Raw genomic sequence first — 72,089 nt, forward strand, 5'->3', positions numbered from 1 at the left:
TTATTGGTTCATGCTTTATTTAAGGTGCTGTCATTTATGTGAGCAGGTTCAATAATTCATAATTTTAAGGATTCTCAGGATATTCATTTTATAGGTTCTATTGTGAATGTTATGCCTTTCACTTCTTCATAACTGCAAAAACATTTGCCTATTATTAGAAGCATTTTTGAGTTTAGAATTTGAAACAACATTTTGTGGGCATTTACAGTAAGCATAAAATGTTGTATTTATTCTTTGGCAATGTTAAAAGTAAAATGTGAATGGTTATCTTTCAAGGGGTGACTTTGAACAGTGCCTTCCATATTCTTTGACACATCACTTTCATGGGAAATTTGTTTTAGTGACGTTTTCTTCAAATAAAAGTGTAAAATATTATGTTGGACATGTTATCACTGATGATGAAATTACATTTCTGAGGCAATGGCATTCCAAGGTGGAATCAAATGAAGTTTTTTGTGTGGCCTAATGTTCCTGATGTGTCAGGTTCAAAAAATGATTCAAATGGCTCTGAGCACTATGGGACTTAACATCTATGGTCACCAGTCTCCTAGAACTTAGAACTACTTAAACCTAACTAACCTAAGGACATCACACACATCCATGCCCTCGGCAGGATTCGAACCTGCGACCGTAGCGGTCACGCGGTTCCAGACTGAAGCGCCTAGAACCGCACGGCCACACCGGCCGGCGATGTTTCAGGTTTTGAGAAAGATGATACTTCTGGGATTCTACCTAATCCTATGGTAGATGGAAGGGGAAGGCTTCATTTTGCGTTTAAATTTGATGTCTATGACATCTGCAACAGTAGGCACTCTTTCCTGATGACTTCCTTTCCGTTAGTGTTTACAGATGTATTTCTTTAAAATATGACAACCTTTTTTTCATTACTTTGAAATGATCTGTTTTTAAATAATTTTCTTCTTTCATAAGTAGCTCAGCACCCATTTCCATTATTAGCAAAATTAAGCAGTAATCATATGAAAAGTTTTAGGTCATTAAAGAAAACTCATGAAAAATACCCAAATTTTTCTAAATAACTTACTTTCAAAACTACGTTTATATACCATGATGTTTCATATGATAGGCGTGTCATTTAATGGTAATTGACATGACTCCCAAAGGAAAGGGAAATGTTTCCATATTCAAAGTGACCCCAAAACATGGGGTGAAATTGATCAGTGAAGAATTAAAAGAAAATAAACTAAGCATGGGGGATAAAAATGTATAATGTGCTTTACCATAGTCAGCAACCCCTCTTGCAACTTCCCAAAAGATTTCATGTCAATATCTTAAGAATTTTCTGTTGAATTTATAAAAATGAATTTAAAATGTTCAAAGTCACCCCACTTTACGGTGCCCTTTTTAGCTGGATTTTATTCAAAGGATTTAATGTTTGAGATGGTTTGTTTAAGATGGATTAATTGTTTAATTATTTCCTTTATTTATTTTTCTAGAGGTTTAACTGCTTCTTTTTCTTTTCATTTATTTTATTATTCAATGTTGGGAGACAATAATTTTTATTGAAGATTTTCTTTTCATAACATGGGTTATTATATTTCCTTTGGTATACTTGGTTTATTGTTTGCTGCTGTTTTTGGTTGTAGCCTTTTATCTTGATTTATTTTTCCTATTCCTCATGTAATTGCTTTACCTTATTATTTGATACTTTTAACAATTAGTGTCATTGTTTTAGGTTCTTATTTGGGTTATCTTATTTCTAAGTTTCATTTCTCCCACAACTTATTTTCTTTGCATGTATAATCTTTTGTTAGATTTTCAGTTTATATGCAATTTATACCTTTTCTTTCAACTAAATTTATTAGAGATATATACCTTTAAAGTTAGGTTCTTATTCATCAAAGTCTTTTGATTATGGTTGTAGTACATTATTAGATGGTCAAGGTTTATATAGCTTATTTGTTTATTTGATTAGTTATTTTCATGGAGTATTATTTTTCTTATACCTAAATAGCTTATAATTAGTGTGCGACACTGAAGATGTTAAGGAGATATTTTTATTTTTAAGTATTTAGAAATATAGATTATATTATTTTTACAGTGAAAATGTAATGTTTTATTTAAACTAGGCCTATATAAAAGAAATGTTAACAGAGTTTAACTGCTAATATAACAAGTTAGCAACTTTCATATTGGCTTTACATTTCCTTAATTGGAACTTTGTAGTTAAATTATATTATTAACAGTAATACACCTCTTTTTGACTTGAATTAAAACAGAATGAGGATAAATATTTACCAAGCTTCCAGGTCAAAACTGTCTGTAATAAATTGCTTTTTATTCTGTGTAAGGTTGATTGATACTATCAATACATTTTGAATGCAAGCTAAATGTTACACTTAACTACAACCCTTTTAATCTGCTCATTGCAGAGCTCCTTGATTCCATTCATGATTTAATCCCCTAAAAGTACTAGGATGTAGAATATTGTTGATACTGTTCAGAATATAATATCTAATGTTTTAACGATAATTACAATTGGCAGGATGAATGCAATTTCTACATCAAAAATTAGAAAAATCATGGCAATTAGGAAGAATTGAAGGGAAAAAGGTATTCATGCTGATCTTTTTGGATCAAACCCACGTACAAATGGTGATCTTTTTCCTACATCATTAATTAGTTTTTCAGTAGAACTATTGCAAGGATTATAACAATTATTGGAATAATAATATTAATGAAAATTCTTGTAGATAATACTAGGATTGTTTTTCTCAATTTATTTCAAGCTTTCTGATTGGAAGTCAAATGTACTATTTATACTAGAAAAACAATTATCTACTTCATCAATAAATTGACATGCATATGACTAATAAGCTACACCTACAAAGTGTCAGTATCATGCTGTTAACAAAAAAATGGTTCAAATGGCTCTAAGCACTATGGGACTTAACTTCTGAGGTCATCAGTCCCCTTGTTAACAAAAGTTTAATATACTTCTATAGAATATAAAGCTCTTAAGACTGAGAAAATGTAAGCTTGGATTATAGCTACTCCTGATTCTAGAATTAATAGAAGTATTTGTCCAATAATTAGCAATGAGATTACATTTACTGCTATGGATGTTCCTGTATTTCCTAATAAGGTTAGTAATAAATGCCCAGCAATTATATTTGTTGCTAGTTGTACTGCTAGTGTGCCTGGTCAAATAACATTTCTAATTGTTTCAATTAATACTATAAATGATGGTGCAGGCAGTATATCTTGGAGTACAAGATACGTAAATATGTGGTTGGTATGATTAATTCATTCAAATAACATAAATGTTAATCATATATCTACATCTACATGACTACTCTGCAATTCACATTTAAGTGCTTGGCAGAGGGTTCATCGAACCACAATCATACTATCTCTCTACCATTCCACTCTCGAACAGCACGCGGGAAAAACAAACACCTTAACCTTTCTGTTTGAGCTCTGATTTCTCTTATTTTATTTTGATGATCATTCCCACCTATGTAGGTTGGGCTCAACAAAATATTTTCGCATTCGGAAGAGAAAGTTGGTGACTGAAATTTCGTAAGTAGATCTCGCCGCGACGTAAAACGTCTTTGCTTTAATGACTTCCATCCCAACTCGCATATCATATCTGCCACACTCTCTCCTCTATTACGTGATAATACAAAACGAGCTGCCCTTTTTAGCACCCTTTCGATGTCCTCCATCAATCCCACCTGGTAAGGATCCCACACCGTGCAGCAATATTCTAACAGAGGACGAACGAGTGTAGTGTAAGCTGTCTCTTTAGTGGACTTGTTGCACCTTCTAAGTGTCCTGCCAATGAAATGCAACCTTTGGCTTGCCTTCCCCACAATATTATCTATGTGGTCTTTCCAACTGAAGTTGTTCCTAATTTTAACACCCAGGTACTTAGTTGGATTGGCAGCCTTGAGAATTGTACTATTTATCGAGTAATCAAATTCCAACGGATTTCTTTTGGAACCCATGTGGATCACCTCACACTTTTCGTTATTTGGCGTCAACTGCCACCTGCCACACCACACAGCAATCTTTTCTAAATCGCTTTGCAACTGATACTGGTCTTCGGATGACCTTACTAGACAGTAAATTACAGCATCATCTGTGAACAACCTAAGAGAACTGCTCAGATTGTCACCCAGGTCATTTATATAGATTAGGAACAGCAGAGGTCCCAGGATGCTTCCCTGGGGAACACCTGATATCACTTCAGTTTTACTCGATGATTTGCCGTCTATTACTACATACTGCTACCTTCCTGACAGGAAATCATGAATCCAGTCGCACAACTGAGATGATACCCCATAGGCCCGCAACTTGATTAGAAGTCGCTTGTGAGGAAAGGTGTCAAAAGCTTTCCAGAAATCCAGAAATACGGAATCAACCTGAGATCCCCAGTCGATAACGGCCATTACTTCGCGCAAATAAAGAGCTAGCTGCGTTGCACAAGAACGATGTTTTCTAAAACCATGCTGATTACGTATCAATAGATCGTTCCCTTCCAGGTGATTCATAATGTTTGAATACAGTATATGCTCCAAAACCTACTGCAAACCGACATCAATGATATAGGTCTGTAGTTCAATGGATTACTCCTACTACCCTTCTTAAACACTGGTGCGACCTGCGCAATTTTCCAATCTGTAGGTACTGTAACAACTAAACCGGCTTCTGACATCAAATGTAGCAGTTGTGTTACTAAATGTGACACTTCTGTCACTCAATGTAACTGGGTTTTCTCTTTTGATGCTGTCAATTGTCAGGATGAGCATTCTAAAGCATTCTGTCAGGGTGAAAATATTAAATAAATTAACTTTTCTCTCTTAACAACATGTGGGCAGGGTGGGTTCTCCCTTGGCTCGGGTATGAGGTCGAATGAAACATCATTTTTACATAGATAACTTTTATTGAAAGTTTCGTACAACTGTATCTTACTGGGACGTTCTGGTTCGGAGAGCGGCAGCCGTGTCGTTTGCGTAGCCTTCTGCTGCGGCAGCGGCGGCGGCGGCGGCGGCGGCGTCTGATTACGCGTAGCGGTGTGTATCTCGTGTCGCCGTCTCGCCCAGCTGACCGGAGACGCGCAGCGCGAGGTGACCCGTTTAATTATTGCGAGCAACGTCGTGCATCGGATGATACCTTGGGTGTGGCGTCCCAGTGTTTCTCTTCTCTAAGCGGCCACGTGTGTTGTGCGTCGACCAGCGGAGCGGCGCGGCGGGGGAAGGCCAGTGTCCCGAACTCGAACCACGGACTCCCGCTTGCCAGTCTTTGGCTGTCAGCTCTTCATCCCAGCTCACAGGTGACTACTGATGTGAGGCCGTCTCCTTCCCGTCCTCACGAGTCACCCGGGTACGTAAAAACCAGACTTCAAATATCTTTTAACTTCTGTCTTCTGGCGCCGCGGCTGCTGCTTGCTATTCCATTACAGCGGCGGACTTGGTGCGTCTGTGCATGATGCAGTCTCTTCTTGCATGACGGTCTTCAGCACCGAAACTGACTGAAAACTACTGCTACTCTTCTTTTCTTCCTTCGTCTCTCGTCTTCGTCTCCGCCTGTCTTCATCTGTCTTCATCTCGGGCCCACCGCGTCTCGCGTATTTATTCACTTCAGTTCACTGGGGGTGAACGACTTCACGGCCATTGCCTCTTCTGTCACGTTGAAAAGCTTCTCGAAGAATCTTCTTGACCTCGGTCATTGGCTCTTGGAATGTAGGCGGGGGCCTCTGATCGCATGTGACGACTGAGAAACACGTGAGCCGGTCATTGCTTCTTCCGTCACGTTGAAAGGCTTCTCGAAGAATCTTCTTAACGTCGGTCATTGGCTCTTGGAATGTAGGCGAGGGCCTTTGCTCATGCGACAACTTAGAAACACGTGAGCCGGTCGGGCGATGCCCTGACGGCTGAATCGACAGCGCCCGCTTATGTGGAACTCGCTGACTCCACGGTCATTGTTTCTTCTGTTCTGCCCGCTGAATGCCAGTATGTAACTCTCTAAACTAAACCAAGTTTTCCATTTATATTCTAATTTCTTAGTTCACTTTGATTTCACTAATTTATTTACTTAATTAACACTCAACATTCCTCCACCCTTCGGAGAAATTCGCCCTCGAATTTACCACTCAACATTCCTCCACTCTTCACACGGAAAAAGCACAAGCACTGAAAACTCTCGACTTAGAAGATTGCACACGCTTCACATTAAGTACGTGGAAAATACTTTATCACTTTACAAAAACACTGTACGGTCATGAATCACATAGTTCTTACATAAATGGTTGTAATAAGTGTAACAAATCTTGATGACAATGAATAAACTAAAAACAGATTTTGCACTTAGAAAATTACATAGCAACAGCTGTTTAATCTACCCTATACTAATGCAAGAATATCTATTCTACAGTATTGTTTATTTTAACAAGAGACTGTTTAATAAAGAATGAAGTACAATAAACAAAATTAATACACTAATGCTCAAAAGTAACTGCTGAAGTACACCAGTTAAGAGTGTGGTATCCAGTTAACAGGGATTTGATGAAGTGGTATATTATTATTTGGCTTATTTTTTCGTCTTAAATAACAGGAAACTGTACAAAGCAGAAACACCAACACAAAGGTTCCAGATATACCCGTTCCTAGCATTATAATTTTAGTTTTGTGTTCACCTTTTAATTTTAAGACATGTTGCATCATAACATTGGCATCAATTTTGCCTTGCTGTGAGTTTATGAACATATCTAATGACTTCAGAAGGGAACTGTCAAGGGAGTCATTGAGGTAGGATAGGTTTTGTGTAGGAAATGCTAGCATGGCATTTTCTGAAAAAAGCAAACAACATGGTTATGAACCTACCAACCTAGTAAAAACAAAAACAAAGAAAAGAAGGAATACATTGTTAACTACAAGATCTACATGTTTCTACGTTCAACTTTTCTGTCTTAAAAAATAAACCATTATAATTTATTAATTATTTACATTTGTATACTGTCCACAGTCTACTGAGATTCCACTAGGACATTCGCACTCTTGGTCGAAGATTGTATGGTGCCATGTCTGTATGTTGTGCTGGCGTGGCCACTCTTTTTCCTTGTCGGGTACTTCCTCCACCCTTCGGAAAAGCAGACACTATTGTTGAAGGAATTACATCTGGAGCGCCCTTAAAACGTTTTAACCGACTTGCATGGACAATAGTAGTTCGGGTGGGCAGTTGCAATTTAACGTTGACTGGTGACGTGATCTCAATAATTTGATAAGGACCTCTGTAGTTTGTTACAAATTTCTTCGTTTTTCCTTTCGCTATGTAAGGAGTTGAAAGCATAACCCACTGACCGATTTTGTAATTTGGATATTTAGCTTGGGTATTACCTAATCTTTCCTGTCGTTCCAAAGCCTTTGTATTAGATTTTTGAACCTTTTTCCATACATCCTTCATCATTCGACTGAAATCTCTTACTGTTTCTCCGACTTTTCCGTTTTTCTGCCTGATTACATCAAAAGGGGACGGCATTTTTCTCCCATAGACCACTTCATAAGGTGACATGCCAGTTGCTTCATGCGTTTTGGCGTTGTATACCGACACGATTATTGGTAAATACGTATCCCAATTAGAATGTTGTTCGTTAATATAATAACTAAGCATCTTGCCAATTGTCCGATTAACTCTTTCTGTGCGCCCGTTGCACTGAGGGTGTAACGGAGTTGTGCGTAATTTGCGTATTTTTAATAAGTGGCATAGCTGTTTCATTAATTCAGACATAAAATTAGATCCCTGATCTGTGATAATAGCTTCAGGTACTCCAAATTTAAGTATCCAGTTGTTAACTAAAGCTTGGGCAACTGTATTTGCTTGCTCATCTGGGAGACTCACCATAGCTAGATAGCGTGAAAAGTGATCGATAATTGTAAGAACATACTTATTACCAGCAGGTCTTTTATGAAATGGCCCGTAGAGATCCACTCCGCAGATTTGAAATGGACATGAAGCCTCGGGAAGCCTCTGTAAGGATAGTTTTGAACGAGAAAGTTCAGCTCTTTGTGCGCACGCAATGCAATTACGAACGTACTGCGCAACATCCTGCTTTCTGGTTTGCCACCAAAATCGCTCTGCTACTCGTCTTTCGGTTGTCCGCTGTCCACCGTGTCCTGCAAGGATATGATCGTGGGCCTCTGCCATTATTTCTTGTCTAAGGTGTTGGGGAACAACAATTCGCGGTCCAAGTTTTGTTTTACGGCATAATACACCATCTTCAAAGCAAAATTGTTTTTGAGTTGCGTATTTTTTACATTCTGTATCCTCATCTTGTGCCTTTCTCCAGTCCTCAGTATCTCGGCCTGTTGCTTCCAAAAGTGCTATTTTCCGACTTAGGCAATCTGCATTCGTGTGTTTTTTGCCTGGTTTATGGATAACTTCGAAATCCATTTTGGAAAGACATAGGGCCCAACGGGTAAGACGACTAGATGGATCCTTTAATCCAAGCAACCATTTTAAAGCTGCGTGGTCTGTAATGACCTTGAATTTTCTACCATACAAGTAGCATTTAAAGTATTTGATACCATAAATAACACTTAACAATTCTTTCTCCGTTGTGGAATAATTTCTTTCTGCCGTTGTTAGTTGTCTCGAAGCATAGGCTATGGGGTGTTCCGCGCCATTAATATTCTGACTCAAAACAACTCCTACTGAATGACCACTTGCGTCACAGGATAAAATAAATTCTTTATTGTAATCTGGGTAGGCTAATACAGGACTGTGTGTTAACTTATCTTTAAGGGTTTGAAATGCAGATTCACAATCTTCAGACCAATGAAATTTTGCACCCTTTTTCAACAATTGGGTTAAGGGTCGGGCAATTTCAGCAAAATTTTGAACATATTTTCGGTAATACGATGCGAGACCAATGAAACTTTGTACTTCCTTAACGCGTTGTGGTGTTGGGAAGTCCTTAACTGCCGAAATTAATCGAGGATCTGTTTTAATTCCTTTTTCACTAATGACATGCCCTAGGTATGTAACCTCTGTCAATGCAAAACTACATTTTTCCATATTTAATGTTAATTTAGCTTTTCTAAGTCTCTGAAAAACATTACGCAGACGCACAGCATGTTCATTAATGTCTCTGGAGAATACAATAATATCGTCTAGATATACACAACATTGCTGAGTTTTGAGTCCTCGCAATACTCCATCGAGTAGTCTTTGAACAGTTGCTGGTGCATTTTTCAAACCGAAAGGCATTCTTTTAAATTGCCAGTGGCCTCCAGGGGTAGAAAATGCTGTTTTATGCCTATCTTCAGGTGCAACTTCCAATTGATGATATCCGCTACGTAGATCGATTGTTGAAAAGTATTTACTGTTACCCAAACTGTCAATGATATCTGTAATGTTTGGAAGAGGATAAACATCTGAGATAGTTTGTTTGTTAAGGTGTCTGTAGTCACAACAAAATCTATATCGTTTCGTACCATCGGGAGACTTCTTTGGAATAATTACGATATTTGAATTATAAGGCGAATCAGAATATTCTATAATTCCATCTTTTAGATGCTCTTCTATAAATTCATCCAGCACTGGCTGTAAGTGATGCGCAACTCTATAAGGCTTCCTATAAACTGGGGGGCTATTTCCTGTTGGGATCCTATGCTGTGTGATGTCTGTTGCTGGCAATGGACCATCTGCATTAAATAAATCTTGGAACTCAACTAAAACTGCTTCTATCGTGTCTCTATCCTTTCCTTTCAAATGCTCAATCTTCTGGCGCAATGCGGTTTTATAGGCGTCTGGTTTCTGACCATCATTAATATCTGACCAAATGAAATCTTCTTCTTCAAAAGTACTGACTGTAGCTACTAATATTCCCTTATGCAACTCTTTGTCCTCCACTCCGAAATTGTCAATATGTACCGGTACTTTTCTTTCTCCCTCAACGTCTTGAACCCGTACAACACTCCTACGTACAAAACAATGTGATACATCTAATTCCTCATTTTCCTCTAAAGGCTCTATTAGACACACTGTATCTGTAGGTACTTCGTGGTCAACGGTCATCCAGAGAAGTTTTCCTGAGCCAGATGGTATCTGATCCCGCGAATCAACCTTCAAGGACGTTGCACGCAGTGTAGTTGATTTCGCCTTCCGGTTAGGGAAATCTTGCGGCAGAGGGCCCTTTGCAGCGGTGTCACCTAGCTGAAACACTATTCCGCTAAGTTCTACAGTTTGCTGTCTGAGGTCGATTTTAGCGTGATGTTTATTCAGGAAGTCCAACCCTAGGATCGCGTCGTACCCGTCAGTTACCTTTGTTACCACTTCTACATCTTCCTGAAATTGTACACCGTGAATACAGAAAATCAATGATGTACATCCTAATGACTTAACTGTACCTCCTCCTACTCCACTCAATCTATACCTTGGAGGGTCATATTTCTTTTCTCCAATACATTCATTACTTACTATTGATACGTTTGCGCCTGTATCCACCAGTATCCTTGCCTCTTTATCCTGTATGGTAGCAGATAACCAGCATTCCGCCTTCACATTCGCGTTAATGGCATGAAATTTTATTGGGAACGCCTGGCGGCGGCTCCGACATTCCCGTTTGAGTTTAACTGATTTCTATTTCCAAAAACTTTCTTAGACCTGCATTCCTTGAATGTGTGACCTATTCTTTGACAATTAGTGCATTGAGGTTGTCTGCAGTTTTTTGCTATATGTCCGTGTCGATCGCACCTAAAACATCGTACTCCTGCTGAAAATATATTTTGCTTCTCCTTGTATCTGGTGGCAATGTCAATTTCTTCAAAAGCTGTCGCCACAGATACAGCTTCTGCTAAATTCTTAGGAAACTCTGCCCTGACACGACGGGACGTTTCAGGAGGTAACCCACGTAAAAATGTATCCAGAGCTCTATTTTCTGCCTCTTGTAAAATAACTTTATTTGCTTCATCACTAGTTGTCAACTGATAGGTGTTAATATTAACTTTTCTAATTCTATCTACAAAGCTTTCTAACAACTCGTTCTGCCTCTGAGTGATAGTGTGCAATTTTTCCCTATAAAATCTACAGCTGTTCTGTTTTTGAAAACGTTTAAGCAATCCTTTCTTCAATTCCTCAAATGTTGGAGTATTCCGTAATTCTTCATGGTATAAGACGTGTGCTTTAGCCTCTCCTGTCAATCTTAACTTCGTCATTTGTAAGAGCTGTTCATCTGACCATGATCCTAACTTTGCAGCTGCTACTAAATCATCAAAAAAGGCTGTTATGTCCTCGCCAGGTTTACCTGAAAAAGGAGTTACTAAGGCTGCTGCTGAGGAATCTAGGGTGGGAGGGATTGAACTGGTTTGCCTAACCTCACACAACTGCTTAAATAATGCATTATTATCACTTTTAAGCTGTGCTATTTGATTAACTAAGCTCTGAATAGCTTCATCAGTAGAAACCACTTGTGGTGCTGACTCTGACTTTGGACGATTTCGTGTCATCATTTTACAAACTGTTAGTTACACAATATTACCACACTGAATTCAAAAGATGTTTAAATATTTCCGACCAACTCTAAAAATCATGAGAGAAAATACACTTCTAAATAAAGAAAATATTACGACTGCTATGCAAACCTCTATCCCTTCACACATTAAAAAATAGTAACTGGGGGCCTTTAGTGACTGTCATTCACACCTCATATTGAGCCAAGGGTTTTTTCTCTGACACCAATTGTAATAACTATTACGGCTTCTGACATCAAATGTAGCAGTTGTGTTACTAAATGTGACACTTCTGTCACTCAATGTAACTGGGTTTTCTCTTTTGATGCTGTCAATTGTCAGGATGAGCATTCTAAAGCATTCTGTCAGGGTGAAAATATTAAATAAATTAACTTTTCTCTCTTAACAACATGTGGGCAGGGTGGGTTCTCCCTTGGCTCGGGTATGAGGTCGAATGAAACATCATTTTTACATAGATAACTTTTATTGAAAGTTTCGTACAACTGTATCTTACTGGGACGTTCTGGTTCGGAGAGCGGCAGCCGTGTCGTTTGCGTAGCCTTCTGCTGCGGCAGCGGCGGCGGCGGCGGCGTCTGATTACACGTAGCGGTGTGTATCTCGTGTCGCCGTCTCGCCCAGCTGACCGGAGACGCGCAGCGCGAGGTGGCCCGTTTAATTATTGCGAGCAACGTCGTGCATCGGATGATACCTTGGGTGTGGCGTCCCAGTGTTTCCCTTCTCTAAGCGGCCGCGTGTGTTGTGCGTCGACCAGCGGAGCGGCGCGGCGGGGGAAGGCCAGTGTCCCGAACTCGAACCACGGACTCCCGCTTGCCAGTCTTCGGCTGTCAGCTCTTCATCCCAGCTCACAGGTGACTACTGATGTGAGGCCGTCTCCTTCCCGTCCTCACGAGTCACCCGGGTACGTAAAAACCAGACTTCAAATATCTTTTAACTTCTGTCTTCTGGCGCCGCGGCTGCTGCTTGCTATTCCATTACAGCGGCGGACTTGGTGCGTCTGTGCATGATGCAGTCTCTTCTTGCATGACGGTCTTCAGCACCGAAACTGACTGAAAACTACTGCTACTCTTCTTTTCTTCCTTCGTCTCTCGTCTTCGTCTCCGCCTGTCTTCATCTGTCTTCATCTCGGGCCCACCGCGTCTCGCGTATTTATTCACTTCAGTTCACTGGGGGTGAACGACTTCACGGCCATTGCCTCTTCTGTCACGTTGAAAAGCTTCTCGAAGAATCTTCTTGACCTCGGTCATTGGCTCTTGGAATGTAGGCGGGGGCCTCTGATCGCATGTGACGACTGAGAAACACGTGAGCCGGTCATTGCTTCTTCCGTCACGTTGAAAGGCTTCTCGAAGAATCTTCTTAACGTCGGTCATTGGCTCTTGGAATGTAGGCGAGGGCCTTTGCTCATGCGACAACTTAGAAACACGTGAGCCGGTCGGGCGATGCCCTGACGGCTGAATCGACAGCGCCCGCTTATGTGGAACTCGCTGACTCCACGGTCATTGTTTCTTCTGTTCTGCCCGCTGAATGCCAGTATGTAACTCTCTAAACTAAACCAAGTTTTCCATTTATATTCTAATTTCTTAGTTCACTTTGATTTCACTAATTTATTTACTTAATTAACACTCAACAGTACAGATCTATCAGTGAGCGAGCGGTTGTATATGATTGCTAAGTAGGGAGCTATTGTATCAGCGTAATGTGAAAGGAACCTAATCGGTATACACTCTAGACCTGAAGACTTGCCCGTATCAAGCGATTTGAGTTGCTTCGCAACCCCTAAGGTATCTACTTCTAAGAAACTCATGCTAGCAGCTGTTCGTGTTTCAAATTCTGAATATTCCATTCATCTTGCCTTGTGAAGGAATTTCGGAAAACTGCATTCAAGAACTCCGCTTTAGTGGCACAGTCGTCGGTAACAGTACCATTGGCACTGCGCAGCGAAGGTATTGACTGCATCTTGCCGCTTGTGTACTTTACATACGACCAGAATTTCTTCGGATTTTCAACCAAATTTCGAGACAATGTTTCGTTGTGGAACCTATTAAAGGCATCTCGCATTGAAGTCCATGCCAAATTTCACGCGTCTGTAAATTTTAGCCAGTCTTCGGGATTTTGCGTTCTTCTGAACTTTGCATGCTTTTTCCGTTGCTCTGCAACAGTGTTCGGACCTGTTTTGTGTACCATGGGGGATCAGTTCCATCTCTTACCAATTTATGAGGAATGAATCTCTCAATTGCTGTTGCTACTATATCTTTGAATTTGAGCCACATCTCGTCTACATTTGCATAGTCAGTTCGGAAGGAATGGAGATTGTATCTTAGGAAGGCTTCTAGTGACACTTTATCTGCTTTTTTAAATAAAATTATTTTGCGTTTGTTTCTGGTGGATTTGGAAGAAACGGTATTGAGCTTAACTATAACAACCTTGTGATCACTAATCCCTGTATCATTTCATTTCATTTTATTATCTTCCTGTATATCATTTACATGATGTAGGAATTGTCACAACAAAGTTATCATACTAGTACAAGTACTACAGACATAATAATGGAATATCACTTTCAAGGCATTTTTTTTAAAGTACAAATTTAGACATATAAATTAAAATTTTTGGCAATAAATTTACACACAATTAAAGTACTCATCTACGTCATAGAAAGTTTTGCTTAAAAGGTAATTTTTAAGCTCAGTCTTAAATTTTACTTCATCTATTATTGCCTTCATGTACACTGGCAGAGCATTGTAGACTTTTATTCCAAAATAACTTACATGCTTTTGGGTTTGTGTTGTCCTTACCCTTTCTACATACAAATTCTTACAAGTTCTAGTATTATAATTATGGCAGTCCTCATTTGTACGTAGATTTTTCATATGTGCTCTTGTACACAGAATGCTTTTAAAAATATACAGTGATGGTATTGTGAGTATTTGCAGTTCTTTGAAAAGGGGCCTAGAATGAGTTCTTGGAGAGTTATGTGTTATGATTCGTATAGCTCTTTTCTGAAATTTGAAGATATCTGTTAAGCTTGATTTAGTTTTACCCCAGAACACTATGCCGTAAGACACGATGGACTGAAAGTAAGCAAAATACACTAGTGTAGTACAGTCTGTGTTGCATAGTCTAGATAATATCCTCAATGCAAAACATGCCGAATTGAGCCTTTGGGATAAGTACTTGAGATGGTCTTTCCAGCTTAAGTTTTGATCAATGTGCATTCCCAAAAACTTTGTGGATTGTACACTCTCTATCTTCTTATCCATTAGTTTTAATTGGAGGTCCATATCTTGAGTTGCTTTGCCATACTGTATATAATTTGTTTTACTTAGATTAAGTGTTAACTCATTAGCATTAAACCAATGTTGAATATATTTCAGGACTATATCAGTTGTGGTAGTTGATGATTTTTTATCATCACTTATAATTATGCTAGTGTCATCTGCGAACAACATTATTTTGGTAGAAATATTAGGATTTTTTATGTCATTTATATAAAGCAAGAATAATAAGGGACCAAGAACACTGCCCTGTGGGACACCTATTTCCAATTTCTTTGCATCTGAGACCCACTTGATTTTCTGATTTTTATGTTCTGCGATGATTTCTACTACCTGAGTTCTATCTTGAAGGTAAGATTCAAACCACTGCTTCACAACTCCCCTTACACCTATTGCCTCCATCTTGTTTAACAGAATTTTGTGATTTACTGTATCAAAAGCTTTAGATAAATCTAAGTTAATTCCCACTACACATTTTTTAGTGTCGAGACTCCTGACAATCTCTTTGGTATAGGCATGGATAGCTGATTCTGTGCTGTGGCCCGAGCGAAAGCCATGTTGATTGCAGTTTAGAAGTTTGTGAGCATCTAAGTAATTTATGAGTTTGGTTTTCATTAATTTCTCTAGAATTTTTGAAAATGATTGGAGAAGGGATATTGGTCTATAATTTTCTACCTTGTATGGATCTCCTTTTTTAAACAGAGGTCTAACCTTAGAGATTTTCAACCTCTCAGGAAAAACACCTTCACTGAAAGACAAATTGGCAATATGTACCAGGGGCTTTATAATTTGTTTGGCAACTTTTTTTATTATTGACACAGGCACTTCATCCACACCTGCAGACATTTTTGATTTTAGACTCTTTATCACCTTTAATATTTCATTATCATTTGTGGGAGTTAATAACATACTACTGTGTACTTTTGGGGCTGTTAATTTCTCATGTTTGGTAAAGTTTTTACTTAATGACACTGGTACACTTAAAAAGTAAGTAATTTGCCAGAGTTTCATCTTTTAATTCAATATTTTCACTATTTTTTAGTACTATTTCCTGATCCTTGAGGCCCTTACCTGTTTCCCTTTTCACAATTTCCCAAATAGTTTTTGATTTATTGCCTGATTTTCTTATTAATTTATCATTGCTTAGTAATTTTGCTTTTGTAATTACTTTTCTATATATTTTTTTGTAATTTGTTACATATTCTTTAAACTTGGGGTCAGTCCAACTTTTCAGTCTATAGTTAAGCATTTTCATGGTCCTGGAGGAATTTCTAATACCTGTTGTGATCCAGGAGTTAGCATGTGTATGCCCAAATGTGTTTGTTTTGACAAGTTTCTTAGGAAAACACATTTCAAAATTCAACATAAACAGGGAAGAAAAAACATTATATGCAGTGTTTGTGCTAGTTTGTAACAGTACTTCTGCCCATGATTGGTTAGTCAGTGTATTTATGAAGTGACTGCAACTATTTGTGGAGAAGGTTCTTTTGTACATTTGGTATGAACTATTTTTGGTCACAGGGGCTATGGAAAATTTAAGGATAAGTGCATTGTGATCAGATATTCCTAGGTCAACATTTATTACATCTATATCTGTGGCATCTATATTTGTGAAGATATTATCTATGAGACTTTTTGAAGAGTTTGTTATTCTTGTAGGGTTAGTTATATGTGGATACAAATTGAAGCTATGTAAAACATTCAGGAACTGATCTTTGGATGCACCTTCAGTCAATAAGTTGACATTAAAATCTCCACTTATAATTATTGTTGATTTTTTATGATGTAATGTTTTGAGCGATGCCTCTAACTTATTTCTAAAAATTTCAGGATCACCACATGGTGATCTGTACACTGACATTATTATTAATTTACTCTTTTGCATATTCAACTGTATTGCTGCAGCCTCAAAATGTTTTTCTTCATTCAAGGATTCAGTTACGGTCATATTTTTAACCTTTACTCCAGGTTTTACATAAATGCAAACACCACCATGTCTTGTTTCCTTCCTGCAAAAATGGCTTACTAATTTGTATGGAGAAATGCAAATATTTTCTAGTTCATAACTCATGCACCAATGTTCTTGAATGCAAATACAATCTATACTAGCTTCACTGGCTGCAATCTCAAGTTCTAATATTTTATTTTTAATTCATTGTATGTTAAGGCTCATTATTTTTAAATTATTGACATTAGATTGAGAGGAGTTTGTACTCATGTTTCCCAATGTTACCGGCTGTTCCTTGCTGAGGCTGGGTACCAAAAATCCTTAAGAATTACACGTTTCCTGCTTCTTGTATTTCTTACCCCTGGATGTGTCACCATACTTGTTGTATCTGTAGTTGTAGCTGCTGTTTCAGTGGATGCTGGAGGTGTTTCTGAAGCTGATGATTCAGTGGATGTTGGAGATGCTGCCAGTTTTGATGCTGAGTCTGGTTTTGTAAGTGATGTTCCAATTGATACTGGAACTTTTGCTGAAACTGTATTTTCGTTTAAATCTTGAACTACAGTTGGCACTGACGTTACTGTGGACGTTGAAGCTGCGTATGAAGCTGATAAATGATGCTCCGATGGTGTTGATTTTTCTTCTGTTGATGATATCTGAGTGATGCTCTCTATTAGCTTGGATTGTTTGTGGCTAAGAGGTCAAGTGTGTTTTCGCAACCATTTACAATTCGCGTGGGTTCATGGACTAGCTGCTCGAAATAATTTTCGGAGAAAGCATTTAGGACAATCTCGGAAGATGTTTTCTGCCTACCACCGGTTTTGAACAAGTATTTTTGCCAACATATTGGGGGAAGGTTGAAGTCTCCACCAACTATAACCGTATGAGTGGGGTACTTATTTGTTACGAGACTGAAGTGGTTGCTAGATGTCTTGTTCTAGTGGAGATATAACGGAATAATCCTATGAAATCATTAAATAATATTATAATAAAGATTGAAATAAAGATGAATGTTGTTCCATTAAAGGATTTTGATCCTAATAAGGTTTGAAATTCATTGTTTAGAGTTCAATTTAATTTGTTTCAGATAATATTAATCCATGATGGTGTAAGTCAAAATAGTGGTTGGAATAATAATAGTCCTAGAAAATATAATGACTAGAGAGAATCATATGAGCAGTGATATTTGAGGGAGTTAGATTAATAATTCCCCATCAGAAGTAGGTGTTAGTTTATTATTATTTGGTTTAAGGGACCCTTACCAACTTTCAATGTTTCAAGCTGTACTAATTATTTAGTTATTTTAGATTGACACACTAATGTTATATATTTAACTATCTCCTTAGATTGTCTTAGATAATCACTTGATGAATAAGTTTAAAAGTTCTGTCAATTACAGTTGGTATAAATCTATGATTTGCTCCACAAATTTCTGAGCATTGGCTGAAGAACAGTCCAGGTCAATTTATTATGAATGTTCCTTGGTTCAATTGCCTAGGTGTGGCATCAATTTAAACTCCTAATGCACATACTGCTCATGAATGTAAAACATCTAAAGCTCTTGTAAATACTTATAATTCTGTATTTAGGGGTAAAATTGCTCGATTACCTACATCTAGTAGTCGAAACACGTCATTTTCTAGATCTTACTTTGGGGTTATATAGGTGGAAATTCGACATCTATAAAGTCTGGATATTCACATCTTCAGTACCATTGCTGCCCAATTGTTTTCATTGTGATTATTGCATCTACTGAGTCATCAAGTAATATAGTAGGTGTAACGAGGGTAGTGCAATAAAAATTAGAGTAACGGTTGGCAATGCTGTTCAGATGGTTTCAATTAAATTTCCGTGAAGTGTATTTCTGTTTGTATGGGCAATAAATAGTATATAGCTTAAGGCATAACCTACAATTACTGTGATTAGTAATAACAACTAAGGAAGAATGACAATTGGTCCATTAACGGGAAAACTCCATCTTGAAGTGATAAATTTGATCATGTTGCCATTATAAATTTTCTAATACAAGGTCAAACCTTTATTTGTAGAGTTTAAATTTACTGCACTAATTTGCCATATTAGATTCTAGAAATTAGTGGTGATTCTCAATAACTGTGTTCTGCAGGAGAGCTATTTTGTAATCATTTGGTTGATCTGCTTATATTAGCTCTGAATATAATTCCTCAATTTGTAACCATTCTTTCTCATATAATTACAATGAATATGATGATTCCTACAATAGGAATTGTTGACCCAATACTTGATACTAAGTATCATGATGTATATGCGTCTGGATAGTGTGAGTATATCGTCATGGTATTCTTGCTAGACCTAAGAAGTGTTGAGGGAAAAAGGTTAAATTTACTCCAATAAATATAACTGTGAATTGGATTTTTGATTATGTGTTGTTTATAGTTAGACCTGTAAATAACAGATATCATTAAATGACACCTCCTATAATTGCAAATACTGCTCCTACAGATAATGCATAATGGAAGTGTGCTACTACATAATAAGCATCATGAAGTACAATAGCAAGAGATGAGTTTGTTAATGCTAGGCCTGTTAACCCACCAATTGTAAATAGGAAAATAAATCCTAGAGCTCATAGTAACAGTGGGTTAAAATTGAACTTAGTTCCATAAAATGTAGGTAATCATCTGAACATCTTAATTCCTGTTGGAATAGCAATAATCATTGTCTATTAATCCAATTGATAATTTGGCATAAATTATACTTAATGTTCCAAATGATTCAATTTTCCCTCTTTCTTGATATACATTAAGTGAGATAATACCAAATCCTGGCAGAATTAAAATGTAAACCTCTAGATGCCCAAATTAAAAGAATAAGAATTGATATAGAATTGGGTCTCCCCCTCCTGCAGAGTCAAACAATGATGTGTTTAAATTTTGGTCTGTTAATAATATTGCAATAGCACCTGCTAAAGGCTCTGGTAAGGTTATTAGTATATTTAAACAATTCTTGTTTTCCATAGCAGTTGCCACACATGGTCAGGGTGTACGAAAGAAACTTCCTGACATGGAGAGGGTGACCGCTGTCAAAGTGATACTATTGGTGGTTGGTGCACTTGATACAAATAGACGAATTTATGGAGCCATCTGAGCTGGATATCTACATCTAGGAAGGTGGCTCATTTAGTTGAGAATGACCAGATGACATGGATTCGGGGATAGATGTCAAAGTTACGGAGCAAGGAGAAAACATTGTCCCTGCCCTGAGTCCAGATCATGAAAATGTCATCATTGGATCTGAACCAATGAAGAGTTTTAGGTGTTGAATGGGTAGGAATTCTTCCAGACGGCCCATAAATAACTTGGCATGTGGTGCCATATGAGTACCCACAGCAGTACCACAGATTCCTTTATAGATTTTCCCATCAAAAATGAAATAATTGTGGATCAGGATGGGTTTGGCTTGGAAGATTGGGAAAAAGATGTTGGGTTTGGTATCAGGAGGATGTCAGGAAACATAGTGTTCCATGGCCCCATGGCATAGGGGATGTTAGTGTATAACGATGTAGTGTACACAGTGACCAACAAGGAGATGGAGATAATGAGACAGGAACTGTGGAAAGGAAGGGAGCAGTGTCTTGAATGTAGGATGGGAGGCTCTGCAAAATGGTTTGAAGGTGTTGGTTAACCAAGGCAGAGATAGCACTGTATCCAACCACAATGGGGAGGTCGGTGTGGTTTGGTTTGTGGAGTTTGGGGCGTAGGTCAAGGGTAGAACTGTAGGGGGTTGCTGGTGTGAGGAGGGAGATGAATTCAAGTGTGATATTTTGGGATGCACCTAAAGCCTTGAGGAGCTGCTGGAGGTCCTGTTGGACTTTTGGAATGGGATCATGGTCATAAAGTTTGTGTGCAGATATGTCAGAAAATTGGTGGGGTCCTTCACCTACATAATCACTATGATTCATGACCACTGCGGAAGGATGTTGGACTCACTGGGGAGGGATTTAGGAAAGGAAGGTGAGGTCATTGTTAGAACTGAGGAATTCCTGGAAGATAACCAAGGGATGACCGGGCAGTAGGGGAGGAGGATCACAGCTGGAGAAATGTTGGATCTGTTTTAAACAAGGTTCTATGTGGGATTTTAGTTGGCTGTTGTCAGTGGAAGAAGTGATGAAGAAATGTTTCTATTGTAGAAAACCGGTAAAAGAAAGAAGGTCCTTTACAAATCCAGCATGGTTGCGTTTAGGTTTTGTGCTAGAGGTGAGTCCTTTAGAAGTACTGAGATTTCTGCAGGGGTCAGAATTTTGGCAGAAAGGTTTACAACAGCATTACAGGTTGGGTGTTTAGGAATAACGTGTTTTGTGGAGGCTAGAGGAAGTTTTTGGGAGACATGAAAAGTGGAGCATATCAGCAAGGCACGGTCGAAGAGCTATGAGGGACTGATGGACATAGGACATTGGATAAGAATGGTATGTTATTGCTTGGCTATCGGTAATCCCAAGTTGGCATAGGGCAGGAGTAGCTGGGACAACTTCCCCAGATGATGCCGGGAATGCTGTTTTAACTGTTGAAGGGCAAAAGACTCTATTGCAGTAATAGAAGTAAAGAAGTTGTGACCTAAAAGGATTTTGTAAAAGGAGTAGAGGCTATCAAATATAGTTTGAGCTTCAGTTGTATGAGTTTGAAGTATCATTCTGGTAAGGGTGAGGGATTGAAGGAACTGGCAAATGTCAAGGTTCTTGCAGTGGAATGAGTGCACACCCTGAGTTGCCAGTTTCATTGATAGCCCATTTGGTGGGATACCATGTGCCAGACAGTTTCAGAAAGTTGAAAATAAGAAGAAGAAAACTTACCCTCAAACTGTCACAATAGGAATAAATGGTACGTACTGTATATAGAGCTATATGGAGTTATAAGTAAGCTGAGAAATGTTTTAAAGAAGTGGGAGGTAGTAGTAGTGTTCATGAATAGATATGCCTGATCACACATTGACAAGCATGACACTAAAACAACAAACACGAGTGATGGTACAATGCAGTCATAAATGAACTAGTACAATTGGCTAACAGTCAAGTAGAGCTGCAAGAGTTGGTAGTTCAGAAAAAGTCTTAAAAAGCACTGGAATAAAATGCCTTTGTGGACAACTGTGTTTTCTGCAGGAAATCTGCATTGTACTTGTACAACATTTTGATCGCATAACTCTCAATCTTCATCAAGTGCTCCCTGAGGCTGAATCCAGTGTGGAACTGGTCCATTATTTATGCCTATGTATGGCTAGGTGCTCCGTCATCGGTCCACACCGTGCCAGAAGTTCTGTTCGAGATACGCACCAGTCAGTAGCAGCAACCATATTATTTCCTAGCCATAGCTGTGTGTTTACTTTTCGACTGCTATCGGATAATAATTTTGTCATCTGACATTCTGTTCCATGTCAAAATTGTACTGTGCATTCAATCTTCTGATTGCCATCATTTAAGCTTTCCTGTCAGTGCTGTTCTATTACCATCATTTCAAGTGCTCTGTCCGAGATACGTGCCTGCTAGGGTGGCTGTCACCTAATTTTCTGGCTGCTGGCATTCAAATTGCCATTTGTTCTCAAAATGACTGTCCTCAGGTATTTGATTTGCCTTCTGAAGTACCACTGACCCTATGCCCTATGTTGGTTGTGTTAGGTTATTTGCTCAGTCACCATTTCCAAAGTTATTGCCCCAGAGTTTGGATGTTGCCTCCATTGCATCTTTACGAGACTGAGTGCTAAGCTATATCCTGTGTCACAGCTGATGAGATTGTATGTGACCTGTATTTCAGTGGAGTCTTTAATAATGCTATCCCAGTACCTGGGTTTCTTTGTCAGAATCTTGACACCATCATAATTTATCGAATGATTGAATTCCGAACAGTGTTCTCATTTGGAAGCCTGAGTCTGGCATGCCGTTGGTGCACCTTACACTTGATGTCAACAGTCCTGGTGGACTGGCCAATAAATGACATACCACACTGACAAGGTAATGGTATGTGGGAAATGCCCAGTTTCTGTAGGCCCAGACGACCCTTTACATTCTCAGACAGAATCTTAACCTTGGTTGGTTATATTTGATAAGGAATTCTGCTGATTTTGGCAGGTATTGGTCCGGCATATGGTAAAAAACAACTCTCTTTGCTTCTTCTTGTACTTGGTGGAGAAGCAGGGTGCAGTGTCTTCTGACTATCTCTGGGAGAAAATCTATTTCTGTAAAACACAGACTGCAGATGTTCTGTCTCTGTTGTCAAGTTATCTGGATCCAAAAGAATTCGTGTCTGTTGAACCAGAGTTTTGAGTACACCATTCTTCTGCACTGGATGGTGGCACCTACTGGCCTCGCTGATACAGATCAATGAGAGCTGGTTTTTGATAAATATTATGATTAAAGGTGCCATCTGCCTTACTTTGGACAATAACATCTAAGAATGGGAGTCGTTCATTTTTCTCCATTTCCATTGTGAATTTTATGTTAATGTGGCGCGAGTTCAGATGTTCTAGGAAAACGAGGAGCTTTTCCCTGCCTTGGGGCCAAATAACAAAGGTATCATCCACGTATCTGAAGAAACACTTATCTTGATCTGGGGCTGATGGAAGTACATCTTCAAATCTCTTCATAAAGAGGATTGGCATCATTGGCGGGACCAGACTGCCCACTACCACCTCTTCTGTTTGCTCATAGAATTTACCCCCATGTAGGAAGTAATGTTGAACTTAAAATGTGCCCAAACAAGTCCAGGACAGCACTGTCAAACTTTTCTCCAATCAACTCTAATGATTCATTCAGTGGTGCCCAAATGAACAAGGAAACGGCGTAAAAGCTAATCACAATTGGGAATGTGTTGTGCACATTTGGTGAGAGCATCTTCTTCAGGTGCTGAGCAGTGGGGTAGTTGGCCACAACAACGTTGGTAACAACTGGACATAGAGGAACCATTTCTTTGTGCACCTGGGGCACTATAAAGCCTAGGTGGTACTGGAGCTTTTAGTCTCAACTGCTTCACAACTTTTTGGTATGCCGTTTCACTTAGAAGGGCCATTGTCTTCCCGTCCACCTTATTTGTGGGGTTTCTTTCTATTGGTCTTTATGCTGGGTCATACAAAAGTTGTCAAACTTTGCCATAGTAACCTAGTTTCTGTAGGATGACAGTAGCATTCCTCTTATCTGCTAGTAACACCTCAGTGCTGTCATCTTCTTGGAGTTGCTTGAGAGCCAGCCTCTCATCACCTGTGATTAGGCAGCTTTGTCTTGGTGTGCGCCATACATGTCTCTTGTCGGACTTCTTCGGCTTCACTTGTAGGTAGTTTGAGAGCCACTTCCTGAACCGTACTGATGAAAGCCGCAACTGGGACATTTCTGGGGGTCACTTTAAAGTTGAAGCCCTTGCCAAGTTCCTCCAATGTGGTCTTGTTAAGTTACTTCTAAACAACCATATGAATATTCTCACCTTGTTGTTGAGACTATTAAACTTGGCTAGTCGACAGGATATTAGTTTCTTCTTGATGCATCCTGCTAGAGAGCATGAAATGTCATCTACTCAGTTCCAGTCTTGGCTGGTTAAAGCAATGGCAATAGACAGGTTAGAAATAGTAGCTCCCTGAGCATGACGTCTATATATTGGTGCATATCACATATTCTCCCCCTTACTACTGCTCAGCTAGCCCAGTGTTAAATCCTGTTGGCTGCTGTGGAATTTATGTGATGTTTCACCCAAGTGAATACTGAAATAACTACTCTTTCAGCATCTCAGCAGAAAACTGAGAGTAATGAACACCATCCCTTTCCTTTGTCACAGATTATCCAGCTTTCTCATATTCAATTTTCCAAGATGATGATGCCTCGCTGAGAAAGCCTGAAGACCTAAGTCAGAACACCGGGAGGACATGTATCTGAATATCACAAAGCTGGATAAGAGAACCAAATCAGCAATTTACAAAAATAATGGAAACTCCTGGATGGAAAAATATGTAATATAAGGGAAGGACAATAACTTACCTATAGATGGCTGGTGTGTGTAGCACACTTGCATTTGTCATGAATCTCTCATTCAGCACAAAGTCCCAAGCCACTGGAAAAAAGTGCAGGTAACTCCTTATATAAGAAGTGTAAAAGAATGGACCCACAAAATTACAGATCAATATCCTTAACATCGGTTTGCTCAAGAATCCTTGAACATACTCTCAGTTTGAATATAATAATTTCCTTGAGAGGGAAAAACTTCTGTTTACAAATCACCACAGTTGTAGAAAGCATTGATCATGTATACAGTCACACCAATTAAATATCTAAACATAGCATTGCAAAGTAGTATGAAACAGAACTTGGGTGTAGGTACAATAGTATTAATACACAGAATTTTAAGAAAATGAGAGTCATCAGTTAAGTTCACTGCACACAGAACACTGCTCAAAGTGTCTGGGACCCCCACTGGGAAGGACTGAAGGAAGACATCAAAGCAATTCAGAGATGGGCTGCAAGACTTGTTACCAACAGGTTTGATCAGCACACAAATACTATGTGGATGCTTCATGAATTCAAGTGGGAATCCCCAGAGGGAAGAAGACATTCTTTTTGCGAAATACTATTGAGAAAATGTAGAGAACTGGCATTTGAAGTTGACTGCTGAATGATTCTAAATTAGAAATTAGAGTTCATATGGCGGCAGGTAGACAGTCATTTTCCTACTGCTCTATTTGCGAGTGGAATTGGAAAGGAAATAACTAGAAGTGGTACGAGGTACACACCCCCATGCACAACACGGTAGTTTAGGGAGTAATGGTATAGATGTACTTTATACCAGCTTTTGAGCTCTTGCTCTTTTTCTAATAAGAGTTCACACATTCACAAACACACCCAAACGTGCATGCCCACAGTAGTGGTGAGACTGATTAGTGAATATTGATTACTGAATGCAGCTGCCTGGGTAGAAGGAGCTGGGGAGGTGGTAGGGAAGGACTCACAAGGAAAGAAGGGGGTAGGAGAGTAATGTGAGGCAGATCTTTTGCTAGATGACTGGTTTAACAACAAAATTTGTAAAATGCTGAGGAATCAGAGGCTGATGCATTCTTGGTTCAAAAGAGAAAATGTACATTTTGATAGGCAAAATATAATAGAAATTCATGAGTGAACCTTACAACTACCACTGCCATACCTTATCAAAAGATCTTGCTGAGAACACAATAAAATTCTGGCCCTATGTGAAATTGCTATGTGGGTCTAAGGCTTCTGTCCAGTAACTCACTGACCAGTCTGGTATGGCAGTAAAAGATGGCAAAGGTAAAGCAGAAGTTTCAAATTTCACATTTAAAAAATTGTTCATGCAGGAGAATTGTACAATCATACCATCATTTGACCATCGTACAGACCCCTTTATGGAGAACATAATAAGACTTTCTGATGTAGAGAAACACCTGAAAGAGTTGAAAGTGAATAAGTCAACAGGTCCAGATGGAATCCCAATTTGGTTTTATAAAAAGAGCTCTACAGCATAGCCCCTTACTTAACTTGCATTTATCATGAAACTCTTACCCAGTGCAAAGTCCCAAGTGACTGGAAAAAAAGCACAGATGATCCTTGTATATAAGAAGGGTAAAAAATTGGACCTGCGAAATTACACACTGATATCCTTAACATCGGTTGCTGCAGAACCCATGAACATACTCTACGTTCAAATACAATAAATTTCCTTGTGAGGGCTTCTGTCCACAAATCAGCACAGTTTTAGAAACCACTAATCATGCAAAACTCAGCTTGCCTTTTCTCACATGATATGGTGTGAACTATGGGTGAAGGGCAACTGACAGATTCCATATTGCTAGATTTCTGTAAAGCATTTGAGACGGCACCACACTGCCCACTATTAATGAATATACAAGCATATGGAATTGGTTCCCAGATGTGTGGGTGGCTCGAAGACTTTGTTAGTACTAGAACCCAGTATGTTGTCCGTGACAGTGAGAGTTCATCACAGACAAGGGTTAATTGCTATCACCAGGTATGCCCCAAGGGAAGTGTGATAGGCCTGCTGTAATTTTTTATATACACAAATGACCTGATGGACAGGGTAAGCAGCAGTCTGTGGCTGTTTGCTGATGATGCTGTGGTGTATGGGAAGGTTCCCTGCTGAGTGATTGTAGGAGGATACAAAATTTCTGGTTGGTGTGATGGATGGCAGCTGGCTCTAAATGTAGAAAAGTGTAAATTAATGAGGATGAGCAGGAGAAACTGACTCATAATGTTTGAATAAAGTGTTAGTAGTGTGCTGCTTGACACACTCATGTCGAGGCATAATGTTGCAAAACAATGTGAAATGGAATGAGTGGGACAGATTATAGTAGGGAAGGCAAATGGTCAACTTCGATTTTTTGGCAGAATTTTTGGGAAAATGTGGTTCATCTATAAAGGAGACCATATACAGGAGCCTAGATTGATCAATTGAGGGTTTGGGATTTGCACCAGGTCAGATTAAAGGAAGACATGAATGCAATTCATAGGTGGGCTGCTAGGTTTGGTACCGACAGGTCTGAACAACAAGCAAGTAATGTGGAGATTCTTCGGGAACTTGAACGGGATTCGCTGAAGGGAAGACGACATTATTTTTGAGGAGTATTATTGAGAAAGTTTAGAGAATGAGCATTTGAGGCTGCCTGCAGACTGATTCTATTGCTGCCAATGAACATTTAGCATAAGGACCACAAAAATAAGATTAGAGCTCATACAGAGATATACAGATAGATCCAGAAATCAGGAAAGATGCACTGACATATAGGCTTATTCAGTGATGTCCGTCTGTTGTATAATTATGGTACATCTTTTATGCTTGACTATATAGTACTATTTATAGTAAAAGCAAATACCAGAGAGATTAATTGGGAGAATATTATGCTCATTTAATGCACACCAGAAAGAGGTGGCGTAAAACATTATCATCCACCAGATAATTGTGTATTGCTTATCAGGCTGGGGGCCTTAACCCTTGCAATAAGAATGGGGAGGGGGAAGAAGTATTTTATGTCCATCATTTAAAAATACTGTAATTTAGTCATGAACCATGGACCTTGCTGTCAGTGGGGAGGCTTGCGTGCCTCAGCGATACAGATGACCGTCCATAGGTACAACCACAATGGAGGGGTATCTGTTGAGAGGCCAGACAAACGTGTGGTTCCTGAAGAGGGGCAACAGCCTTTTCAGTAGTTGCAGGGGCAACAGTCTGGATGACTAACTGATCTAGCCTTGTAACATTAACCAAAACAGCCTTGATGTGCTGGTACTGCGAACGGCTGAAAGCAAGGGGAAACTACAGCCGTAACTTTTCCCGAGGGCATGCAGCTTTATTATATGGTTACATGATGACAGCGTCCTCTTGGGTAAAATATTCCGGAGGTAAAATAATCCCCCACTTGGATCTCCGGGCAGGTCCTACTCAAGAGGACATCATTATCAGGAGAAAGAAAACTGGCGTTCTACAGATCGGAGTGTGGAATGTCAGATCTCTTAATCCAGCAGGTAGGTTAGAAAATTTAAAAAGGGAAATGGATAGGATAATGTTAGATATAGTGGGAATTAGTGAAGTTCGGTGGCAGGAGGAACAAGACTTCTGTTCAGGTGAATACAGGGTTATAAATACAAAATCAAATAGAGGAAATGCAGGAGTACGTTTAATAATGAATAAAAAAATAGGAGTGCAGGTAAGCTACTACAAACAGCATAATGAATGCATTATTGTGGCCAAGATAGACACGAAGCTTATACCCACTACAGTAGTACAAGTTTATATGCCAACTAACATCTCTAGATGATGAACAGATTGATGAAATGATGGTGACATAAAAGAAATTATTCAAATAGTGAAGGGAGACGAAAATTTAATAGTCATGGGTGACTGGAATTTGACAGTAGGAAAAGGAAGAGAAGGATATGTAGTAGGTGAATATGGATTGGGAGTAAGAAATGAAAGAGGAAACCACCTGGTAGAATTTTGCACAGAGAATAACTTAATCACAGCTAACACTTGGTTCAAGGGTCATAAAAGAAGGTTGTATACATGGAAGAAGCCCGGAGATACTGGAAGGAGCCAGATAGATTATATAACGGTAAAACAGAGATTTAGGAACCAGGTTTTAAATTGTGAGACATTTCCAGGGGCAGATGTGGACTCTGACCACAATCTATTGGTTATGAACTGTAGATTAAAACTGAAGAAACTGCAAAAAGGTGGGAATTTAAGAAGATGGGACCTGGATAAACTGACTAAACCAGAGGTTGTATAGTGTTTCAGGGAGAGCATAAGTGAATGATCGACAGAAATGGGGGAAAGAAATGCAGCAGAAGAAGAATGAGGGATGAAGGAGTGAAGGCAGCAGAGGATCAAGTAGGAAAAAAGACGAGAGCTAGTAAAAATCCTTGGGTAACAGAAGAAATATTGAACTTAATTCATGAACGGAGAAAATATAAAAATGCAATAAATGAAGCAGGCAAAAAGGAATACAAACGTCTCAAAAATGAGATCGACAGGAAGTGCAAAATGGCTAAGCAGGGCTAGAGGACAAATGTAAGGCTGTAGGGGGTGATCTCACTAGGGGTAAGACAGATACTGCCTACAGGAAAATAAAAGAGACCTTTGGAGAAAAGAGAACCACTTGCATGAATTTCAAGAGCTCAGATGGAAACCCAGTTCTAAGCAAAGAAGGGAAAGCATAAAGGTGGAAGGAGTATATAGAAGGTCTATACAAGGGCGATGTACTTGAGGACAATATAATGGAAATGGAGGAGGATGTAGATGAAGATGAAATGGGAGATACGATAGTGCGTGAAGAGTTTGACAGAGCTGAAAGACCTGAGTCGAAACAAGGCCCGGGAGTAGACAACATTCCATTAGAACTACTGACAGCCTTGGGAGAGCCAGTCCTGAAAAAACTCTACCATGTGGTGAGCAAAATGTATGAGACAGGCGAAATACCCTCAGACTTCAAGAAGAATATAATAATTCCAATCCCAAAGAAAGCAGGTGTTGACAGATGTGAAAATTACCGAACTATCAGTTTAATATGTCACTGCTGCAAAATACTAACACAAATTCTTTACAGATGAATGGAAAAACTGGTAGAAGCTGACCTCGGGGAAGGTCAGTTTGGATTCTGTAAAAATACTGGAACACGTGAGGCAATACTGACCCTACAACTTATCTTAGAAGATAGATTAAGGAAAGGCAAACCTACGTTTCTAGCATTTGTAGACTTAGAGAAAGCTTTTGACAATGTTGACTGGAATACTCCCATTCAAATTCTGAAGGTGGAAGGTGTAAAATACGGAGAGTGAAAGGCTACTTACGATTTGTACAGAAACCAGACAGCAGTTACAAGAGTCAAGGGTCACGAAAGGGAAGCAGTGGTTGAGAAGGGAGTAAGGCAGGGTTGTAGCCTATCCCCAGTGTTCAAATGGCTCTGAGCACTATCAGATGTCCCCAATGTTGTTCAATCTGTAGTAGTATAGGAGTTTTGCGATTTGGGGAGCAAAATAACTGATGATGGTCGAAGTAGAGAGGGTATAAAATGTAGACCGGCAATGGCAAGGAAAGCATTTCTGAAGTAAAGAACATTGTTAACATCGAGTATATATTTAAGTGTTAGGAAGTCATTTCTGAAAGTATTTGTATGGAGTGTAGCCATGTGTGGAAGTGAAACATGGATGATAAATAGTTTGGACAAGAAGAGAATAGAAGCTTTCGAAATTTGGTGCTACAGAAGAATGCTGAAGATTAGATGGGTAGATCACATAACTAATGAGGAGGTAATGACTAGAATTGGGGAGAAGAGAACTTTGTGGCACAACTTGACTAGAAGAAGGGATCGGTTGGTATAACATGTTCTGAGGCATCAAGGGATCACCAATGTAGTATTGGAGGGCAGTGTGGAGGGTAAAAATTGTAGAGGGAGACCAAGAATATACTAAGCAGATTCAGAAGGATGTAGGTTGCAGTATGTACTGGGAGATGATGAAGCTTGCACAGGATAGAGTAGTATGGAGAGCTGCATCAAATCAGTCTCTGGACTGAAGACCACCACCACCACCACCGCCGCCGCCGCCACCACCACCACCACAACAACAACAACAACAACAACTTCAAAATTTCCAAAAAAAAAATTGTTTTTAATGATTTCTTGTACCAGACTGCACAATTGTAAAAAGTAACCCAAAAATTTAAGTGAATGTGACTTTTTGCAACAAATGTCATATGCACATTTTCAAGTTGAGGACTCTTCTTACACATTTATGGATATTTAAAAGGCATGTTGTGAAAAACTCAATGGCAATTAACAAAATCTATATTTAAAAAAAAAAATTGTTGTTGTAGTCACATAGTACCCCTCAGAGGTGTAAACATTACAGAAAATGCGCTGGTTTAGGTAAGATTTTGCTTAAAGTTATTTTCAGGTTCTGGACCCTACTTATACACCAATAACTATTTAAAACTGAAGTTCATAAAAGTTAACAGTTAATGATTTTTTTGGCATAAAGTAACACCCCCCCCCCCCCTCCCCCATAGTCCATGTTGATATTGCTACGGTTAAAGGTCAGGATTTATAAAGAATGTTGAGAGGATTCAAAAATGAGAAGTGGGTTTTGTTGTGAGTTTGTTTAGGAAGTGTGAAAGTGGTACAAAGATGCTAATCAGTCTCCAGTGACAGATATTTCAAAAGACCAGTGTATATTGGAGAATGTGTACTGTTGAAATCTGTTATGCAGTTTCCTGGAAAATTCAGAACACATTACTTCATTTTACAAATACCTTGCATAATGAGCACTGTGGCTAAAATTGGAACACACGCAGAGCCTTAATGAGAGTCATTCTACCCTGCCAACAGTGGTTCCTTCCAGCACATTGTTAATGAATGGGAGACAGCAGAGTGGAAAAGACAAGGAAACTTAAAGTATCTTTCACCAAACATCATAAGATGGCTTGCAGAGTATAGGTGTAGATGTAAATTTCTGAAATGAACCATAAGATCAAATGCAGTAAGCAATTAACCTTGCAAGAAGTATATTATCTGCTGCATTAAGACATGACACAGTACATGTGTAACATGATCTATAGAGGGGTAATCCATTTTCAAATACATTTACTAGTGTCTCTCTTCTGCACTGATGTGAAAGTTGTAATATTTCACACATTGTTACATTTCTCAAATTTGGGGAACTTCATATTTGTATTACACAGGCAGTTGAGAATAAGCCAGACACAAAGGTATGGCAAGGATTATCAGAGAATGAAGCAGTACGGTGATCAGGAGAGAAGACGTGTTGGGGGAACTGAAACAGACATCAACAGTGAGTGTAACAGTTGCTGAATTTCTTGAAAATTACAGCATGAATTTTGTTCTTGGAGAATGGGAAACTCTCCCTTCCCCCCCCCCCCCCCCCCAAATACCTTTTCATAGGTTTTCAATATGCCCCTCTTGAGATACAAGGCATATGTCAATGCGGTATTCAAATTGTTCCCACACTGCAGTGAGCATGTCTTGAGTTACAGCTTCTACAGCTGCTTTTATGCAATGTCTCAGTCCATTCACTGTTGTTGGTAACAGAGGCATATAAACAGAGTCTTTTATAAACCCCACATGAAATAATCACACGTAGCCGGACCCAGTCACCTTGGAGGCCAGTACTGCAAGGCTGAAACATTTGGTCCAGTGTGATCGGTCCATCATTCAGTAATCCTTGGATTTAAAAATTCCCGCACTTCCAGATGCCAGTGTGGCCCCCCTATTGGTAAATGAATTCGTTCAAATCAGTCTCAAACTGTGGGAAAAGATATTTCTCAAGCAAATCAAGATATGTGCTTCCTGTAACAGTGTTCTTGGCAATGAACAATGGACAGTACACCTTTCGCCATGAAACTGCATAAACACATTAAATTTTGGAGAGTCCCTCTCATGTTGTACAATTTCATGTGGTTGTTCAGTACTCCATATTCTCACATTATGGCAGTTCACCTTTCCATTTAAATGGAATGTTGCCTCATCGCTAAACACTAAGCATGGAAGAAAACTGTCATCCTCCATCTTGGCAAGAAGAAATTACAGAACTCCACATGTTGTTTGTCACCTTCATGAAGAGCTTGCAATAGCTGAATTTTGTATGGTTTCATGTATAAACATCGACAAAACACATGCCAGATGGACACTGGGGCTATGTTGAGCTGTCAAACTGCACGATGAACGGATTTCTGTGGACTCCTTGTGAAACTTTGGTGGATGCGTTCGACATCTGTGTCAGATTCTCAGGGATTGCCTTTACACAAACAACCAGTTTCTCGGAATTGTTCATACCATCGTCTAATGCTCTGTGCTGTAGGAGGATCCATACCATACCTAGTATGAAAGTCACTCTGAACAATTATTACTGACCCGCACTGCGAAAAACGTAGAACATAAAATGCTTTCTGTTGTCCTGACACCATTTTTACTAGAACTGAAGTGGGCCCACACTGCTGCTACCTAGTGGGAACCATGTAAAACTCAAAGAGTTTGCTCTTTCCAACAGCATATTTTTTACACACATATCTCAAATAACATAATAGTTATGATTTTTTTAAAATTGGATGATTCTTTTTGATACACCCTGTATACTGAAAAACATATTTATGTATTTCAATTCTTCTTACAAAGCAAACATGTTACTGTTGCACAAATTGCATTAAACATGATGTGTGTTAATAAAGCACTTTTATCACAGCTGAGCTATTTTAATATCCCACTGACATTAAGGTCATTATTAATGTAATATTATCTCCAATTGGATGTAGGACGACCAAGGGATTTGCTGTAGTCCTGAGATGGAATTATCCCTGTATTTACGTAATAATGATTAAGGAAACAACAGAAAACAAAAATCTTTATTGTTTGGTCATAAGCTGAACAAATCATAGTATGACTACACTGTTATAAATCACAATTGGCCAAATGCTTCAGTAATGGGGTGGGATACAAGTAGTAACAATGCAGTGAAGCTGCTTTTTCAGTTGTGCGAGTACTTGTGAATTATACCTGGGCATATTGTCAGCCTACATTGAGTCAAACATGTATTGTATGACAGTAGCTCTGTCCACACAGAACATCAACTGATGTTTCTTACTTAGCAGAGAAATACTAATTCTGTGTAGAGGAAGTATTCATCAGTCAACATGTGTGCTTCTATCTTGCTTCTGTGTTATGGTCACAATGTTCAACTTCTTGTTCCGGTACCTATTAAACCCTCAATTTTTTTTCTCCACACAGTAGGCACTTACTTTTATGATACCATTGTGTTCTATCTAAGGTTTGTCTATTACTGTACTGATGCATTTGTATTTTATTCATCCTAAGTCTACTCTTTGTTACAACACTCTTAGAAAATACAACTGGGTGTGGAATAAAATGTACATGTTATCACAAAGACATGAAGTGGCACCTAACAGAAGTGCAACAACATGTTGAAGTATCTGGTTTTTATCTCTTCTTACCCTCCTATGGCCTCCTCCAGTTTCACTGATATAGTGTAACAGTTGTTGTTATTCCGCTTTTCCTGTATTTCTGTTAGTTTTCTTACTCCTCACAGATTGTGCATATTCTCTTAGGTTGCAATGTATTATCATATCTGTATTAGTTGTCTTACAAGGCAACTGATATTGCTATGGTACAGCACAATTTACTGAGAACCACCATTTTCAACCCTATGTCACTTTATATATAGACTAACAAAACAAAAAAAGTCCCTGTCATCAGTTATTAAAATGATAACATTCCATTATTGATTATCTCTGATGTTGCAGTAAAGTCAGCTTTTATTGTATATTACCATTACAGCAAAGTGATTCTTTCATTGCTGCTTGGTATAATAACTTTATATTTATAAATGAAAAGCACAAAAATGTGGATATTCCACAGTATTATCATCAATAAATGTTTTTACTTGAAAGACACAAATAGTACATCCATACAGAATATTCATTGAACCATAGAATCATATACACAAATCACATGAATTATATCCATCCAGATTCACAGCAAAATGTTTAGAAAGTGGAAAATTATAATTTTCTGTATGTATTTGAGTTCCTTGCATTAAACTAAACAGAATGAATCACTCTGAATAAATCATATACTGGAACCCAGATTTTACACAATGTTCATCAAATATCCACACAAAACTGTCAACAGAGAATCCATAAGCACAAGTTATCTAGAAACACATCTTTACCAAAGCTTTTATTTTACTTTACTAATAAGTTAACTGTGAATGTTTCAAAAACAATACTCACAAGGATAGTGTTTCACACAGTCCTTTAAAAAAAAGGATGGAAACTATGTCATAGTTGTTCCAGTTATCTCATATCCGACATGAAAATATATTAATTAAAAAGCATGCATACGCGATGCCCATTGTCGTGGCATCTAATGGCCTAATACTGATCACTTTTCTCTATGAAAGTTTGTTTTTTCTCTTCTATATGATAATTTCTATATTGAAACACAAATGTGCATTTCCTAGTAAACTATGTAGGTGTAGATTTTCTGTCAAAGTGAATTGTACAAACACTGATGCAATAATCAGACAGCATTTTTCAGCAGTGATACAAAGCTTGAACAAATTATACTCTCCAAAATAATTACGTAGTTTCCAACAACAAACACAAAATATTAAAACATAATCACTGAATATGATCAATAATTTTACACATTGTAGACTGTATTCACATTCACACTGAGCTTTGTTAGACTGCAAGTCTCCTTGTTTCTTAACAATGCACAAAAACTATACACGTGAAACATATTTATGCTCTCTTTGTGTCAGACAGCACCCTCATAATGCTTCCAACACCTCCAACAGCGTACGCCTTTTCATGCCAAAGCAGTAAGTGACCACTGCTCCCTTCTGATGGCATCTCGAAGCCTCTGTAGACGTACTTCATAAGGACATCAATAAGGTCTCTGTCAAGGGCTGCAACTGCTTCTTCTATTTGAGATGACTTGATGGACAATAATACCCTCAATGTCAAATTTAATGCATTGTCCTGTAAAATAACAATAACTTGTAATCGCTAATACACCAGAAAATTCAGAAAAGGAAGGACAGATGGAGACATGTATGAAAGTTACAGTCTATTTTGGATTTTGCAAAGTTTGCCTTTCCTTTTACAGAGAGGAGGGGAAAATACAGGTAGTCCCTAAAGGTACTTTACAACTTCAATGCTGTATAACTAAACTTGTAATTAATGATATGAATAATATAGGGAAACATTCCACGCGGGAAAAATATATTTAAAAACAAAGATGATGTGACTTACCATACGAAAGCGCTGGCAGGTCGATAGATACACATTCATACACACAAAATTCAAGCTTTCGCAACAAACTGTTGCCTCATCAGGAAAGAGGGAAGGAGAGGGAAAGATGAAAGTATGTGGGTTTTAAGGGAGAGGGTAAGGAGTCATTCCAATCCGGGGAGCGGAAAGACTTACCTTAGGGGGAAAAAAGGACAGGTATACACTCGCGCGCGCACACACACACATATCCATCCACACATATACAGACACAAGCACACATGTAATTACAAGTTTATATTTAAAAACAAAGATGATGTGACTTACCATACGAAAGCGCTGGCAGGTCGATAGAAACACAAACAAACACATACATACACACAAAATTCAAGCTTTCGCAACAAACTGTTGCCTCATCAGGAAAGAGGGAAGGAGAGGGAAAGATGAAAGTATGTGGGTTTTAAGGGAGAGGGTAAGGAGTCATTCCAATCCGGGGAGCGGAAAGACTTACCTTAGGGGGAAAAAAGGACAGGTATACACTCGCGCGCACACGCACACATATCCATCCACACATATACAGACACAAGCAGACATTTTTGTCTGCTTGTGTCTGTGTATGTGCGGACGGATATGTGTGCGTGTGCGCGCGAGTGTATACCTGTCCTTTTTTCCCCCTAAGGTAAGTCTGCTTGTGTCTGTATATGTGTGGATGGATATGTGTGCGTGTGCGTGTGAGTGTATACCTGTCCTTTTTTCCCCCTAAGGTAAGTCTTTCCGCTCCCCGGATTGGAATGACTCCTTACCCTCTCCCTTAAAACCCACATACTTTCATCTTTCCCTCTCCTTCCCTCTTTCCTGATGAGGCAACAGTTTGTTGCGAAAGCTTGAATTTTGTGTGTATGTATGTGTTTGTTTGTGTTTCTATCGACCTGCCAGCGCTTTCGTATGGTAAGTCACATCATCTTTGTTTTTAAATATAAACTTGTAATTAAATTAACGAAAAAAAGATCAAGACTGTCTGATGTATCAACAAAAACTTTTTGTTTATGTGTAAGATAATGAATAAATGTTTGCCTTTCCAAGAAACAAGAGCAACATAACTGATAAAAGTTTTTTCTTTGTTGTTGCATAAATGAATCAAAGAATGGGGTCCACACGATATAAGACACAGTTTGTGGCTTGGTTTATTGAAATGAAGTCAGACACCCAAGTTCAGAAGAATTTCAAAATATGATACAGGAAACCAACATCCCCTTGGCTGTCCTAAAGAAAATGGCATGTGAAATTCTTGGAAACAGGAAGTCTGGATCTGACGCACCATTTAGGCAGGCCAACAAGAAGTGAGGAACATAGAACAGAATTTGACAAGGCTTTCCTGTGTTCACCACAGAAATCTGTTTGCAAGGCATTAAAAGAACTGCAAGTCCTTCATACAATAGTACACTGGGTGCTCCGAAAGCATCTTCACCATGTCAAAGGACCTAATGTACTGCACACCCATGCACAGTGTTGCTCATTTGAAGGCAAGAATAATGGCAGCTACTGAAACATGACTTCATATGTTAGAATGGGCTTGGACAAAGTTGGAATATCAACTAGATGATGTACATGCTGCAAGAAGAGCACACTAACTTTATTAAAGAACCAGAAAAAATTTTTTTTAGTTGATGCACCAGACAACCCAAACTTTACTTTTTTTTACCTAAGTAAACATGTTGAGATAAATAAAGTTATCATAACATTGGAGTACCTTTTGTAATTCCCTGTATATTGTTTTTTAACCAGCTGAGCTTGTTAGGTGATTCACGATTAGTTCAGCTTTCCACAAATAATGAAGGAAGCATAGATCATTGCACCTTTCAACTATGACTAAAATTGGGAGGAAAAAAGGTTGAAACATTACTCAGAATGCATTGACAACGCTGTGAATAGAGCTCCTCCCAAACACAAGTCTGCTCCCGTATCACTGAGCATGAATGTAGTGACAATGGCAGTGAGCATAATTGCACAATGATTACAGTGTCTTCAATCAAATGGTAAGTACCAAGTTAATCTTAATTTCTTGACAAATAATATTTTAGTACTTGGACCATTCTTTTGCCAGAGTGCTGTAGTATAATGAAACATCAGTTTACATGCAATACTATACGATGAAAACCAATACATTCTTTTTAACAATCACTAAAATAAAAATAGAGCTTTTTCTTAAAACAAAAATGCAAATAAGACTCCCTCCCCTCACACACAGATATGAGAAAAATAGTCAGTGCATTTTTATAAGACACCCACCCACATGCTGCCAAGGTTACTTTGAGTAAGCTGTAGAATTTTTGTTGGGAAGCCCTTACACATCCTCCATAGAGACCCGATCTCTTTCCATGTGACTTCCATATTTTTGGAATGCTGAAGAAAGACTTTTGTGGCTGCTGATTTTCTTTGGATGAAAGGTACACACGGTTCCACAGGCAACCACAAACATTTTTCCATGAAGCAACTGACCATCTTGTCTAAGAGTGGGAATAGTATATCAATAGTTATGGTGATTATTTTTTAAATAATGAGCAGTTTACTTACTTTTTTGCATGTGTCTCATTTTCATGTGACTACTCCTTGCAGAAATCAACAGTTTTCTCAGTTGTGAACTTAGTTTTATGCTCCGTGGATCATTTATAAGGCTAACCATAATGATATGGGACGAGTTATTTTACATTCATATAACACACTCATAAATAGGTATGGATACATGCTGACAAGGGTCACCCCTCCACCCAATGTGAATTAGTAATCACCAACTACACATTACAAAAATATAATGTAACTGGATAATTCTTCTACAGAATAGAAGATGTTGCCATGCTGAAACTTTTTCATTTTGATTTCAAATTTAACTTTGATGTCTGTCTGACATTTTGTATCAGTTGGTATGTGCCATATGGATCCTTCCCACCAACACCAGCTTTTCTGAATTGCGCAGGTGGGAACTTTCCCTGCAATACATCCTATGTTCCCGTAACCCTCCTGGCCTCAACCTTCGTTAGTCACTGTCCTCACCCATCTAGCCCCCTCCCTGTTCCCATTCCAGCACTACATAGCTGTTCATTTCATTGCCACACCCAGTCTTTTAATTTATTTTTATTCTTTTATTATTATTTTTATTTCTCTCATTTCCGCTACTTACCCCCTCCCCCCTCCGCACCTTCTCTCTTACCCTTCGTCTAAACTGCAACACTTCACTGTCTGCCACTCCCACCATACTATCCCTCCCCCTCCCCTCCCCAGCCTCCTCCTTACCACCACCCAGTCACCACTCCCATCATGCACTGGTGCTGCTGCTCGCAGTGTAGTTTCAGCTCTCTTAGACTGCAGCCGTGTGTACAAGTTGCGTTTGTATGAGAGTGAGAGTGTGTGTGCGTGTGCGTGTGTGTGTGTGTGTGTGTGTGTGTGTGTCTACTGCTGACAAAGGCCTTAATGGCCAAAAGCTACGAGTATGTGAATCTTTTTACTGTGCCTATCGCGACTCAGCATCTCTGCTATATGGTGAGTAGCCACTTTCCTTCTCGGATATTGTTACATTCCATCCTGGATTTTCGATTGTTCAAGTAAATGGTTACCTAGATAAAGCTCTGTAAGTTAAAACACATACCTGAACCTGTAAAAAATAAAAATAAAAACAAAATTAATACAGTTATTGTGAAATTGTAGATTCCATGGCAATTCTTATATCATTAATTGTTGTGGTCAATAGGGTGACATTTAAAACTGACCCCTAAAGGAATCTGTTCTCGTCTGCATATGGTTGCTGAGGGTCATATTTAACTGTACCTGAAACAAGTGGAAGGATAACACATGCTGTATAACAGTATGCAATCCCAGAAACACCACCTGTGCAGTGCAAACAGGATATGATGAAAGAAGATGGTATCAAAAGTGTTTTGTAAATTAAAGAACAGGTGTCAGGCATGCAGGAAAGCATTTCAACTGTGAATTCCAATCATATCAGACACCCTGTGATGGTTCTGAATTCTTCAATAACCGCTCTGAAGCTGGGAGATGTCCCCTGACTTCCAGGGGATCACCCTTTCAAACAATTTACACAATCCATTCATTAAACAGACTGGTCTATTGTTATCTAAAATATGTGGATCTTTTTTGTGGTCTCGGGATATGGATGATAATACTCTCCCATTATGGGAAGGAAAATTCTCCTTCTTGCCAAATATGACAAAAAATCACGCATGATTGTGAATATTGTCAGGTAGAGAAGCTGTATCTTGGAATACTGCTAAATAATGGTGGAACTACCATTCACTGAATGAGAATATTGCATGGCTCTTGACATTGTGTAGATAATCATAAGTTGCTCCCTCTGCAAAGTGTTTACAAGTCAGGAAAGAAGGTAGTAATTGCTGGATGTGGGTAGTTCGACATAGCTTACTGCACTGACCAACAGGTCATTGCCAATGTTGCTGCTGATAATATTTCCTGAAGCTGTTGGAGACAGATGATGGCTGCAAATGCAGCAGAACTTCCATAACTGGGAGGATGGATAGTGAACTCTTATAGTTCCTAGCACTTCTCCTCCTCCCTTTTTGTTGTCAAATACTACACCTTTTAAATGCAATTAAACTGTCAATGAAAGTGTGGAATGTGTGTTGTTGGAGCACTTGTCTATGCTCTCTGATAGCTGCAACTATTCCCTTTAACCAACATGGTACAGATGTTTTCAGTGTAGGGCCTTAAAAATGCAGAGTTTTGTTTGTGTAGCATGTAAAATTTTCTTAATAGTTTCCTGTATCACTCCATCAATTTCCTTCTGTTGACTGGTTTCAAATATTTTGCTTCAGCTGAAGGCTTGCCAGTTGGATTTTCTAAGTAACAAACACAGTAAGTATTCTGTTGGTCAGTAGTTCGAGAGGTAGATAATGATTGGAATGTGGCAACAATCACAGAGGCCACTGTGGATGATCCACAAGATCAAGAGGGAAAGGCACCAGCTACAGATTGTACAAGCTATAGTTAATTATGTATATACTGTGAGCTATACTAAAGTTTATTGGGGCAGTTGGAAAAGTTCAAACTTTACACAGTTACTTGCTCAATTAATTGGGCTCCACTGGATGTGTTTATAATGCATCACAGAAGATTCTGAGTTATGAAGAACTCCAGCAACAGAAAGGTGGGAGGCAAATGTTCCATTATCTTCACTATCTTATGGCATGTTCTTTCTCTGCCTGGAGAAACGTGTTGCATATTGTTGCCCCAATGGACACATGAATATAGGCTGCTTCCTGTGCCTGGTGTGCCGTTTAGGGGCATCTGCTTGCTTAATGTATCTGATCATATTAGTCTGCAGGCACTTATAGGTGACCTTTTAGCATCAGTGCAGGTTTTACAATAGACTTGATAGATAACACGGTGTTAATCTTCTAAAAACCCTTGTCACCTGTTGTGCCACACATACATCACGGTAAGTGTCTTTCAGTTGCCTAAGATTAGTCAGGCAGCAGTTGTTTTCGTTATAATTCAATTGCAGGAATGTCAAATCAGATTTTGGGAAAGCAGTGGTGGGGAAAGTGTGTTTGTAAGCTTAACCCCATGTTAAGTGGCCAGACTGGGTTTTGCTTTTGATTTTTTTCTTTTGTCCCATTGGAGGCTTTGTTTCCTGTGGAAGTTTTTTTCATGATTCTTTCTGAAAGAGGAAGTGTTCATGTTGCTCTGTGACATGCAGTCTATGGCTCTTTCAACCCAGTTACTGTGAGGCCACTAATCTGCTTCGTTATAATAAGATGGCACCTTACTAATCTGCTTCGTTATAATAAGATGGCACCTTGGCAGGTGTCCTCCTCTCTGGTGATGTTTGGAGGAAACAAGGCATCTCAAGCTGCACCAGTGGTATGGTTACCATCAGTGCAATGGGTGTGTGGGCTGAGGAGGTTGGTGTCCTTCCCCTTGGCCACACAATTGGATTAGATACGGGATGTAACATGATATCTTAAAGATTAGAACAAGAACTATACTAATTAAGCATATAATGACAAATGGTGGTCACTAGCATTTCCCCAAGTTTTTCGCAGGTCTGAACAGCAAGTGATGAATTAGTGTCCAACATTTTGATGAGTAGAGATCAATTCCTCATCTTTCCCTATTCATCATATGTTCTATGAAGATCAGTGGCTTTTCTGTTGTAAAGTATTCTCCACAATTTCTGGCACATAACAAGAATTGCATGAATTGCAAGACTACATTTATTCATACCTGACTAGTGTCCCATGGCATTGGACAAGATGGAAGTAATATTAAATTACCGTTCTCTGCATTAAAACATTTTTTTTCCCTCTATCAAATCAGATGTCAGTATGGTCACTGGTTTGGGAAAGTCTGTTCCACTTCATAGCCATCAGCCCTCATGACATTCCCTCCAATCAGAAGCTCTCCAAATTAGCATTATACTACCGTGGCAATAGCTACATTGCATAATTCCCACTGCTTAGGGTCCTGCTGTCCCAGACTAAAAAGGTACCTACTCTTTGGCACAGAGTAGGACTTTGCAGCTCAGGCTTCAGTAATGTGATCACTGTCCTGTCAATGCCCGTGAGGTGACATGATAACCCAGCCAAGATGGATTCACTATCATGCTGGTTTTTGGATGCATTCATAAAACTACACAAATGAATACTGCATAGGATCTTCACAAAAAGTGGAAGGGTTATTCGTCTGCTGCAGGTAGTCCACACTTCTGTAAAATTTGTAAAAGTTATGGAGAACAGACCGTGAATGGGACTGTTCAGTAATTAAACTGAATTGTATCAGAATGAGTTCACAAACAGAGCTAATTCTAAGGGATGTCCTGACAGTAACCATGTTGTCAATGCAGCAGCTCAGTTAGGGTAGGACTACTTTTACAACAGCCAGGTGTTACTGTGAGACTTTTCTAAACTCCAATGCTGCAGGAGAAGGCTAAGAGCAGCCCGCTGTATAAGGAAAATGCAACTTTGATTATAGGTTTAGGTATGAAATATTTCCTGTTATAATATATTGCCTTCAACGGTTTTGCAGGCTGACAGTCTGCTTTTACAATGCTGTATTAGAAACAAAAATTTCAGAATGACTTTTTAAATGAAGTATCCTACACAAATATGATAAAACTCACCACATATACCTTAAATCTAGCAAGCTCTTAACACGTGTGGCAGTGAAACAGGTGATATGGCAATCCAGAAATAGCGTGTTATGTTAGGAATCAGCAAACAAGAGTAGTGCTGTTTGGATAACAAACCTTTGCCATTGACCCTGATATAAATTTTCAGTCCAGACGACATCATGGACTGATGAACAACACGCTATTGCCATGAAGACATTTTACAAAAACCATGACAACTATGTGGCTGCGCAGAAAGTATTTTGTGCTCATTAAAATCTCGTGCATCCCACCCCAGTACCGTCTGCACAGAGTATCAAAGTGTGCATACAAAACTTTGATGAAATGGATGGTACAGTGCGAAAGAGGAGTGGCAGTACAAAACACATGTGCACACAGAGAATGTTGCAAGAGTGGAAGAAGCCTGCAGCCAAAGTGTCAGACATTCCACATGCAAGCATCAAATATTGTATCACAGTATATGGCGAATATTGCATAAGGAACTGCAGTACCACCCATACGAAATACAAGTAGCGCAAAAACTGATTGTGGATGACATCCTAAACAGACTATGTTTTTGCTGGAAATTGTTGGAATTACAACCCAGGCCTTTTCAACAATTTGATCACCAGGCCTTTTCAACAATTTGATCATGAGTGATGATGTCAATTTTTATGGCAGGCTGTGTTAACAAACTAAACTTTAGATACTGGTCACATGAAAATCCTGCAATACTTCATCAAACACCACTTTACAGTGAGTATGATCACAAAGTGCTAGCGTGGTGCAGCATACCACTGTTTGGAATCATAAGGCCTTTTTTCTTTCATGATAATGCTGTTATTGTGAATACAGAATGTTATGTTCACATGTTGCACCATTTACTTGTTCAACAGCTTGCTGATATTCCTGTAATGTAAATACATTCTTCTAACAAAACAGGGGCCCATAGCATACCTCACAGCTTTCTATTAACATGCTACAGAATATCTTTTCTGGTCATTCCATTTCCAAGGATGGGGGCTTTTCCTGGCTTCCAAGAACCTCTGACATTTCAGCGTGTAATTTCTTCATTTGGAATCATCTGAAATATTTGATGACCTGGAGTGACACACCACACACTATCCAGGAATGGAATGATCACATTCACAAAGAAGTTAATCAAATTCCAGTGCCAGTCCTGCAAAATGTGAGGTCTAACTTCCGTATCACGGTAAATAAATTTGTATCATTGGAGGAAGTTTTAAAATTGCCTATTAGATTTGCGTCCACTTTAGAAGACTGTCACAGAACGAGATAGCAAGCGCTCCTCCTCTTCTCATTTAATTTTTCATCATTCATCAGTGCAACCAAGAAATATTTTACTCAAGCGAGCACTTAATCTAGTACAAAAGATGTAAAACGAAAAATAATAATGTATATTGCCACATTAAAAGTGCAAAACTAAAAGTTGTGTGCTATGTTGCAGTCAATGGAGGTGTGGTATAACACAATAAACCACTGTTCCACTTTCTGGCTACTGTGAGTCTCCACGTAAAACTGAGGTTCAGTTCTGGAGTAAAAGTTCTATTCTGAACACTGCTGTGTACAGTTTAAGCAGTTCATTGCCTCTATTCCCCATACAATCACACAACTGCAAAAGTTAATCTCTTCCTAAACCATAGGACAGGTTACAATTTAAAGGTCTGCCAATATCATCAAGATAAAATCAGAGAAAAATTTCACATGAAAATGGCAGGAATAATCAGTGGGTTTACCAGTAGATGTACTGAAGTTACTTGGGAATACCACTGAAAACTTAATTCACGATGCCTGGATGATTGATTGCACCCCATACCTCACAAATATTACCTGTTCAACAATCATTCCAAAATAAAAAAATTAATAAATAAAACAATTATGTGGAAAAACCAATCTCTCCCATGAAAGACGAATGTGTTGCAACCACATTGTAGCTGTACAACAACATGCAATCAAGCTGTACTCAATCAACCATTCTGGTTAGCATGAGCATTTTGTGAGGTGATGAACACACAAACATTCAAATATTTCTCCACTGAAATGTGAGTTTGAAGATAGCAGACAAACACCCTTATGATGATGCAACAGGTCAAAGACAATAATACTTGATCATGTTAGGCTTCAAATGTGAACAAATCAGTGGTCAGATTGATCACCTGACCTCAATCTCACAAAGCTTGTTTGGGAACCACAGATGACGCAAGCTTTACTTGCTGACCTTTTTCCAAGCAACATGACTTTGACCCACACTAGAGCAGATAGATGGATCTTCATTCTGATTCTAATGGCTGTGTTCCTCCTAAACAGATAAGAATAATCATTCCTGTGGCATCTAAGTTCACCAGACTCTTCATAGACCCTTGGATCTTTTGAGTCTTGGTGCACAAAATTGGTATTTGGCATGTGTGGAATATTTCTAAACTATGCACTTTTCCTCCCCATGATTTTTTACTTTTTTCTCACCCAAAGTGCTTAAAGATACCAACCAACTTGGTCATTCATTCTTTTGAAAACCTTTGGTTGTGGCAGACAATTAAGATTTTAATTGAAAATTATGCTCAGGAATCGCACTCAATTAAGCTGAGAAACTGCCTCACATCCATAACTCAAGTAAACTTAAAAGCATCATGATACAGTTAAAACAAACACCGACATAGGGCTACAGAAAACTTAAAACCACCGCCCTTCACTCTGTTCTCCAATCTTCTAATCAGTAGCTGTGTTGCCCACTAGCAGTCAGAAATGACAGGTGATTACAGATGGATTACCAATGGGGTCCACAGTTTCAAAAGCCTTAGGAAATATTTTTGTAAACCACATTGAACAGATCATTTTCACAAAAATAGTAGCTGACTGGTTTGGCAACAATTCATACCATAGTTCGTGTAATTTTTCCATGGCAATGGCACGTGTGCAGGCACGCATTGTCTTGATGGAAGATTAATTTCTTCCTTGCTAAACCTGACGTTTTTCGCATATCTTTTGTTACAATTTGTCCACGGTTAGCATAGTATTCTCCAGTAATTTTTTGCCCAGTAGGGAGATAATCTACAAACAGAATCCCCTTCACCTCCCCGAGCACTGATGCCATAACCTTTCATGCCGAAGGAATTGTCTTGGCTTTCTTTGGTGGCGGAGAATCAGCATGTTTCCACAGCTTTGACTGTTGTTTTGTCTCTAGCATACAGCAGAGCACCCAAGTTTCATCTGTGGCCACAAAACAGGACAAAAAATCTTGTTCATTTCTCCTAAAACAGGCCAAACATTGTTCCGATGGTCCATTCTTATGCGTTTTTGATCCAGTGTCACAAGTCGCGGCAACCATCTTGCAGATAATTTTTTCATTTCTAATTCTTCCTTAAAATGTGATGTACCCTTTCAGATCTGGCAAGCATAAGCAATTTCACACAATTTCAATCAGGAATCCTCCATCACGATTTCGTGCACTTTTGCAATGATTTCTGGAGTAGTGACAGATATTGGCCGACCACTGCGAGGATAATCATCTAAGCTCTTCCGATCAAATTTAAATTCATTTGTCCACTTGGCGACTGCTGGACATGAAGGAGCAGAGTCCCCCCCCCCCCCCCTCATGTATTCTCGAAATCTGTATGAATGTCCTTTGCTTTCATACCTTTCTTTCCGAAGTACTTACTACTGCTCGAATCTCTATTTTTTCCATATTCGCAAATCACTAAGCAAGAACAACAACAGAGCCATGCCACCACTACAGCTCTCTTCCAAGAGCACTGATGTGGCACGTGTTTACAGGCAACAGTCAAATGAACATCACGTGAACAACTCGTTGTGCTAGCACTGACCTCTTGTGGTGATTCTGAGAGCTTTCCAAACCACACTCATATTAAGAACTATAATGGAGCTATGCAAGATTTATTTCCTGACCTACTCTGATCATGCCAACATAATGTAAATATATAAATCATATTATATATGTAATCTACATACCTTAACTTGCTGATTTTTAGATCCTAATGGAGCATTCTTTAGTACTAATTTCAATGCATCCACATAGCGTCCTCTACAAAGTTGTCAAGAAAAATACCCAATGCAGCCATGTTAGTCTATCTACAAATAACTTTTCTCACAGTGGAAACAATTTAAAAACAATTGCAACAGTTGATTATACATATCTCTTAACAAGTCAATGCTGTAGCCATTTTAGATGCTTAATTTTCATTTTTCATTTACATAACAACAAACACAGAAGATAACTACACAGATCCAACAACAAGTGACCCATTGATTCAGAATAATACATGCCTACAAATCTGGAATGAAAAAGTTACAAAGGGGTCATTTGTTGCCTACTGGTCTCATGGTCCCAACTTCACTACCTCAGTTTTTGTTCAAATCTTGTACGTAGATATGCCTTTTAGGTTATTCCACAAATTATTGCTTTCCAATATTGGTGTAAGAGCTCTGTGCGTCAAAGCTGTCAACATTTTGTGATTAGGAAGGTGATCTCATTCACTGCACAGTTGCACTACATTTGTGAGAGTTGGCAAGCTGGTTTGTCATCTTTGAGGGTACAAGCTACTCAAGTCTTGTAGAGTTTTAATATAGCATTCACTGCAACCAGGGCACTCAAAAGTAATCAAGAACTTTTATCGTAGGGAAAGACATTCAAAGTTCATGTATGACAAGTTTATTTTCTGAAGTAACTGCTGTAAAAAGCTCTGCTTTTGACAGTTTGTTCTATATTATTTTCTTTGTGAGCTCTGCAAAAATTAAGCTTTCCGTAATAGATCTTTCTTGATATAATTGAAGGTAAATATTGATCCAGACTTTTCTTTTTGTTTTATGTTTATCAATTTTCAACTCTTACATCTCAGAAACACCACCTCTTTTGTTAAACATTCAGTATTCAAGCGAACAGAACATTATGCTGCATAGACTCCCGAATTTCATTCAAGCATGTTTCAAGTAGCATGGTTCCGAAATTATCCAAGATAGGTTCAACTCAAAATTTCATAAATGAATAAACATAACTGACAATTTTTCTCATAATATTGTTGCTTAATGCTTTAAAATGTATTTTGATGACAAGAGCAATCCCATAATACCCTGCTGAGTTAAAGGTTGCAATTTTTAAAAACAATTGCAAAGAACAGTTTTACATGCAGATTTTTCAGCTTATTTTGAATCAACTGGTAAAGTTGCTACATCTGTTTTAGCAATGGTTTGTTTCTGATGCTTAAGCTATCTTTGAGTACAAACTCACATTTGTCCATAGTGGGTTTTTCCACTACAATCCTTAAGTCAATAGTATTCGCATCACCATTCACCACTGAGCAACGTGGAGCAGTGGTTGGTACACTAGACTCGCATTCAGGTGGACGACGATTCAAACCTGTGCCTGGCCATCCTGATTTAGGTTTTCTGTGAGTTTCCTAAATCACTTCAGGCAAATGCCAGGATGGTTTCTTTGAAAGGGCACAGCCAATTTCTTTCCCCATCCTTCTCTAATCCAATGGGACCGAAGACCTTGTTCTTTGGTCCCCTTCCCCAAATCAACCAACCACCAAGCACCAATTTCTGATAGGCAGACATGTTCAGACACAGGTGTGGAAGTTTTCCAAGGGTCCCAAGAACACTGGTAGTTTGCTTAACACAGATTGTGAAGCTCCAGAGTGCGCTGTCTACCCAGGATTACAAAATTTCAGGATGGGTGTCTACTAGATTACAAGCAGAAATTCCATGACTTAAATTGCCTGTTTATTAATGTGCATCAGTCACTTAAAAGAGCATTCTGGGAAATTGTTACGTCTACCCAGAGAGGATGCTTACGGAACTAGTTCCTTTTTTAAAAAAAATTGCCAATCAGTGTTCCAGCAAATAAATATCACTACTGAGTGGTCAGTGGAAGAAATAAAGTGCCACAAGGAAATCTGATGTGGCTTAAATGTTCAATGAATGACATCACCCGAAAAATCACAAAAAACTTTTTCACCTTAGTTCAAAGTTTCAACAGTCTTGACTTAGGGATTCCTAAAATCCATCTACTGTCTACTGAGAGCTTAAAATTTGTGGAATTACCTGCAGTACGTATACATATCCACATACAAAATACAAATAAACTCTCTTGTGGTATGTTGGGGATGGTGTCCAAATTTTTGACCACAAGACATGGAATGACTTAAACTTCAATTTCCTGGTTTCACATGGCACTTAAATACAATTACAAAATGTTTCTCCTACTGATAAGCTACTCTAAGGAGTATCATACATATTCAGATGTAAAATACTCAAGCTGCAAGAATTTCTATTAAAAAGAGCAAACATTTCAACTACAAAAGTGGCCACAGTTGAATAAGTCGGTAAATCTTTCCCTTCAGAACTTTCGGTAGGTAGGCCTATTAGAAATTGTTTCCTATCATGAATCACCAATTAACTCTGAGAGTCATTAAAATGTGTATTTTGGTTGGTGCCTTCTATTGAGTCAAAATATATGAAATTGTTCTTTCTGTTCTGTTAACAGGAGATTGCAGGAAGAATCTCTGTTCAGTAAGCCTTCCCCTGCAACAATTATTATTTTTGTCTAGTTTTAATGGTCTGTATGAAAGCAGTAAGGGACTGTAGGCTCCACTGCATTTCTAAGCTCTTCCTCCAAAATTCATGAATGAAGTACCATACCTTTTTGTGAGGTGTCAGTTATCTTTATCAAGTGATTATCAGTTCTATATCTCTAATATAGACGCAGGTGACAACTTGTCTAATTTTTCTTTGAATACATGTTACATAAGTTATTACTTACTGATGGAAAATTAAAGACATTAAAACATAACAAAATTTATTGTCAGTTGCCAATTTTTACACCAAATCTAAACGCTGTCATAACTGTGGCTGGCTACTCAGAAACATTTTCCGGTCATGTATGCTACTTTGAAATTACATCTCTGTCGAAAAATACTACAATTTACATTATTTCCTTGTCTCTACGCAGAAAAATGTGATAAACTTGAAGTCGAAATAAGTTTCATCCAGCCTGTCAAGTAACCCACCATTTACAGACATATCTGGCTACATTATATGAAATAATTTTCTTCACGAGGTTTCAGTATGGTAATGAATCCAACACTTTTGTAAATGCAAATGCAGCACTACTACCAATCTGATTACATCGATCCCCCTAATTAAGATTGGGGCATCGTGACCGTTTCGCTACAACTGGTAAATTTTCCACTTCACGGCAAAGACAAAATTATATAAATTAACAATCTATTGGATTATAGTGGTCGTTTTTATTGAAAAGGATACTGATTCATGAGGCCACCGACTTCTGCTTCATCCGGACCGATGGGCGTCGACTGTAACTCAACTTGCTCTTCCTCTCTATAATTATCCTCGTTATACTGATCAACATCTATCTTCCGGAACGCAGAACTTGATGTATTTTTCGCCATTACTTCTCGATTACAATTGTAGCAATATTACATATAATCTTCCATCAATCAAACATTAATCATGACATCAACAACAACACTCCACGCAACCAGAGATCTGAAAACCACGCCTACGGAGTCAACACAGGTGCAACTTTTATCACCAGCTGGATGAATCATTGGTGATTGCTGTCTTTCAGAAATATAATTCGTATATTATGAACTTATTTTAGATGAAACTACAAGAATGTTTTTTAAAAACATAAATTTATGATAAAAATTTCTCGGAATTTTGTTGTGCAATATTGGTACGAAATGTTTCAGAGCATCTCTGATGTAAGAAATATCGCTGCTTCGCTCAGGCTCTCAACGCAGCGAAAATGGTGAGTACACATGTGTTCTTGAATGTTTCTGTATCTGATCAATCCGCAGCCTGAGTTAGGATAAATTCATTGTGAAACTTGGCATAGAATATTAACGAAATGGTAGTATAATATTGTTATACTCGTTTGTTAGAATTTACAGTAGCAGTTACAGATGTGTAGATTACCATGTAAAAGTACACGTTATTTCAAATTCTTTCTTTTTGTTGGTATAGGGGAAAGTTAAGTGTTCGGAACTTCGTACGAAAGACAAGAAGGAGCTGCTGAAGCAGCTCGATGAGCTGAAAACAGAACTCACGAATCTTCGAGTTGCGAAGGTTACTGGTGGAGCGGCGTCGAAATTGTCCAAAATGTATGTATGGTCAAAAGTATTTAGAACCTTTGTTGTTCTGTTAACCAAGTTAGTTTTTTCCCCATTGTCACAGGAATACAGCCCTAAAGGATTCGACTCACTGTGTTGAATTGTTAAGATGTAAATGGTGCATGGTTGTACTGTTTGTATACCAAATAAGTTGATACAGAGGAGCTTTTATCTGTCAGTAATAACATAATGGCTAGTATAATGTTGTAGTCTCGCTAGAAAACCTGAGCAAAATTTGATTAGTGATGAGCCGGGAGTATAAGTGCATGATTCTGGGTTTGCTAATATGTTGTATGTGAAATTGTAATGTACCATACAATGTAAAATGTTTTGCTGCTACTAAACCTCAGAAACTTTTACCATTCAACGGAACAAGGCTGCTGAAAATATTTAATGCATTAAAGGCGGGAAAAGAATTGGCAGCATCAGTACTGCTGTATTTAAAGTGGCTAAGCTTCTTAATGCAGTCACATGCTGTGAGAACAAGTTAGGATATGCCTATAAGATAAAATGCATTGCTATACATGGTGTGGTGTGCCATCAGAGTGTAGGGGATGGTTTGTTAGAATCCCTACAATGCTGTCCTGTAGATTAACACTGTATTGCCAGAAAATGTAATGCAGGAAGACCTGCAGAAGTTACCTTAATTCGCAAAGAAACAGCTTGAAACCATCACAGCTCTTAAATGTTCAGGGATACGTTCGTGGAGCAAGTTTACATGGATAGAACTTACAAGGAAGCGAGTTGTAGTTTCTGGGGTAGAAATGTTGAGCATGGATTACAGCGTTTAGGTTAATTACACAATGCCCGCTTACATTTTTTATAGTTATACATGCATAATGTGCATGAAAATACTCTTTATATTTGTCTTACATTTTTTCTCCATGTATCTTGTAGTTGGTAACAAAGTGCATTAAACGTGTTGTGAACTTGGCCTTTTGGTGTAACATATATCAGTCTGTTTCCACAACTTCTTCATATTCATTGGCTTCACCTAATTTCCCACTTGACCTAGAGTTTGAGATATGCTTCAAATAAGCATGTCACCAAATTTCAAGGGGAAAAAATTATACTACATTCTAACCTAGTAATAGGCTAGTTCAGGCCCCTATCAGTGTAGTAGTCCTAAATGATATACATCAAAAAATATTTTTTAAGAGCAGGGACATGACTCTCGTTGGTTTTTTTAAATTGATGCAAACATCTTATAGTAGCAAGCAGTTGGTTCCTTTTGGGTGGAAGGATTAATAAGAACTTGAGGTAGGAGCCTGAACATTATTTTGGGTCGACCGAAGCATCCGATCCTACCCGTCGGCTTTGACCCGTGACATAAGGCTGTAATGGTGTGTGACGTCATGACGGTGCGGAATTTAGTTTGTGAGAGTAGCGTGTTTGTAGGTGTCGTTTTGATGCAATCGGTGGTGCTGTCTGGTGATGTGTTAAGTGATGTTTTTGGTTTAGTTTGCGAGTGTGGCGTCATGTGTGAATTTTGGTAAATTGCTTTTTTTTATGTCTTTGGTAGGTATAGATATGACTGACAGGGTCAACAGTTTTCGGTTGTCAGCTATGATGGGGGACAGTGCATTGTCTCTAGTAAAATTTCTTCAACTATTCGGATTTTTGGATGAAGTCGTGAAGAAATGAGGCTTACTTAAAGTTCCGGCGTCTCGGACCAGGGACAGCTGTATGTGGAGATGTCGTAAGGATAACAGGTCATGAGAAGTGTTTGATCCCAATGTGTGGCTGTGAATGTTGGTATTGGTATTGGGAGATGTTTTTGAGCTATATAGCTCAAGGGAAGTGTTAGGTCCTAATTTATGGGATCAGGAGCTGCTGTTGAGCTATATAGCTCAAGGGAAGTGTCAGATTCCAGATGATATTGTGTTTAGTGGTATTTAGGGAGTTCTGTGACGTCAGTTTTTTTCGTCATTTTGCGTGGTTATGTATGGGGGTGGGTGTCTAAATTTGTTTATATTTAATATAATAGAGGGAATCATTCCACGTGGGAAAAATTTATCAAAAAACAAAGATGATGTGACTTGCCAAACGAAAGCGCTGGCAGGTCGAAAGACACACAAAAACAAACATACACACAAAATTCAAGCTTTCGCAACAAACTGTTGCCTCATCAGGAAAGAGGGAAGGACGAAAGGATGTGGGTTTTAAGGGAGAGGGTAAGGAGTCATTCCAATCCCGGGAGCGGGAAGACTTACCTTAGGGGGGAAAAAAGGACAGGTATACACTCGCGCGCGCACACACATATCCATCCACACATATACAGACACAAGCAGACATGGGCCTATATGTCTGCTTGTGCCTGTATATTAGTGGTACGTCTTTCCGCTCCCAGGATTGGAATGACTCCTTACCCTCTCCCTTAAAACCCACATCCTTTCGTCTTTCCCTCTCCTTTCCTCTTTCCTGATGAGGCAACAGTTTGTTGCGAAAGCTTGAATTTTGTGTGTTTGTTTGTGTGTCTTTCGATCTGCCAGCGCTTTCGTTTGGAAGTCACATCGTCTTTGTTTTTTGATAAATTTGTTTATATTTAGTTTGTCTCCACCCAAAAACCCCCTATTTCCTGCACTTGTCCCGTTAGTGTCATTAGGCTTTTTGTGGAACGTTTGTGTGTTTGTTTTTTGATATATTTTCGCCCTCATAATGTGTACATAACGACTTTATATGCGCCATATTGGAATCTTGGTTTATGGCCGTTTCCACCATATTTGTGAAGTCATGGGTCAAAGCAGACGGGCGGGATCGGACGCTTCTGTATTTCCATTATTTTGTCCATTGACAAGGGAATGTGATATAATATTTTTAGTTTTTTAAGTCATTGGAGTGGATCAATGTTTATTAATATATCAAATGTGTGACTCTACACCAGTCCACTTACTCAATGTGCCTCGGTACACGTATGTTATATATTGCTCACAGTGAGGGATGACTTACTCAAGGCTTCTTGGAAATTGCCATTGGATCTGCCTGATGTGAATTGTTGCTTGTGTAATTTGTACAACCATCTAGTAATGAGCCCAAGAACAGGGTATGTATTGTCAGGGCGAGCAGTACATTAGAAGTTAAATTGTGTTACTCCTTACTGTCAAAGTAGTAGTAACAAATGTACGGAAAACTGAGGTACAGCAAGGCTTATTTATGAACATCTGCTCTTTCTGTATGTTCACACATACTTGTGCTTTAAAGTATGTGGTGACATGTAATTATGGCCATTATAAACATGGAAATTTTAAGCATTTCAGTATATTTTAGGATAGTTTGAAAAGGAATTTGGGGAGTAAGCTGTGAAGGGAATAAAGTAGAAATTTGGGAAAAGAGTAAAGTTCAGGTGGAACAAATAAAAACTTGGGTTTGCTGATTGCAAAAATCCTTTTGCATACTGAAGTTTGAGCAGTCGTACAGTTTGAAAGATGAATAGCAGCAAAATAAAATGAGGGTAACAGAAATAGGTCATTTCAATCGGGCAGTAAAAATGTAGAATAGGGCCATTTGCGCACTTCTGTGTTCCGTGCAGTAATGTTGTCAGTGCTTGCTGTGAGGTATAATGGGAACTGCCAATTTGTGTGGGGGAGAGGGGTGAGGTCAGGATTTTAAAAAACACCGGAGAATAGTTAGAAGGAAAACCCACGGAGTTGTTAGTTCTTGATGACCATGCTGCCTTCTAATTATTGTTTGATTTGTGGATGGAAGAGATAGATTTGACCATTTAATTAGTAAATTTTGTTGCAGCAGCCTCATACTACTTTCTATGTAGGTGACTTACAGCTCTCATGCTGTGTCACTTCTAGATAAGGCAATGGCTATTCTGATGTGCAAGGTAAACACCCTTGAACAGAGGAAGAATGTATAAAAATTAAAAACTCCTCTCAAACAGGCTTTGAAGGCCCAATGGTACTGACTGGCTGCTATATCATCCTCTGCCCATGAGTGAGTGTCACTGGATGCGGATATGGAGGGTTATGTGGTCAGAGCACTGCTCTCCTGACTGTGACAGTTTCCGAGACGGGGGCCGCTACTTCTCAATAAATTAGCTCCTCAGTTTACCTCACAAGGACTGAGTGCACCTCGCGTGTCAACAGTGTTTGGCAGGTCGGATGGTCACTCATCCAAATGCTAGCCCAGCCAGATAACGCTTAACTTTGGTGATCTGATGGGAACCAGCGTTACCACTGCGGCAAGGCCGTTGGTGAGGAAGAATGTATGCAGATATCGATATAATTACTGCTTTGTTTCTTGCATCATTTATGAAAGTGCTCACATGATTGTGGCAGTTGCTTTCTCCTTGTTACTTAAAACTGTATTTTTGTAGATACTTTCCCTTTCATATTCTCATCGCTTTACTGAGTTTGTTGTGCTAATGCTTTTTGTGATCATAAGATACCACTGGTTTTAGAAGAATTAGGAGTGTTATGTTTATGGTTTTTAAGTATGTGATTGTTTTGGTTTGGAAGGTACTGAATTTTTTAATGCCTGCCAGTGACATGGCCTTTTTTTGTGTAAAAAGGTGGTATTGTGAAATTGTAATCTTTTCTTTGTATTCTTGGCTGTTCTTAACAATTTGGAATTTTTTTCCAGACGTGTTGTTCGCAAAGCTATTGCTAGAGTATACATTGTAATGCATCAGAAACAGAAGGAAAATTTAAGAAATTTTTTCAAGGTGAGTGACAGTGTTCATATATTTAGTATGGAAAACAGGCCATCTGGCAACAGATTAATATGTATTTTATTTTTTAGGATAAGAAATACAAGCCCCTTGATCTGAGGCCAAAGAAGACTCGTGCTATGCGCCGTGCATTAACAAAACATGAGGCAAAACTGAAGACAAGGAAAGAAATCTGGAGAAAGCGTGTTTTCCCCCCAAGGAAGTTTGCTGTAAAAGCATAAATTTTTGTACTTTACTGAATGCATTAAAAGTAAAAAGAAACTTTTTGTTGCAGTTACTCAAAATTTTTTGTTTCCTTTCGATAAAGTTTTGTCAATTTTCCATAAAGAATTTTCTCAACATTGTCAGCTTTACTGAAAGTGAAGGCACAATGCAATTAGAGATTTGTTTTTGCTTAGAGATTAATAGTCCCATTGAACATCTAGTGAGTACCATTACAGATTAAAGTGTACCTACAGAAGTAAGCTTGCTTAGTCACAGTGAAGTGGTAATTAGGTCAAAGAGGTCAGATGAGTTATAGGAAGTCATGTGATAAAATATTAATACTGTAGATAAGCTTGAAGGTTTTGATGTCCATTTTTTTACAGTGGTTATCTTTTAATAATGAAAAAGGGTTTCTGGTACCATGAGATGTTAAAAGCCTCTTCTGCTTTTTGTTCCTTTGCTACCATTATAAAATTAAAATTAGGACTTAGTTATGAATTTCTTGAAAATGTTGAGAAAAACTGAATGGCTAACCTCTTTCCAACTTGGGCCTGCAAAAATTTCAGGGGAAATTGATTATTCTGTGAAACTTTTGAAGATCTAAGCATTTTAACAAATGAGATAGGGTTGGTTGAAACTGATCAGTGAACAGTTGTGATGCTACCGTAGTGGAAATTGCTCAGAATACAACATGAAGGGTTCTGTAATCTAAAATATCTGGTGGGGTGGACACAACTTCATAACTGAGACATGGAGACTCCAAGAAGTTTTAGAGACTAGCCCCAATAATTATTTCGGAGCTCCATGTGTGTTGTATTGGCTGTTTAACTTACCTTAATATCATTGGAACAATATGGTTAAATGGATTTGTAAATTACCGCACCTATAATTTCATATTATTATTATTTTAAGCCAATATTTGTAATATAAAATGTCATTCTGGGTAAAATAGCAGTGGCAAGCTTCAGTAGTAGGGTTGTTTCACATGAAACCTCTGCAAGCAATCTAAATATTTCTGGTGTGAAGCTACAAGGCTTTTCCTTGCTGCTAATGAACACAGATCTTGCAACGGCTGCACTTTCATGGTGTGGCACTTATTTTGTTCTGGTAGAATTATTGCAGATAGGTAGAGTTGAGTAATGTAATGGAGTGATCAAGGATTCTTTTAAATCTGCTTATCTTTATGAACAATTTGGCATGTGGAATGATCCCAGGTAAAGTAACAGCATTTATAGTTTGTGCTTGTTTGCTATGCTATTGACCTTGTCACTAATAAAGGTTGCGGAATGCCCTTTCTGCAAAGTGCTAATTTACTTGTTAGTTGGCATCTTTGTGCTGATATTAAATACTTATGTATTTACTTCTGGAAATCTGATTTAATATGCAAATTATCCCTTACAGTACTAATTGAATACATGCTATGTACAGTCATGACAATGGGTAGAGAGCTTTTGAATTTCAGCGCGCGCGTACACACACACACACACACACACACACACACACACACACACACACACACACACTATTTGTGAGTCTACTGGCACCTGTTATTAAATAATAGTAGTCATTTCACAAGTAAAGTCTGTTGGAAGGGGGAGTCCCTCCAAAATGAGTAAGATCCCTTAACCGTGTGTTGCTACTGTGTTAGTACTGCCATTGTTACGAGGGGTCTCTCAGACTTGACCTGCGCATCAGTCTGATTTGTTAAGGATAGGGAGCACAAAAGGGCATCACATTCGTGTATGTTGCCTAGATGAAGTAAACAAATACATTTTGCTTTGGGTTTGAGTAAATTGTCCTTTTATTACTATGTAAGCAAATTGGATAGTGATTCTAACATTTATATACTGTAAAGGACAAAAATTGTTGCACAATGTGACTGTTGTGTGTCACAGCACACAAAATGGAACAATGAAAGCTACGAAAAACCACCCCAGGTATGAACAGATGAATAGAAAACATGTACAAAGACGTTGTAAGGAGACGGAGAGTCTCCTCAATGTGTTTTGAACGTACTGTTTCCACATGTCATTCTACCACACCAGTCCACTACATGCAGACTTTAGAAATTAAACTTGAGTGTTTTTTTGAGAACACAAACTTAGAGCATTTGTAACAAATAAACTGCGTGTGCCATCTTCACACCTATAGGACTGTCCTCTTAGGCACCATACTCTGATTCACAATCCCATCGTCTTGCTGTTTGACCCCCGCCAGTCTGTTGACAGATCTTTTGAGAGGTCGGGTGAAATGCTTACTGCCAGCCCTGTGTAGTAATTGGCCTCTGACAAGAGCCTTCCCAAGTGATTTCAGAAAGTCTCTCCTTGTGGTCTCCCCCTGGTTGTTAGTTCTGAAGATGACGAGACTATTTATGCCTTCTGCATTCAGTAAGCAAAAGAATAAGGCCAGCAGCCACCTTATAGTTCTTGCTACATCATAGGTGGTACACATGTGATCTACCCCACCCTTAGTAGCCTTCTACAGAGTTATCACCTCTGGCTTCATTTCTTCCCCAGTTGTTGCACCTATTTTGTTGTCATGGTGTATAGTACACATCAGAAGTAGGCACCTGCTTTCGTTGGTATGTAACTCACTAATGTGCATGTCTTCTGAAAGCCAAAGATACTTGTAAAATCATTTCTAGCTCTTGTGTTCATGAATTTTGGGGTATTTGTCTTGTTTTCCTACTGTTCCCAAAGGTGTTAATTTATAGTCTTTCAGAAGTGACCGGGCCAGTTCATGGCTCATAAACCAGTTATCCATTGTTATGTTCCTTGATGTTTTGGAAATATGATTACACTACCTTTTGACGACATCAGTTTACACGGTCCATCTGGCTGCTCACCTAAATAAACTTCCAAATTTGATGTATACACCATTCTTGCATTGGCTAGATTGAACATTTTTATTCCATATTTGCCAGGTTTGTAAAGAATGTACATTCGAAAACATCGTCCTTGAAATTTGAGAAGCATTTCATCAACAGTGACATATTCTCCAAGAGAATATTGTGCTATGCAGTTTTTGGTAAGCAAATCAAATACATTTCGTATAGAAGCCAATTTATCCTCTTTTCGCCTGTCGGACCTCATTGACTTAACGTCAAATCTGTGCCAGATACCCGAATACCTGTAGGGTCATTGTAGAGTAGAAAAATTTCAAACCTGTTCCATCTCTGTCCCAGTGTTCTTCTAAATTAACCCTACCAAGCTTGTAGATTTGATTTTCTGTGACAGTATCAACATACAAAAATATTTGAAAAAATGGCTTATTTTTAAAATGTGCAGGGAATTTTAAGATGGTCCTTACACTGTATTATCCTAAGCACTGCATTGCTACTGTGTAAGTACTCTTTGTAAGCAGTAAGTGTCTACAGGAGTTACTATTTTTGAGGTCTATTTGTAATCTTGAAAAACTGACGTAGGCAAAATTGGCATTCTTTAAACTGGCAACAGATGGTACACTGTAGCAGCACAAACTATGGTTGATATGATAGTGTCCTGCATGCATGTAATGATCATTCCCATCTTACAATGAGTGTAGACTCACTCAACTTTAATTCCAGAAATATTGTGAAATGCGTTGTAACCCTAATTGAATGTGAAACTAAAGGAGTCAGTATCAGACACTGCTCTGACTTCTTGACATGACTGCACGATTGTTATGCCATTGACACAAGAAGCATGTTCTCGATCTGCAACTTCATGAAATTGTTGAAATGCACAAAATGAAGTCACTGTTGCCATCAGGTTTGAACCCAATCTAACTTGTAAATTTCAACACGAATTTACTCTTAGAACCCACATACTATGTGAAGCCTGGGATAAGTAGTGGCTGGTCTTAAAGGCTAACATCCTCTTCTGGATGCAGAGTCCCTAACAAAAATATTATAGAGGGGTGGTCTCAGCCAATCTCAGATGTCCACTACACATGCCATGCCCATCTGTGCCAATCAGTGACTGTGCAAGATGCAAACAGCCTCAAAGTTGAGAGGGTGGGGGACTTCCGGAAGCTTCCGTATGTGGTGTCCCCCCACACCATTTGAAAGACCGGGTTTTGAAAACAGCAGGAATGTGTGTTGTTGCCTTTGTAGCTCACTTCTGCTGGTCAAGTTTGAAAAAAGCCAATGAATTTCCCTTATCCCTAGTATGGAGGAAAAGTAGGAAGTAATTGCCTCCAACTTGCCCCCAAAGATGCCATGTTACTGTTCACATGCAAGTGGCTAAATAATAAATTGAGATATTGTATGAATTAAGGCTGCTGATCTCCATTGTCACATGAGTGAATCAGTAAAATTTGTCCATTACAAAGGCTTTTCCATGCATCAACATGTCAGAACAATATGGTTTATTTAAATATGAAATATAAACCTGCAAAAGTTCAAAAATTAAATTACGAGAGGTACTATCATCCACATTGTGAAAGATACACCCTAGCAACATCTACCTCCCATCCTCTTCTGTTCCATGCCTAAGTGCTGAGGGAAAGACACTCTAAGCCTTCACATGAACCCTAATTAGTCTTCAGTTTATCGTCTTGATCCTAAAGTGAAATCTACATTTGTTGCAGTAGAATCATTTCACTCTTGTTCAAATTCTGGTTCTCTAAATTTCCTCGACAGTACCACACTAAAAGATTGTAGTCTTGTCTCCGGGAATTTCTATTTGAGTTCACAGAACATCTCCATAATAATTGCACGATGATCAAACCTTATAGTAACAAATCTTGGAGCATGCTTCAGAATTGCTTTGATGACTTTAACCCATTATATCCCAGGATATTTTTTTAGATTTTGATAAAATTTCGGATGCTCTACCTGCATGGGTTAATAATCACATTATGATGGTGGCCTTAAATTACGATGGGCAGTAAGGGGTAGAATTCCTTGCACCATTTTATCACAAGTAATATGTTGAATTTTTTGTCGTCATTCATAACAACAATAATAATAAACATGTACTGTAATGTTCGTTTTATTTACATTTTAAGGTTACATTATTTATACATGGCAAATTTATATAGTAGAATCAACAAAATAACTACTGCATTACACGAATAAAGTAAGACATTGCAATAATAAAGAACAAATGACAAAAATAATAGTTTATTAGACAACTTAGTCTTAGCGCTGCAGATACAAAATGAAACATCCCTTTGGATGGAGTCCCACACTATTTTACACAGTGAAATTTTATGCATGTACCACAATGTCCACATATTCTTTGTGTGCTCTGCGCATCAATCATGTGTCTAGCATTATCAAATCAGTCTTCTTGCACCTGTGACAGAAACCATGGCCTCAAACCTCTAGGCTTTTCAGCGTTGGGCGAAGTCAGAACTGAAAGTACAATACAATTCCAATAAGCTTAAACTGTTATTTAGCTGCCGGTATAGGATTCACAACAGCACCACTTAGGCAGAACCTGCTCATGGGCCAGTACCATTTCTTTGATCTTATTAAAGTGTGGTATAGACATCATAGATTGTCAAAAAGATCTACACCTCCCATGTGGCGATTAAATTTCTGTACAAGTGAAGGTTGTGGTATGGAAACCTTTCTTGATTCTCTGTTCCACCTCAAGCCTGTACTTTCACCTAATACACCTTCATCTAATAGATTTATCTCCAGTGTCAATTCACTATTGTCATTCCATCTTACAAGTGTGATAGGATTCTCTGTATCGTGTAACAAGAGTAGTACCTCATGGTGCCTACTTTATATCTGGTATGGGTGCCTTCTCCAAGCACTTATTTCTCAGGATTCCTATGCATTTGGTTTCATTTGAAGTAAGAGATTCAGGTAGGGGCAAAGAGTTAAAGTAATTATCAATGTACACTGTACTATTCTGAGGGATGTAGCCCACACAGAACTTTTCAACTGCAGAATGTCCCAGTGGCTTATGGGGATCTCTTTGACTTTCCCCAACATATGGCTCAAATTTGGTGAGATATGTTAGAGCTAGCTAAGCACCACCATTTGAAACCACAATGAATTGGTTTTCTCTCTTTTATACTGTTTCATAAAGTGGTGTCCATAATAAGGCTCCATGGCTTCATCCAAGGAGAAGTTTGACCCTAGAGGCTCTATGATGTCTTGAAATTTCTTATTTAGATGTGAAATTAATGGCTGAGCCTTATAAACTTTCTTTGTTTTCAGTGCTGTCATTATCATTGCCATGGAAGAATCTATAAATTTTGTCAAAAGTATTTCTGGAGATAGAACTCAAAAGAAGGACATTGTTCGTCAGGTCTGGTCTCCCAGTACGTATGTCTATGCATGACCTTAAAATATCTAGATAACAGCAAAATAGTGATGTATTTGTAGAGGTCATCATGACATATTTGTATGTTGTGTACCCCTTTGAGCAGTATGTTTTAGTCTCTCACATCAGAATCTCAACCAAATAAGCATCAGAAACTGTACGAAAAAGATTTATTGGAGTTGAGTTTGATGTGTGGAGATGTTCTATAATGTCAAGTGTAAGATCACGAGATACCCCAAATTTTTGTGAAGAGTCTAATCTTTCTGTTATTCAGAGTCTTGTTTTCCTGACTCTGGAAAGCAATCGTGATTTGGAACAGCAGGCATTTTCGCTTTGTGATTTGGAACAGCAGGGGTTTTCGCCTTAAGTGAATAAAGATTTAACATTTTCAACAAAGCAGTCAGTATTTACTGACCTTATATCTGCAATTTGTCCCAGAACCACCTTCACTAAACAAGCAACAGTGGTGGGTTGTCCTCCTGCATCATCTTTGTCAGTGTCCTCACCATCGTTTGGTGGAACAAGTGCAAATTCAGGCACCTGACATGAATCAAATATGTCACACAGTGTCGTCATCATCTTGTGTGAAGAACGGGATACTTAGAACCTCTTCTAAATCCCTCTCTTTTTCCAAATTACATCTGCAAAAAATAGGACCCCTTACTGCCCACCGTATATTTCATTTGTAAAGATATAAGCCAGAAACACAACAAAGCAAACAAATTACTCTCTTCCAATTTGTGCTTGTATATTGCATTTAGGTATTCAGATTACTAATCCATAATAATAGGTGCAAAAATTATGAACCTGAAAATTATGATTTTATTATTACCACCTGTCCACGACGAGTGGCAGCAGAGTCAACAGCACTAGAACAAATGCTTTCCACCAGGAAATAAACAATCCTGATCTCCACTGATACTCTTAGTTTCAACAATGGACTTTCAAACTAATAATAAAACATGAAAGAAATATTTCAGTTGTTGATAAAGAGCTTCTGAAAACAAATATGCCTGAGAAGAGGAAGCATATGATAAAGCATATGATGGGATATATTTGGTTAATCTGCCCTGTTGTGGATCACAACCACACTAGCATCACTCAGGAATGAGTTACTTGTGTTACATATGCAGTCTTTATAGAATAGCTATACTTTCCCAAAATTCTCCCAATAAGACAGTCGACCATTTGCCTTCCCTACTACCAACCCAGAATATTTGTTACATTTCATGTCACTTTGCAGTGTTACGCCAGTATATTTACTCAATATGGCTGTGTAAACCAGCACACTACTAATCCTGTATTCAAACAAAACAAAATTTTTTTTTTACTCATCCACATACTAACATTTTCCTATGTTTAGAGCAAGTGCAATTTACCACCATATCTAGAAATTTTAAGCAATGGAAAATGCAGAATAGAATGTGACTATATTATGAGAAGGGAAGTTGCTACTCACCATATAGTGGAGATGCTGAGTTGCAGACAACCACAACAAAAAGATTTTCACACTTAGAGCTTTTGGCCAATGGCTTTTGCCAACAGTAGACCCACATACGCACGCAGACACACTCATGCAAACGCAACTCACACACATGACTGCAGTCTCAGCCAACTGCAAGCAGCAGCACCAGCACCAGTGCATGATGGGAGTGGTGACAGGGTGAGGGAAAGATAGTATGGCGGGCTGTGCAGTGCTGCAGGTTGGGTGGTTGGCAGGGGGAAGGTGGGGAGTAGCAGAAAAGGAGAGAAATAAATAAAAAAAGGACTGGGTATGGTGGTGAAATGATGGCTTTGTAGTGCTGGACTGGGAGCAGGGAAGGGGCTGGATGGGTGAGGACAGTGACCAACGGAGGCTGAGGCCAGGACAGTTATGGGAATGTAGGATGTATTGCAGCGAAAGTTCCCACCTGCGCAGTTCAGAAATGCTGGTGTTGGTGGGAAGGATCTGTATGGCACAGGCTGTGAAGCAGTCATTGAAATGGAGGATATCATGTTTGACAGTGTGTTAAGCAACAGGGTTGTCCACTTGTTTCATGGCCACAGTTTGTCGGTGGCCATTCGTGTGGCCACACAACTTGTTAGTTGTCATGCCTACATAGAATGCAGCACAGTGCCTCGAGCTTAGCTTGTAGACCATAAGAGTAGTTTGACAGGTAGCCCTGCCTTTCATGGGGTAGGTGATGTTAGTGACCGGACTGGAGTAGGTGGTGGTGGAGGAGGATGCATGGGACAGGACTATTACAGGGGTATGAACCATGAAGCAAGGGACTGCGAGCAGGGGTTGTGTAAGGATGGACAAGTATATTGTGTAGGTTCAGTGGATGGTGGAATGCCACTGTGGAAGGGGTGAGGAGGATAGTGGGCAGGACATTTCTCATTTCAGGGTACGATGAGAGGTAATCAAAACCCTGGCGGAGAATGTAATTCAGTTGCTCCAGTCCTGAGTGGTTCTGAGTTATGAGGGGAATGCTCCTCTGTGGCTGGATTGGGGGGGGGGGGGGGGGCTTTGGGAGGTGGTGGGAGAGTGGAAAGATAAGCCATGGGAGATTTGTTTTGTACAAGGTTGGGAGGATAATTACGATCAGTGAAGGCTTCAGTGACCCTTGTTACATTTCGAGAGAGACTGCTCTTCACTGCAGATACAATGACCACGGGTGGCTAGGCTGTACAGAAGGGACTTCTTGATATGGAATGGGTGGCAGCTGTCGAAGTGGCGGCATTGCTGGTGGTTAGTAGGTTTTATATGGACGGAGGTTCTGATGTAGCCATCTTCGAGGTGGAGGTCAATATCTAGGAAGGTGGCTTGTTGAGTTGAGTAGGACCGGGTGAAGCAAATGAGGGCGAAGTTGTTGAGGTTCTGGAGGAATGTGGATAGGGTGTCCTCACCTTTGATCCAGATAGCAATAATGTCATCAGTGAATCTGAACCAGGTGAGGGGTTTAGGATTCTGGGTGTTTAGGAAGGATTCCTCTAGATAGCCCATGAATAGGATGGTGCCATGCGGGTCCCCATAGCCATACTCTGGATTTGTTTGTAGGTAATTCCTTCAAAGGGGAAGTAATTGTGGGTGAGGATATAGTTGGTCACGGTGATTAGGAAAGAGGCTGTTGGTTTCGAATCTGTCGGGCATTGGGAAAGGTAGTGTTCAAATGTTCGATAGTGGTAAGGCCATGGGCAATAGGAATGTTAGTGTACAGGGAGGTGGGATCAATAGTGACGAGCGGGGCACCGTGTGGTAAAGAACAGCAACTGTGGAGAGTCGGTGGAGGAAATGGTTGGTATGTTTTATATAGGAAGCTGAGTTCCGGGAAGTAGGTTGAAGGTGTTGGTCTACAAGAGCAGAGATTTTTTCATTGGGGGCACAGTAACTGGGCACAATGGAGCATCCTGAGTGGTTAGGTTTATTGACTTAAGGAAGCATGTAGATAGTAGGAGTATGAGGAGCGGTAGGTGTGAGTAAAGAGATGGACTCGGAGGAGAGGTTTTGGAATGGGCCAAAGGATTTGAGTAGTTCTCAAGATCCTGCTGGATTACTAGAATGGGGTAACTGTGGCTAGGTTTGTAGGTCGAAGTATCTGACAGCTGGCAGAGTCCTTTCGCCAGGTAATTCTTGCGGTTCAGAACAACATCGGTGGAGCCTTTGTCTGCAGGTAGGATTATAATGTTGGGATCAGTTTTTAGATGGTGGACTGTGTTTCTTTCTGTGGATGTAAGGTTAGTCTTCATGTTGAGGGATTTGGTGAATGATAGTGAGGCAAAGTTTGAGGTTAAGAAACTCTGGAAAGTTAACGGAGTTGTTTGGGGGCAGTTGGAGTGGATCACAGTTGGATGAAGGAGTGAACTGAGTTAGGCAAGGTTCAGTATTGGTCTTTGGTTGAGTCTGATTGGTAGGGTTGTTGGCGAAATAGTAGGGACCAAGAGAAGGAAAGAAGGTCTTTAACAAGTCCTGCATGATTGAATTTGGGAGTGGGGCAAAAGGTGAGGCCTTTGGATTATATGGTGGGGGGGGGGGGGGGGGGGGGTGTTAGGAGGTTTGAGGGTAGATAGTGCGAAGAAGGGGGTGGAATTAGTGGGTGCGACCTGGGATAGAACAGAGAAAGTGGCGGGGGCGGGGAGGGTTTATAGAATGTGATACAATATCATGTGGCACTAGAAAGTTGCCTGTGCCTGATTTCCTTTACACAGGGTAAACCTAATTAACAAATATAAATCAAAGCACAGCACTGAACTATATACTGCAATACACATACTGGAGTGTGTGGCGTTCGGTGTCCCATGGTGTCAGGCACGAACCTCTGCTGTCTCTGCCAGTGGCCTCATGGCAGTCAATGTGTTAAAACCTCTGAATCAGTTATGTGGAGCAAATCAAGGTACAAAGGCAAGCAAAACGTGGAAACTTATTCTGTATTAACAGTAAACCATCGCTATGCTGATAAGTGCTGTTCATACTTGGAGTTGAATTTTATTTATTTATTCATCCAGGGATCATCTCATGATGATATAGCATGTCATCATAATACAGTGAAAATAAATAGCTCATAATATACATATACATAGAATTTATAAGTGTGTTTATATGAGGCTAGGACAGATTGTCAGATGCCATGCTGGAGGGACTGACTCAGCATTTGCCTGAAATGCTTTAGGAAAACAAAAATCACAATGGTCAGTCAGTGTAAATGGCTTTAACAACTGTACTGCTTCATTTGTTTAGTCCATATTTTGCAATGTTCTTTGACTTACTTACAGTTTTCACCAGATAAACATTCCCTGACACAAGTTGATGATTCCTGGATTATGAACCTGCTGCTATGTCTCTTGCATTCCGTCTAGTCTGTTTGGAAAACTGACTCCAGGCTCATAAACAAGCAACTATGCCCCATGCATGTCATTCGCTAACCTCCCCCGATACCGTGATGAGATATCTTGAGCACAAGGGATGACCACATCACTATGGTGCACAATAGATTTTTGCACGTGATTTTACAAGAAATTTGTGACTATGTATTTTAATGTGGCTGTTGTTCTAGTTGTCCCATTTCACTCACTATTAACCATGGCTGGGCCCTCTAAATGATCTTTGTGTAGCATGCATTACTTATGAGCAGTTCAGTCTTTTTTAAACAGCTATATTTTATTATTGTTTTCATCTCCTTGGGCAATTAATTATGCAAGTTTATTCCCTGTTAGAAAATGCTGTTTCGAATTTTGTGTTCCTTGGTAAATTTGCGTCCAAACTGGCTCTCGTTCCATGATAATGTTTAGAACCACTATTAAATTGTTGCCCTGTAGGAAGTACTGCAATGAGCCACAAGTTTTCTTGAAATGATTTTATCATCACATTACTAGTTTTGAGCCTGAGCCCATTGTCAGATGGTAGTGTTGACTTCTTGCTAGTTGTGCACTTTTGCTGTTGTTCACTTTGATATACTTTGGAATCACTTTTTCAGCTAGACACATTTCTTAAATGCTACAGCAAGTCGTATTAGTTGAAGCCTGCACCTTCTGAACTTATTCACAGGACACAAATCTGAAACTTGCAAGAAATCGGTGGTAACATCTGACTATGGGCTCAGGTCTGAAACAAGTAATGTTATAAAAATAACATTTCAAGAAAGCTTATGGCAGCAGTACTTCCTAGAGTGTAATTTACGAAATCAGCTCTGGTGTTATCCAACAAAATGGATAAAATATATGTTTTAAATTGTTTACAGGGAGGCAAACTATTGCTTCTACTTATTCTTAAGGTTCTTTTCTGCAGTTTGTGTCAATGTTTCATGTCTTTTGTCCCTGAGAAAGAATCCTTAGCTAAGAATTTAGTGTATATTGTAACAGAATGTCACCATAACTCATTAGCTGCTACAAACTGACGACAGAGAACCCTAACAGCTTAACATGGTGAGGACATTCTTTTGTCAGTATCTTTGTGTGTGTTCATCCCATGCTAACTGGCAATCAGCAGTCATTCCTAAAGCTTTATTTTCGTATTATATTATTATTATAGATTTATCATTCATGCTTGATGCGACATTCGTTTTCCCTTCTTGTGCTGAAGTGTACACTCTTCAGTTTCTTTATGTTAAATATTTATTTAATAAGTAGTTCCAATCGGGAATGTCCTTGAGGGTTTCTTTTGCTTTGTTTAGTAGGGGTGAACCCAAAACACTATCCTAAGGAACACACACCTAACAAGTTTCTTGTCTGACAATTGTTTTAGTAATAATTTATCATGTGCAGATGTGTAATCTGTCTTCCTTTTGCAACCACTTTTACATATACGACTGGGACCACTCTATTGCTATTCTTCAGGCACCTAGTGCTTCTAGCTTGTTTAGTCAAAAGCCATCGACAAGTCTAAGAATATACCTGTAGCACAGTCATCCTTGTCGAGAGCTTCCAGTTCACATTTGTGAACTCTTGTAATGGCCATTATTGTACATTTCCTGCTTGAAAAACCATACTGTGCTTCATTAAAAATCTTGTATTTATTCATGTAACTCATTAGTCTCTCTTTCGTGATTCAGTATTTTTGAGAATGAAGACAGTCATCAAACTGGTCTGTAGTATTTAGTACTTCCTGTATTCGTTAGTAAGACCACAACTCAAGCATGCTTTGGTATCTCATTTATTATATTTATTAATGTAATTGCATGCTGTCTATGTGTATTTTTTAAACAGAGACTGCGACCTATACGTTTATTATCTATGCTTGATGCGACATTAGTTTCACCTTCTTATGCTGAAATGTACTCTCTTCAGTTTCTTTACGTTCAGTGTTTATTTAATACATACTTCCAATCGGAAATTTCCTTGGGACTTCCTTCTACTTTGTCTAATAGGAGTGGACGCAAAACATTATCCAGAGGAACACACACCTATTTCTGTGTAGTCTTCCAGTCTGAAAGCTCTGTTGTGCTTGCTGTGTAAGTCATTGTTGGCACTTCATGTGTTTTATGAGGACTGTTGATCTTTCGAAATAACAGAGTAATAGTGATTTGCAAAATCCTGTGTATTTTGTTGTTATACCCCTTCATTAGTATGTTGATATACTGTCTTCTCCTGGTTTGATGCCCCGCACAGCTTTGCTTTTATTTTCTGCATTATGTTTTATTTTATCATTGAATGATTTTTTTGCAACAAGCAGTACCCTCCAATACATTTTTTAAATGCTTTGATAGTAATATAGGAACTGTGGATTAGTGTACTACTTTTCTAAAGACGTGAGGATTTTAAATGTCTGGGAGAACTTCCTGATACTTGCAGTTATCTGTCCATTTCCCTAAGGTTCTGCTGTTGAAGTATCTTACTTTTGGAAATGTCTCCTCAAAAATTAATTTAAACAGTGTGTAGAGTTTGGGGAACTTAGCATCTGCATTGTTTTCCATATACAATTCACCCCAGGGTTTGATATGCCAATTCCCATAAAAAACGTTTCTATTTTAGGTTCTAAGAAGATCCATTTGTTGGTGTGCAGTTTTGTGGGTTTTACAAGTCTGTGTTTTAAATTTTTTACGTTACTCTAATGATCAGAAAAGGCCTGATCTTTTACTTGTAAATACTGTGAAATTGTCCTCCTTGATATCTGTAAGTATCTTACACTTTTGCTGTTCTTTTTCATAGCAGTATTTGCCGTTTGTGCCACCAATATTGTTCAAAATGTTTAGGAACTTATTTCTAATTTGACGCTCAACACCTGTGTCCACATATTATCAGGATGTGTACACCCCAGGAACCGAGCAAGGTGGTGCAGTGGTTAGCACACTGGACTCGCATTCGGGAGGGCGACGGTTCAATCCCGCGTCCGGCCATCCTGATTTAGGTTTTCCGTGATTTCCCTAAATCGCTCTAGGCAAATGCCGGGATGGGTCCTTTCAAAGGGCACGGCCGACTTCCTTCCCTGTCCTTCCCTAATCCGATGAGACCTCGCTGTTTGGTCTCTTCCCCAAAACAACCCAACCCTGTACACCCCAGGAATTTTTCATTGTTTTAGTCTTCAGCTAAATTTTTGTACTTTTGACAGGCAAGAACTGTCTCACTAACAATAAATTTTACTTTAGCCTCCTACTGCAGCATATTACTGCAGCAACAAAATTTAAATGAGAGACTAACAGTAAAATAAAACTTGTTGCAAAGAAAATGCACTGTATACTGCACCAACAAAACATAAACAAGAGAATAACACCAAACTAAAACAAGTTGCCATTTACAACACCAAAACACAGTGCACGATGGTAGACTGTTTGCACAACTCACAAGAGCCTGCCAACAGCAAAATGCACCTAAAGGCTTTAGCACAAAGAATGTGGAGGGCAGCATGGAGAGTAAAATTGTAGAGGGAGACCAAGAGGTGAATACACTAAGCAGATTCAGAAGAATGTAGGTTGCAGTAGGTACTTAGAAATGAAGGGTTGCAGTAGTTACTTTGAGATGAAGAAACTTGCGCAGGATAGAGTAGCATGGAAGGCTGCATCTAACCAGTCTCTGGACTGAAGGCCACAACAACAACAAACTGTAAGTATCTTACGCTTTTGCTTATTTTTTTCATAGCAGCATTTGCTGTTTGTGCCATGCCAAAAGTGACATTACAAGTGTTTACATTTCAAACAGGTAGTGTTAAAATATTGCCAATGGTGATTAGAGAACTGTTACTTTACGTGTGAGAATGTGCAATAAATTTTGTAAATAAAAGTGTGTTTGCCTCTCATTCAAAATTACTTAGAGGATCATCCACTTTAAAAAATTCAGGCCCAGAGGACCAGCTATTTACACCATTATTTAAAATTTTACTGGCACATTTGTGTTTGATATACAGTATCTTTTAGGGTAACACACACTAAAAAAGACCAAGCTTCAAGGTTGGCTTTTCATTTCTGTTTTAGTTCATTCAATGATTACAAATTATCCAATAACAATGGCAAAAATGTGTATGATCCAAGTGCGAGGGGACTTCTTGAGCAATTTCATGCATAACTGGCTTTTATGCAGAAAACTCGATGTGCGACCAAAATACACACATCAAAAAAATGTTTTGCATCATCTCAGTTTCGAGAGTTCCAGAACCTGTACAGAAAATTGGAATAGAGATCAACATAAACACAATTTCTGCCCATTTTATTGCTCACGAAAACCACACTGCATGTTGTACCACCATACAGCGAGACCTCCAGAGGTGGTTGTCCAGATTGTTGTACACACTGGTACCTGTAACACCTAGTAGCACACCCTCTTGCATTGGTGGATGCCTTTATTCGTCATGGCATACTATCCACAAGTTCATCGAGGCACTGTTGGTCCAGATTTTCCCTCTACTCAACGGCAATTCGGTGTCATCCCTCAGAGTGGTTGGTGGGTCACATCGTCCATAAACAGCACTTTTGGTCTATGCCAGGCATGTTTGATAGGGTTTATGTCTGGAGAACATGCTGGCCATTCTAGTTGAGCGATGTTGCTATCTTGAAAGAAGTCATTCACAAGATGTACATGATGGAGGCGTGAATTGTCGCCCGTGAAGACAAATGTCTCGCCAATATGGTTGCACTATTGGTCGGTCAGAGGATGGAATTTACATATCGTACAGCTGTTACGGCACCTTCCGTGACCACCAGCGGCATACATTGGCCCCACATAATGC

At 38.9% G+C, this 72,089-nt stretch overlaps 2 protein-coding genes across 3 annotated transcripts; one reads left to right on the forward strand and one right to left on the reverse strand.

Annotated features, from left to right (window-relative positions):
• Positions 1–34,630: 34,630 nt before the first annotated feature.
• On the reverse strand, positions 34,631–50,694 carry LOC124615275 (actin-related protein 2/3 complex subunit 5-B). The gene is made up of 3 exons (XM_047143029.1): positions 50,442–50,694; positions 47,130–47,202; positions 34,631–35,755 (listed from the first exon to the last, which is right to left on the reverse strand). Exons 1-3 carry the CDS (start codon positions 50,585–50,587, stop codon positions 35,516–35,518), a joined length of 459 nt encoding a protein of 152 aa, XP_046998985.1. The 5' UTR covers positions 50,588–50,694; the 3' UTR covers positions 34,631–35,515.
• Positions 50,695–50,890: 196 nt separating this feature from the next.
• LOC124615276 (60S ribosomal protein L35) lies at positions 50,891–56,249 on the forward strand. Of its 2 annotated transcripts, none has more exons than XM_047143030.1 (4): positions 50,891–50,949; positions 51,165–51,301; positions 55,901–55,982; positions 56,060–56,249. In XM_047143030.1, exons 1-4 carry the CDS (start codon positions 50,947–50,949, stop codon positions 56,207–56,209), a joined length of 372 nt encoding a protein of 123 aa, XP_046998986.1. In that variant the 5' UTR covers positions 50,891–50,946; the 3' UTR covers positions 56,210–56,249. The 2 variants fall into 2 exon arrangements, with proteins under 2 accessions (XP_046998986.1, XP_046998987.1); XM_047143031.1 differs by having other exon boundaries at positions 50,924–51,051.
• Positions 56,250–72,089: the final 15,840 nt, after the last annotated feature.

Source organism: Schistocerca americana, chromosome 5 (genome assembly GCF_021461395.2).
Source record: "Schistocerca americana isolate TAMUIC-IGC-003095 chromosome 5, iqSchAmer2.1, whole genome shotgun sequence".
In the NCBI taxonomy this organism is placed as follows: Eukaryota; Metazoa; Arthropoda; class Insecta; order Orthoptera; family Acrididae; genus Schistocerca; species Schistocerca americana.

Bases quoted from the DNA above. Each gene is read 5' to 3' on its own strand.
- LOC124615275 (XM_047143029.1), bottom strand. From the start codon at position 50,587: ATGGCGAAAAATACATCAAGTTCTGCGTTCCGGAAGATAGATGTTGAT. The intron at 47,203-50,441 runs GTATCCTTTTCA...ACAACTTTGTAG, and splicing joins GTCGGTGGCCTCATGAATCA to AGGACGCTATGTGGATGCAT. The intron at 35,756-47,129 runs GTATGTAGATTA...GTTATTTTACAG, and splicing joins CTAAAAATCAGCAAGTTAAG to GACAATGCATTAAATTTGAC.
- LOC124615276 (XM_047143030.1), top strand. The intron at 51,302-55,900 runs GTATGTATGGTC...ATTTTTTTCCAG, and splicing joins GCGTCGAAATTGTCCAAAAT to ACGTGTTGTTCGCAAAGCTA. The intron at 55,983-56,059 runs GTGAGTGACAGT...TTTATTTTTTAG, and splicing joins ATTTAAGAAATTTTTTCAAG to GATAAGAAATACAAGCCCCT.